This window comes from Dysidea avara, chromosome 7 (genome assembly GCF_963678975.1).
Source record: "Dysidea avara chromosome 7, odDysAvar1.4, whole genome shotgun sequence".
Taxonomy (NCBI): domain Eukaryota; kingdom Metazoa; phylum Porifera; class Demospongiae; order Dictyoceratida; family Dysideidae; genus Dysidea; species Dysidea avara.
In genome coordinates this window covers 37,617,889-37,674,703 of record NC_089278.1, presented here as the reverse complement: position 1 = coordinate 37,674,703, position 56,815 = coordinate 37,617,889, and the positions used below count along the sequence as shown (strand labels likewise).

Genomic DNA, 56,815 nt, shown 5'->3' with positions numbered 1-56,815 from the left:
GACTCTACATTGTACCCATGTAACTGTTTTAAACTCTATTTCACATTATACTCCCACTTTATGGCTGTTTCTGCTGTAGCAATGCCTGGATCTTTTGTGATAATACTAGCACCATGGCAACCATGCATGCTCTTGTGACAAAATTTAGCATAGATTTTGAACATGTCGTGAAGTATGTTAGATAGCAAGGTAGGATTTATTACCCACCCAAAACAGCCTAAATAGAGTCAACTTGACTGCGGTTCAAAGCAAAAGGTCAATGGACAAGACCAATAAAAGTGAGAGATACTTCCTGATGTAACCTTAATAATGTTTTCAGGCACTACTTACAGCATAGTTTTGGCCATCTCAGGAACCAGCTTGACCCATAGACTGATGGTTAGTTACTGGTTGCTAGGGATACAAATATCCCATGGCAAAGTCAGTGGAGACAAAACAACAAATTTTGCCAATGATCAAGTAAGTAAACCTGTGCATAAAATCAGTCAAACTGGTTAGACAGACACTCAGTTGTAGCATTCTGCACAGCAGCAGCGGTGAAAGTAATTCCATTGTGTTTACCCACAATAGAAAAACCTTCCATAAATAAGGACAAAAATTTTGGTCCCAACAAGTCTGATGAATACATTTTTTTTACCTCCAAAAGAGGAAAACCTCTATATTACAGCAAAAAGTAGCCAAAAACTGGGTCCCAAAATGTCTGCAATAGAGAGATTCCACTGTAAGCACTTTCTAAAACTTACTCAACTGAATGACAATGTCTCTGGGGTTGCACTGAACTACCTACTTAATGTGATGAGACTTCTTGGAAAGATTATCCTACACACAAAATTGAAGTTCCCAGAACTACATCAGGGTCACCTGTAGGACCAATGTGTGACCAGGTTTTACAAAACCGATCCACATTGCACATCAGGCAAAATCAAACTAACACCACCAGTGGATAGCTACACTATCGTACTCCTAGTTTTGACCCTCAGTACTACTGAAACTACTCGAGGCTGGTTTTAACAGACGTCTTTTCTGGGTGGTGTGAAGAGCTCAAATGGCAGTTCAGTTCTGGCCTTGTGAAGGGTCTGGCTTGACAAGAATCATGGTGGATGACCTGATAAAATGTTGGCCAGATGTTTTTTCTGTGATTTTGCTACATATCGGCCACTAAGAGGCCAGCACAGCCCTGTAATCTTGTGTCTGGGCTCCAATCATGGTCTGCCTCCATTTTAAAGTCTATTTCTTTCCCACCCCCCACCCTCCTCCCCTTTGTGAGCAATCATGATACTACTCCGCTCGTCCAACCGCTCAAATTTTCTATCTTATTTGGCAGGAAACTCTACAAGCAGCTACAAGTACATGAAGTGGTCTGAAATGTAATAGATTGATGTATCTTTTGTGTAAACTTCATACATGTGCTTGCTATCCTTGGCAAGTTATGCTGACTTGAATTCTTTAAAATCATTTATCTCAAAACTTTTAATGATGTGCGATTTGGATCATTTACCAAACTCCAGTCACATAATTATTGAGGTGGAATGTAGTGTACTATAACTGTGCTTGGTTGGGCCCTGCTGTACTACTATATATGTAGTGGTTGTCACTAGACAAGGTTGACTTTTATACAGTATGAGGTTTATTAATTTTTCCAAATCTGCCTGTGTTCTCATAAAGCCAACAAAGAGGGAACACTATCCATATCAGACCACACCATATTTTACTAACATTGACACCTAACTGATTGGTTGACGTGTAGCTTGCCTTCAAGGTTGGTCATTAAACATCTCACATGTCGCACTTAGACTATTCAATAGCTTAATGGTGACAATGTGCTGTACAAAGTCCACACAAATATTTCTTCTGTCAACCCAATACAATACTTATGTGTGTCTTCCTATTACCTATCAAGCTCTATCCATATTATACTTGTATGTGAGTGTAACACAAAAGGGTTCCCGATTTAGCACTAGCCACCATGTCTAGGTACACAACCGAGCCACACTGTGCTAAGATCATATATTTGGACAACTGGCTTCCCTAATGTCTTGTAGTCAAATTACATGTACAAGGGGTAGTCACTTCTAAAACACTTATGACAAGAGATTCGTTCAAGCAATCAAGGGGCTATTGTACTGTGAATCAAGCAATCAAAGACGTCTGCAAAAGTGGTGATCAAGCACCTTTTTAAAGCTACCTTTTAGCAACACAAGAATTTACCAGGCTTTTATAGTTGACAATCAAGAATCAAAGGTTCTTTATGGGTATTGGGTGAAATCAAGTGATAAAGGCGAAAGTTCAATGATCAAAATTCTTGATCCCACTTAGTGTATCAACTGGAATGACTACCCATTCAGTTAGAGCATGTTTACTCTATAAAACCTACAACAGAACCTGAAGGTATCATAATTGGTTGCAAGGAGAAGAAAGGGGGATAATGTGATTACCTACAGGTGAACTAAAGGTAGGTGTGGTGGTGTTCCCTAATTGAAATGCCTACAGGATATTAGCAAGTCATGTGAAGAAAGGGATTATATTGATAATGAAGATGTGTTTGGTGTCTCATTCAATATAGTTGTGCTAACAAGTTTAGAATATTATTGACCAGCAAGAGTTGTTGTCATGGTGATGTGTTGGTGTGCATTAATAAGAACTTTTCTTTAGATGTCATGGAAACTGTTAGTTATGGTTGAGTATTTGTTGGATCAAAGTTTTTAAAAAGATAACATTGATGCATATTTAGACATTGCAGGGTAGTGGACCCGGACCCAGCTTTTTACAGAATTAACGTAACTGATATTTATATACTTCATGATGTCTATATACATTCTTTACCTTCTACTAGCTAACTCTGCAGGTTGTAATCACATGGGTAGATCATTTTTCTGTCACAACACATTCCTCAATAAGAGACTGTAACCTCTCCATTACATTGTCCACCAAGCAAATTGCTCATTACAGAAACTATGGCTTACTAACTGGAGTAGTTTGTTCAGTAAAGCAGTGGGTACCTTTGACAAATTCAGTGATTGTGGTCATTCACTACCCATGTGATTGGAATTGTGAACAAGTGGCCAATGCAGCTAACCAGCTGCCAGCTAAAAACATGTGAAATCAACAAGGACCATGTGGTGCTTTACTTATGAGATTGTGACATGTTGAGTAGAGGTAAAAGTATAGTGTGCTATGAAGTTGATAAAATATCGTCATAATCAGTTAGCCACTGTTTTACCAACCCACTTCTATGAAAGATTAAAAGTATTGAAGGTAGGACAACTCCAGGACGGTGCAACCCACAGTCACTATCATGGGGAGGGGTGGTGGATATGATAATAGAAATCTGCACACAACAGAGCAGTGTATAGGCTTCAGTTATCTGAACATTTTATCATTGCCTGAAAACAAAGGGGTTTGGATATAACTGAGGGTTCACTGTATACAACAATGATTATTATTATTTCACTACTAGATTTTTTCATTGAGATGTGTAGTCAATGAAACACCTTCAAGAAATAAAACTGCCTGGCTGTCACATATGCTGAAACTGCTACACACATTGGTAAAAATAACTCAGATTGATAAGGATGTAACCGAAGTGGAACAAAACAAAACAGTATCAGATAATATATACAAGTGTCAGATTACTGTGTGTGTTGTGTGTGTGTGTGTGTGTGTGTGTGTGTGTGTTCCGAGTGGTGCACCTTCACAATTACCATGTGTCATGTATTGTTACAACATTACTTATGAAAACACATGGTTACTATTATGATCTCTCTCAGTTCAGTATACAGTTGTTTGTAGGCTAACATGTAAACAAATCACTTCTAACAGGTTGTGGAGTAGTGGTAGGTAACATTGACAGACTGCCAATTGAACCAACCAATCAGATCATAGCAAAGTACTTAAAATATAGTTGTTCATCATTACAAGTAGCCAGGAACTTGGCATACAAGCTCCTATCCAGTTTACTAGATTTCAGTAACACACTTCTCAATATCTGTTCTAGCTAAGCAAATGTGCTCCTTGTCTCTATTACAACTCGTGGTCCAGTGAGATTGTTGCTCCAAGATGTGTCTTCAAGCAAAAGATTACAGGTGGCCACAAATTATCATATCAAATGTCAGCACATGTGGCTGGTGAAGACAATTTTGTTGTAGTCATGGCAACTGCAACCAATTGCCGGTGGGATTCTGGTGCCATTCTTTATACTTAGCTGACCTCACCTTGTAACAGTGACCATGATGATTATCATGATAAATGCCACCATCAGTGTACGGGACTTGCATCACAAAATAACAATGACATGCAGAAGTGCAAGTCTGCATTTTAATACTTGCACCACAGAATGGAATAGACTTTTGGAGATTATCCACTACATGATAGCTGAGCTGGCAGGGCAACTAGAAATGATTGGTTAAAATACTTGACACTTACATTAGCTGCACCAGCACCCATAAAACTTGTTTGTCACCAGTACTTCACCTCAGACACTTTAACTCTTCTCATATGTCCAGTAGAAGTCATCAGTGTGATCAATGCTCATTTTGTAGAGTGTGATTTCTTGGGAAACTTGTAGTTAAGACTGGTGGGTTGGTTACCCTTAGACTATGGTACAGCTCATTTAGAGGGTTACTAAATCACTTTGTCACCTGACATGCTCATTTAGTCACATACACATGTTCATTTAGTAACCCGCCCTCAGGCTATTTGTACTTGAAAAATAATTATAACATGAAAGATACACTGGAGTACTTGATAATACTGTAATACACATCCGTGTTCTGCGATATAATTCTGGACAAATAGTAGACAAAACGGCATATATACTGTAGCTCTAGCCGTTACTCTGGTTACCAGTAGAATAATTATTTTTGTAAGCGCTGTAAGGACTTCAGGAAGAAACCATTCTGCCGTTCTGCATTGCTCTTTCACCCCACCCTAATGCTCTGGCTATAAAGGTATGTACTTTAAACCATAGTCTAAATAAGTTAGACACCGCGACCAACGGGAACTAAGCGATTTAGTAACCCCTTTGGCCCTTAGTAGCGCCCTCGCTGTGCTCGGGACGCTCAGCCTCGGGCCATTGGGGTTACTAAATCACTTAGTTCCCTTGGTCTTGGTGTCTAACTATTATTTAGGGAGCAAGCAAAATCACCCATTACTCGGTGTTATACTGCATGTTGAGCTCACTGATCCATTTCCATACTACTAAACTAAATGGTGGTGGTAATTACTGAACTGAACCATCATCATGGCAGGTTGGGAACTCGAGGTTGACATGTCAACATTATTATGGATGGCATGGACACATGATCAGTAATTGCTCATATTATGGCAGGTGTGAATCATGTAATACAACATTAATTTTGCTACTGCTGCACTAATTAAGACAAACAAAGTAGTGACTAGTAGTGTACTATACAGCAGTTGTGAACACAGTCTTATTGGACACATCAGGTGGTGGTTTTTATCCTAGTGTAGTCATAAGACTTGTAACATGACGGGTGCTAAGTACTTTAGATGTAAAGCCATACAAGTAGCTCACCAATCTACTTTTGCAAGCTTGGTATATATAGGCATAAATTTATTAACACCACTGTGCCATCAAAAAAGCTTGAAATACTGCTGATCTAAGACTCTGGTAAACTTAGGCTAGAAGAAAATTGATAAAAATTACAACAAAAAAAAACAACCAAGCTGACAAACAAAGCTAAACTAAATACCAAAAAATAATTGTAATTTAGGTCTCCCATATTAAAATTTTGTGATCAGGAATCAGTGGATATATGGTTACATTACACAGTTAAGATCACCTAACTGATATAATATATCCCATCTATACAGCTGTATTTTTTACTAGCAGAATTGCATACACAGTGCCGATAATGGCACACAATTGATCTATTACTGTGCTATATTACTGATTATGAGAAAGGAGTCATATTCTAGCTAATTATTTATAAGCATTTTCATTAGTCTTGGGTCAAGTTTCTATATCTGAAATTGAAGTGTTTGTTTTGTACATGAAAACAGCTTTTACCAGCCACATCTCTAGTTCACTGTGGTACAAAGACTGCAACATGGACCAAATGGTTAACACTGTGAAAAAGGTGGGATATAAGATGGTATTTTCAGTGGCTTATTGAATACAAATAAGCCTTAATATAAATCCTGTATTATACTCATGTTATACTTTAGTATAATCCATACTATGCTATTACATATATGGTTTCAGTTTATTTACCACATTACCTGAAATAGCTTATATCTAGTATAATGTCCACGCTATACCATCACATATATGGTTTCAGTATGTTTAACACAGTAACTAAAGCCTTACATGTGATTGTTAGTATAATACAGATTATATCAAGCTTTTTTGTATTCAATAAGCCACTGGAAATACCATCTTATATCCCTCATTTTTCACAGTGTAACATTACAAAAAACCCATATAGAAAGTTCATTGTACTAGCTGTAAACTTATACTCTAATTGAATGCTCACTGTTTTGTTGGTGCAGGGTAAATACTCTAATAGAATGTTTTACATTCTGTTTGTATTCTAAAAGCTATTCCCAATAATATCTGTGAGTAATGTGTTTTTTATATTGCACTTGTACGCTTGAAAGGTACATGACATGCAAACTACTCTAATAGAATGCTCATGTACTTTCTCGGTTTATAATGTGCCCTCTGTACTGACAGTAAACTGGTGGTAATATGTAGTTTGTTTTGGTAGCTATATAGCAGCAGCATGATATGTGAATTACACCAAATTCTAAATCACCAAAATGCTCTAACAATTAAAACACACATGCAACTTCTTTTTATGATATTATCTGAGCAACTGTATGATTGCAGAAACCAAGAACTGGCAAAAAGGCTGTGGTCTACTATGTTTTAATTTGACAAACCACTTTTTAACAGTGCAAATCCTGTGTCCATGAGTATTACCTACTACCATGCACGTGTTAATGAAATGGAGCTTAAAGCAAGGAATGACATATTTCTGTGTATGTATATAGCGCACTGGGTTGGGCTGCACCATCAAATAATTGACCATGCATGAACAATATAGACAGCAACATTTTCCATACACAAGCTACTTGCCTAGGTATTTGTTAGTCTCGTGTGCCAGACGGTTTGTGTGGGGCGGTAAAAAAACCCCACACAAACTGTCTGGCATGCGAAACTAGGTATTTGTGTGTGGCTAATATTATGATTATTGTGTATTGTGTAGGAACAATCATAATGCACATACAGATACTAATAATAATAATCAAATCATTACAAGCTCACATGCAATGTATGTGGGAGAGTTAGTTATGCTCTTGGGATAGCTTGTTCCAAAGTTTAATCACTAAAGAGTAAAAGAAAAATTTGAGACTGTCCACTCTATAGTATCATTTTAATTAAACTATGGTATGTCCAACGTACTATAGAGATCAGCAATGACATACACTGTTGTAGTATCATTAGTTTATACTGTAACGTGAACAATGATAATAATTATCTTGAACTGATCACATGATGATTTACTCAGTATAATCCTACATTACTGAATGGACCAACTCCCCTAATGATAACCACATTAGTATACTAATTAGGTGTGTACATTAGTCTGTGCATGTAGCAACCTCATTATAGTGTGATCAATTTGAATTAAAAGATGCTTCTCATATAACCTGTGATGTATTCAATTCTATAAAATAAATCGAGTACTATACACTTGTAGCCTGGAAACTAGTGTGAAATTAGTATAAATTTTTAGCCATGGTACCACCAAACAATAAGCATTAATAAAATGTTTCTACTAACAATAAAGACCAACAATCATCCCAACATATACTGGTATGCATTTTATAGTGTTGATACACTGATAGTAGAGTGGCATAGTGCGCATTTCGTGCACTTGGTGATACAATTATGAAACTTTCCACATAAATAGTTATCCTTGTGACATTTATTTTTGATATAGAGCCACTGCATATTTGGCCTTAGGGAACCTTTATAGCCATTTTTGCATTGAAATTTTATCATTTTTGTACAATACAACTTTTGAATAGCTCATTCCACCACATAGTTATGATTACTTTTAGTTGTAAAATTTGTTGCCCTTGGGGTATATAAATTACCAATGGGCAGTAAACTCATAGAATTTCATGGCTAATATAAATTATCATAACTTTGGGATAAATCACCTATTGACTTCAAATAAAAATCAAGTACGTAGTTTCTGTCAGCAAGACCCTTAATTTGGAACCATGTTTAAACAGTGTAAAATAATGCCTCAGGGAGATAGACAAAAATGATGAATTCTTAATGAAAAAAATTGGCTGTAAAGTCACCAGAGGTCAAATCTGTGATGGCTCTATATCAAAAAATAATTATCACAAGGAGTACTATTCAGGGATTTGCACTGTTAAAAAGTAGATTGTCAAATTTATACACTGAAGATCCAACTCCGTTAATTTCTGTGACAAGACCAATCTTAGTGTGAAGTAACCAACATCACTCCCAACAGTGTGCTCATCGAAAATTAAAGTACTGTAGAATGTACAAAAATAGAGCAGCTGTTTCCTTGTATAAAAAAAATCTAGACTTTTACTAGTTACATTAGGAACTAGAGGAATCTTCTTCATAAGATATTAATAGATCCATCTTCCCAGTCCTAAACAGACTAATTTCATGAAGTGTTAGTATGTGATTTACCAGATTACTCCAGTCTCTAACAGATAACACGAGGGCTAGAATGTGATTACAAGATTCACATGGAAAATAGCAATGGATGTGAAATGTTCAAAAGAAGCTATACATGAAGCCACTAGTGTAGTGGTCACCTTGTTACAAAGGCCATGAGTGCAAGTACTAGTTAGGTACCAAACACAACTTATAGGGATACTTAATGAAGGCCACCTCTGACCTCAATATGCAAATGCCAAAGTTGCTTTATAAGAAGACCCCTCATTAGTGACCACGTAAAGTAGGTCCAAAACATAGCTGAGGTGTACTTCATGATCTCATTACAATGACTGTCAAGTAGGTCCCAAAATTAACGAAGGTGTGCTTCTTGACCTCATTAATAAGACAACCTCATTATAGTGACCATGTCAAGTATGCAGGCTCACCTATACAGGTAAGTCATTTCCTTGGCCCACAATCCATGAAGGTATTCTATACCACACATCAGCTAGTTGTCATGATCATTTGGAACTTCGTGACATATATATAACAATAATGTTGTCTCAATAATGATACCAAAAACCTACACAACAGGGTCACTATAATGAGTTTTGTGATACTTAACTACTTGATACACTCACAATTATTACAATGTGATCTTAGTAATGTTCATGTTTTAAAGGTAGCCACTACGTGAGGATTTGTAGCACATTTTATGACCATTGTTGTCTACTTCAGTTAACCATTTCCACCTGTACTACGTAAAAGAACACTTGGCAACAAACAACCTCAATGTGCACTAGCACAAAAAATATGATACATCAGAAGTGGTCTTTGCACAGGTGACAAGTGGTGGTGTGAGATGTTATTTTCATGGCAGTAGCAGATTGATTGTGTGATGTAACTCATCAATCAATAGTCCTGCATATTAAAACCCCCAAATCAGAGATCTGTCAGCCAATTAAGGTGTATTGATGGCATGTAGCTACTCATACATCAAGACAGAAATTGCTTGGAAACATCATGACTTTATTCAAATCTTCTTACCTAACAGACAGTTATGTCTAAATGAATTCCCTTAGGATCTGCAGATCCTTATTTTAGCAAAGGATCGAGCAGCATCAAACTACACTCAAACTTAAAGAGTAAAGTGTATGGGATGATTCCCCTGTTTCCAGTTCTTGAAATGGCACAAAAAGATACATACAAAAAATGTGGCAGTGCAGTAATTTGTGTGTGTGTGTGTGTGTGTGCGTGCGTGCATGCATATATCTAACTAGCTTAAATCTACACACTGCTGTTTTTGCACCTAAACCTATTGTAAAGCTATTATAATATCATAGCAAATTTTCATTTCAATAGCATTGTAGTACTCCATGTCAGAGTTTTTCATTGGCAAAGTTCTTTTCTTCTCCAAACCATCAACTCGTACTTTTGGTACTCCTCTCAAGGAAGTACGTCTAGTACTCCTACAATCATACCTGTCACATGGCTATACAACAAACATCAATAACAGTTCAGGCTTCAGCAGCTCATGCTAACCTTTCATACATGCAAAGAGATCAGTCAAATTTATTGTAGCCACTGCTGCCCCATCTACTTCAGCAATATTAGACCATCTTCACCACACATAAATCATCGCATGATACATCATACTGGAGTAAGATTTGATTTCAGTGGTGTGAATTAATACACACACACACACACACACACACACACACACACACACACACACACACACACACACACACACACACACACACACACACACACACACACACACACACACACACACACACACACACACTCATATATAAATGCGTGCACACACATTCACGGAGAGACACACACACATACACGCGTGCTAGGGCTGGGCAGTATTGAAATTTTCAATATCATGATATTGGTCAACTTAATATCACAGTTTTTGCAGTTATCATGATAACAAGATACCAATGAGACCAGTACATAATACAAAACCACTAAAAATCACATCATATAAACCACACAGGGTTGGGACTATAAGTAATCACACTTCAAAAATTATGTAGGGACTGTCCAGGATGGTAGCAAATCAAGGGAAGCAAATCGTGACTGACTACTGAACTATATACAGTGGAACATCAGTTATCCGGACCCTACTAATCCGGATTCTCTGTTAACCGAACTACGGAAATAACTGCTCTACTAGAGTAGTGACTGCTCTATTAGGGTAGTTGAAATATTGATATTGTTAAAAATTTTCTTCGTGTTATTTTAAGGTTATTTATACATAGCTTCAGAGATGTGAACTTTTCAGACTTATGGATCACCCGTGGCACCAAGGGATTCGGATAACTGAGGTTCCGCTGTAAATTTGTAAAGACTTACCCTACACTGTTATATCCACAAGTCACAGTAATGCTGCAACCAGCTGGTATGCTACACTCATTTGAGTTTGTTTGCTAGTACAAGGAGGCTGAAAAACTGATTGACAAGTACATTATGGTATGTTAACATGTGAAAACAGCTCCATTCCCATTTTGTTATCACAATAACCACTTATTACTGCTATCTGCATTACTGCCATAATACATACTACACACTCACTCAAGCACACGCACACACTACACACATACATGCACACAGACACACACGCTCATGCACGCACGCACCACACATGTATGCACACCACATACACACACCTCCAATTTTCACCAACAGAATCACAATCACACACTCAGTGATGATTTCACTATATACCAATAATCATACACATAACCAGTATAGCTTTGTAAGGTATAGAGAAATGTCCTCTTTTAATGTTGGCTAGATCTTTGTCAGCATAAGCTACATAAGTTCACAGGTTTTCCCTTGGATTTCTCTATGTTTTTGATCTCCTTGGTTAGCCGGATATTTAATTTGACCATTACAGTGAAAATATGCCAACGGACAAATTTAATTCCCTGTTAAATTTTCTGCTTATATGGTAGTATGCCAATGATTATCAGAGGCTATCAGATGGTGGAACAAAACACACCTACTTCTTGGGCATAGCTGTTGCTACAACTCTTGATGTTTTATAGATTATTAGTTAACTAGTCATTTGCTTTATTGTGTAAAACTTTGATACTTTGAAGTTGCCAACCTTCACAATGCATAAAACCACCTACACTAATTAGATGTTATGGTATATACAGCTTCCACAACCTATGTACATTTCCACATACACACATCATGTTGCGACACACAAGCAGGTATGGAAATGTTGTGCAGTGAACAGCCAATGGAATTTGAGCAGCAAATTAATAGACCTGTGCTTTATATAAACCTTTGAGTGAATGAGTGGGGTCTGCTCTAATAAGGTCACTGTGTCTTAAGGTCAACTGTCTAGCCAGCCAACTTGAGCAAACATGTCATTTGCAATAGTTGAGGATTGTCATTATGATACTCTACCTGGGTGGACACCACCTGTTGTGCTTGTTATACTTCCAGTTGCTTGTTGTTTTCACAGCAGCTGGAGTCATAGACTATTGAATTCACACATGATTACAGTGGAAGTTCCCTTACGTGACTACGGTCCCGACCGATTCCCCATCAGTTTGTACAGAAATAGTTTGCACTAAGTGGTTACCTCTATAGCATGTATAACAGCCAGCTTTAGCAATCCGTATAAAGGCCAAACCTTGGTTTATAACCTATGGCTGCTTTATGAAGGATATTGAGATAGGCGACCACTTCTCTATAAGGCCAGGCCCGAAGGCGACCACTTTAGACAGGTTCCACTGTAATAACTATGTAGTAGTGAATCTTGGTAATGCACTGATTATATATATGGATAAACAATCAGAAATCAGTTTATCGGCCAGACTTCAACACCATCTTGGTATCTAGTCTCATGCCCAGCCGGGCTCGCGCTAATGTGCAAACACCATCTGGTGACAATGCTCGAGTTTCTTGGGCCCGGAAGTGCTATCCAGCCAAAATATTGGCTGGCCAATCAGAATCGAGGAGTTGCATAATCACATGTATTGGAAGTTGACTAAAAAGCAGACTATTTAAAGAAGTATTTTCCTAGGTTGTTCAAGAGGTTTGTTGTCATGTGATTGGCCAGCCAATATTTTGGCTGGATAGCACTTCCGGGCCCAAGAAATCGAGCATTGTCACCAGACATTGTTTGCGCATTAGCGCGAGCCTGGCTGGGCACGAGACTATTTGGTATCAGTAATTATTAGCCAATTAATTTTAGTAAACCTGATGTTATTGTTTTCATAACAATAAGAACCTTAAAAATGGCAATTGTGCACAATATGTGTAAATTTAGTAAACATGAACATTGGATCGGTTATCATGTATCGGCCATTATGTGTAGTTTCAATATTGGCTAAATGGCAAAATCTCTTTAAGGTGGGGATTAGAGAGACATTAGAAACGTGTTTCTACAACAGAAATCAAAAGTGCCAGGTTTGTGTGGTGCTTATATATGGGCTCATTGGGCTAACAATTTTAGTTAATAAACCTGTAGTGATAATGGTGCATGTATTTCCATAAACTAAAAGCCACACACTTCATAACAGATCAACACCATCTCAACCATGCATCTCAATGAATACTGAATACTCATTGTAACTGACATTAATTTTAGTAATAACAAACTGTTAGTGGAGCCTATGTGTATGAAAGGAACCTGAATAATCTAAAAAGTGTCCTGATTGTCAAGGTATCCCAGACTTCCAGACCAGTCAATACCATAAAAGTATCTGGAATGTGTAGGTGTTCAACCAGTAGTGACCAGGTTAGTTAATGTACTGAGATACCCTCACTTTACTACATGTTTATTTACATATTATTAAACACTTCATAGCACAAGTGCTCCAGGACACCTGACCTGTTTACAGCTGTAGAGGTGTACCGATATAAGAAAACTAAACCAATCCGATATGGATTAATCATTTTGAAACCGATACGATACCGACCCGATATAACTAAGTGTAGCTATTTATATTTGAGGTTTAACTTTATTTTAACTACTGAAGAAACTACTGAAGACAGTCTTAAGATTATTGGCTATGCTTGGTTATCCATGGTGGTGTGGCCTCTATTGATAGCTCAGACTATAAGGCACCCACAAATATTTTAATACATGCCCCTTCCTGCCAAGATTAGTCCGGATTACTCCATATTACTCCGGATTACTCCGGATTACTCCATATTACTCCGGATTACTCCATATTACTCCGGATTACTCCATATTACTCCGGATTACTCCATATTACTCCGGATTACTCCATATTACTCCATATTTTAATGGCTTTGTAGAGATGGCTGGTTGTTTTATGCTGTGCTCTTGATTCATCTTTCTGCTGTTTCCCCAGGCCCACCACTATCAGTGTTTGTTGTATGATTGGTAAGCTTTGTGACAACAAAACAGTAACTATCCATGTACTTAGATGGCTTCACGTAGCATACTGCTTTTAGACAAGATAACTACTGTTTCCCGCCCTTGTTAGCTAAATAATAGGGTTTATAATGTGGCTTGATCATTGGACAGTATCCTCAAGATAGTTCAGTTGTATATCGGTGTATCATATCGGTTTTTAGCAGCAATATCGGCTCCCACCGATATAGTAGAAATGCCTATATCGGCCACCGATACGATACGTATCGGTATATCGGTACACCTCTATACAGCAGTTACATTAAGTATACAGGTTTGAAAGGGTGTAACTAATCACTGGACTGGAACACTGGACTGACATATTTTTGGTTTTTACACATTTTGAGGTTGGTTTTATTGAGTCTTGCTAGCCAAGGGCCTTCAGAAAACTTGCAGTCTGCTACTAAACTGATGAGTGTGAGGAGTGGAGTAAGCAAAAGCTGACTTCTAGTGATTTTACCTCTATTTATTATGTTCTTCTACAGTACATATACCTATACTCCTTATCAGTATGCTGCAGGGAATGTGCTAGTCATGGTTAACCAACGATAATGTCTTGGAGATAGTAGCAAGCTTGTAAATTTGGTCATATATTGTAGTACGCCAACCAGCACATGTAAGAGCTAATCATGATTGCACAGAAAAACCCTACAGTTGTGCGTATATTGCATGTAGGAACAAACTTAACTACAATAAATTGTCTTAGGAAGGATAGGTTGTGTCCCAGGGGTCTGAGCTATTTAGTTCAAGGATACAGTATATCATAGGTAGTACAAATATAGTAAAATGATTTTTGGTTAGCTATTGCTAGATATTTACAATCTCCGAAACGCAATACTAAGAAGTGTATAAATGCTGTAGAGCATAACAAGTAGTGAGAAGTCAGTTTTTGCTTACTCCACCTCTCACACTCATCATTTTAGTAGCAGACTGCAAATTTTCTGAAGGTCCTTGGCTAACAAGACTCAATAAAATCAACCTCAGAATGTGCAAAAACCAAAATATGTCAGTCCAGTGTTCCAGTCCAGTGATTAGTTACACCCGGTTTGAAGAAAGTTACAGAAAAGAGCAACCATCCGATTTACAATTGAATGCTTACTTTCAACTGTCTTTCATAATGGCATACTTATTCCAACTCCCTAGTAACAATTGGGGTGTATCCATTCACTAGACTGGATTACTGGACTCAATTTTTTTTTGTTTTCTTGCCTTTTATCGCCAAACTTAACTAAAATAAGTGTCTTAGAAACTGACACCATTCACCATGAGACATAAAACTTGTACATTTATCACAAAAACTACACTAAAACCTTGGTGCAGTTCTTTATCGTAATTTGCCTACTGCTAGCAATGTTTCAAATACTGTTAACACTGCTGTCTTATCTATTTAGCCTTATTTTGTAAAATAGCCACCATATATACGTTTTACACTATTATGATATAGAAATTGCCTGTAGTCTGTGTGTTCACTCTAGCTTTGCCGGCTCTTTGGTTTATAATGTTTGCAAATAGCGACGAGTATGCAGTGTTAAAGAATTGCTTCCCAATGCACACACTTTCAAACAGGAAGGTAAGATTACACATATTTGCAAAAAAATACAGTGAGTGTAACAGGGGTTCAAACCAAAGTTATAGACCTCTAAAACTATATAGCACCTTTTCAATTATACTTAATATAACATCTTTAAACAGGCTGTAGGACCAGGTATCTTACAGACCTCCAGCACTTGTGCTGTAATGCCTAATTTAAAAAAAAAGATAGACTACAGTGAGCTGCATGTGCCTCTTTTTAATGCAAGACAAGACATGGAGAGGAGAACCCTATAGCTTCAAGTGTGGTGTACTACTGTATGTAAATCACTTTTAGTGGTTGAAAAAGGTGTTTGTGGTTGAAAAAAAATGTTTTGAGCAAATTTTATGTGAGTCCAGTAGTCCAGTCCAGTGAATGGATACACCCTAGTAACACACATAGTTCTTGGACAAATTCCACAACATGCCCATACATACCAGGAGACCCTGGTTTGTACAAGATACGAGTCAAAAGCCTAGCTGACATATAGATGGAATAGTAAAGGAGGTGGATCATGTACTCTAATCTTCGTCCTTAAAAGTGAAAGCCAGAAAGCAGAAATAAACACAATTCTTACTTAGCTGTTGGTCAAGAGTCAATAACAGTCAAATGTCAACGTTTAGTTTGACCACCTTGACTGGAGAGGACAAAGATTGTACATTATGTGTACAGGATGCATTCAAGTGTCTGGAAAGGCCTGAGTGTTACAAACAACAATAATGTGAGGTGAGTCCTCGGGCACACACTGCCACTATATGCAGTCTATGCAAGCATAGATACAAGTGCAGGTGACTAGCATCTATCACTTAACACGCCGTACAGAGACTCAGTACAGACACAACAGAAAATACCGTACAGAATTTGCTTCTACGCTCACCTATAGCTAGTCACCGTCTTGTATCGCTCAGGTACAATTCGTGACTTCTTGCTACCACTAGGACACTCGATAGTAGTTGATGTACAACGAAGATACAACACACGCAAACTTCACTACCTGATTCCAACCAACACACTAGTTCCTCTACACATCTTCAAATCACTAATCAGCCGAGCCAATCAAGTCACGTGCACGATTAATAATTATTAGTTTCCATGGCTTCATTAAACCAATTTCGCAATCACGTGAACGACGCATTTGAATACGCCAAAATTTGAAAATGGACCACCCAGGCACAAACACGATTGTAGAGGAGAGGGCGGTGATAGAGGACAGCGGTAACACTAATATGAGAGTGATTGTTAGGGTGAGGCCGGAAAGTGAGCTAGAGAGGCGCAGCAGCTACAAAAACATTGTGACAGTTGTGGACGATCATATTATTGTGTTCGATCCCAAGAAGGAGTTGTCCCCATTGAGAAGGAAACGCAAGCCAGTGTTATCCAGGAGACCCAAGGATCTCAGACTAGCCTTCGATAGAGTATTTAATCAGTACGCCACACAGGTTGATGTGTTTCAAGCGAGCACAAAGTCTTTAGTGGACGGATTGATGGAGGGCATCAACTGCTCCGTGTTTGCCTATGGTGCTACGGGGGCTGGCAAGACGTATACTATGCTGGGTACCCCAGACAACCCTGGTGTGACCTTCCTTACTATGATGGAGTTGTATAAACGAATACACCTACTAAGAGAAGAGAAGAATTGTACAGTGTCTGTATCCTACCTTGAGGTAGAGTGGATAGCTGTCAGTGGTGATGTGCACGGAGTATAGAGTGTACATCACATGAAGGGTGTACCCTAGTAGTAGTTGTTCCAGGTGCAAATGTTATGTACCTGGGGTTAGTATATCTATCCTGTGCACACTGCAGACTCAGAGAAGGGCAGTTTTTTTTGTGCCAAATATTTTACACACAAAAGCCCAACACATTCACCACCCCCTGGCCATGTACAAGTCCTAGTTATGGGCCACGTCAATGTGGCCTTGGGTATGGTATGTACAGTTGGCTATGCTTTTTTCTGGTTGATCATATAAAAAATGCTTTGTAAACAATCTCCAAGGTGATGTCTTTAGTATCAGCACAGATTTCAGAGGGCCAGGCTTTGTGTGTAATACACTATACACGTGTTTACTGATTTCCTGTTTATGGTGAGGTGACAAATCCATGAGCGGTCTGCGTAATTTACTTTTGTGTGGCTTCTTTCATTACTGTAATTAATCCAATATATTACAAAAATTGCAGATCAGAAATTGTTCACAATACAAACGATATCACCAGTCCATGAAGTGTTAATACGATTGCGACTGAATGTTTCGGTCTGCAACTTTTTAGTGTACTTCGTTGTCTTTTCATCTATATTAATCTGCCCCTCCATCGGTCTTTATATTGTCCTCAGCTACTCCACAACACGTACGAATAACTTGATTTAAACCGGTCTGCTTTTTCAAGTGCGCAAGAGTTTTGAAATGGATTTCCATCCTCGAACAGAACGAGACTCTCAATAGAAGTCATCTCACTGATCGTCCTACACAACGTACTGTCGTCATAAAAAAAACATTTAACCATCAACTAAATAGCCTCCAGGCCAAACCTGCACTGTTTTGTTTACATTGTTTGTAGTTCGGAATACTTTCAAGTTCAATTCCAGTCTGATGGGAGGGTGTTATACAGTAACCAGGTATTCTGGGCTGAACTGCAGTGGGGGGCGTTGTCCGCTACTGCTGCTGGAAGGCAAATCTGCTTCTTTCTGAGCGCGATCGCGATGGTTTTAGCACTTCCGATGTGGCTAGTTGAGTGGTTCGAAACCCACAATGCAATGTGCACTCCGGTGATATAGGTTATAAATACATTTTGAAAACCTTTATGAGTGTACTCCAGTAGTACATATACTAAAATTGGAACGATACAGAGAAGATTAGCATGGCCCCTGCGCAAGGATGACACGCAAATTCGTGAAGCGTTCCAAATTTTTTTTTTTGATTTTTTTTGCTTGGTGTGCTTTTTGTTTGCGCGAGCTATTCGTACAATAAAAATTTTGTTGACCTTAAAACCCACCTTTCCGGCTATTTTTCCAACGTGTTGGACCCCTGTATTATTCAAATACATTATCTGCATCTTTCCTAGAAATTTCAGATCTCCAGCTATCTCCGATGGGCTAAAAGAAGTAAAATTCTATGTAGTGCGCATCAACACTTTGGTGGGCATTGTTTAGATTTGCCCACCAAACAATTTGTATGACTCCCTACTGATGCCATAACCAGGCGTCTGGCTCTAAAAGTCTGAAATCTATTTTTAAACTATTTTATTAGAGTGTGTTAGTCATTTTGAGCATTCTGTTAGAGTGTTTCGAGTGCTTTGTACGTTTTATTAGAGTGTTTTACTGGAAATTATAGTATGTTTTGTTAATTATAGATTTATAATGAACAAATAAGAGACTTACTGGAGCCATCTGGTCATTTAGACATTAGGTCTGATCCTTGTAATGGCATATCTGTTCATGGATTGTCTGTTTATAAGGTAAGAAGTACACTGTATAACTGCTAAGGTTATCTGATGGTATTGTAGCCACAAACAGCCAGTGAATTACTCAATATGTTAGAAAGAGGCAACAAGAATAGAATACAACATCCCACAGATGTTAATGCAACATCTTCCAGGTCCCATGCTGTTTTTCAGGTATTACTCATACCATACACTGTATGTGCATTGTACGATACTGTACTCATTACAGGTTATGGTGGAGCAGAGGCCTCGATCTGCAGACTTTTCAACTATTATAACTAAAGGAAAGATGTTGTTGATTGATTTAGCAGGATCAGAACGAGCACTAGTGACAACCAATCGTGGAATTAGATTAAAAGAAGGAGCTAATATTAACAAGTCGCTGCTAGCATTGGGAAACTGTATCAATGCACTTGCCAGCGCAACGGTAATCATTATATGGATATGTAATGTAGACTTATAAGGTAACACTGATGAAAATGTGGGTGCTCTATTAGAGTATTTAATGCATGACTGAGAAAATACAAGCTCTTATTATTAACTCTTGATACAAGCGTTCTATTAGAGTAATTGGAATGCTGACACCAAGGAAAATATGAATGCTTTATTGGAGTATCTTCTGAGGAAAGATGAACATTGTATTACAATGTTTACATTTTCACTTAGAGAAATCTGACCATTTTATATTAGTGGAATTTGGAATATTTTATTATAGATAACATTACTATACCTGCATTGCACAGAATGGTAGAATATTCTATTAGATTTAATAGAAACTTAGCAAATCTTTCACACTGTTTACAGAAGATTACTATTATCATTTCTACAGGATAAGACTCATGTCAGTGTGACATATCGTAACAGCAAGTTAACAAGACTGCTCAAAGATTCTCTAGGTGGAAACTGTCGTACTGTCATGATAGTGAACATCAGGTACAATGATAACATCATATTTTAGTGGCTATGTTACTCCTATCATAGTCCTTCCTCACTGAACTATGAAGAGACTTATAACTCACTGAAATATGCTGACCGGGCTAAACACATTAAGACTAAGGTATTGTAAAAAAAATCATTTATGCAACTTATTTATAGTCTGCTATTACCATATACTGTAGTTAGTTAGGAATGTGGTGAACATTGATTTCCACTTATCAAATTATCGACAAATTGTAGAGCAACTACAGAAAGAGGTGTGTTCCGACTATCGTGTGTCATTCTGCATAATTATACTGTAACTATATAGTTTTGTTGTGCCAGGCTCTGTGTGTGTGTGTGTGTGTGTGTCTGTTATGTTATGTCAAAGGGCACAGCTGAAAAACTGTCTCTTGACTGATGTTGCTTTTTCCCCGTGCAACTAATTAAACTTCTGAATTAGGTATTGGAGTTAAAGGAGAAGCTGACTGCTAAGAGAGGGAACAGTGAAGAATTTGAGTCTGCAGTGGCAGCTAGGTGAGGTGTTGTGCTTTAAAATTTCAATTATAGTATGTACTGTATTGCACTTGTTATACATGAAGCTTATGAATAAATGCATCATGAACATTTTGTTCAAAGCCTTTGATTTTATTATAGCTTCTTGTACAGCATCCCAGGATTCAGCTCAGCTTGTAAGTACTATACTGATCACCTTGTTAAAAATCATGTAGGACTCCAACATATCATTAATATGACCACCTCATTATAGTGACCATGTCAAATAGGTCCTAAGGTGTACTTCATGACCTCATTAATAAGACCACCTCATTATAGTGACCATGTCAAGTAGGTCCCAAACATAGCTAAGGTGTACTTCATGACCTCATTAATAAGACCACCTTATTATAGTGACCATGTCAAGTAGGTCCCAAACATAGCTAATGTGTACTTCATGACCTCATTAATAAGACCACCTCATTATAGTGAAGGCATTTCATGAACTCAGCAATTTAGGTCATATGTCACAAGAGTGTCCCAAGGTCTGAAACATCTGTAATACATATTCTTTGCTGGCTTTTTCTTACACATAGTGTCAGATTATAGAGTGTTCTGGATCATGTGTGACAGTGTGTAGCTACAGTGTATAGTGTAGTACAATGTGGTAACTGTAAGTTCTTGGCAGGTTTGAAGGAGAAGCCAATAGTGTGTTTGCTGAGAGGATGAGATTACGTAAGGAGATGGCTGAACATGATGCATCTGAACAAGATGCCAACTTCAAGTTGACTTGTCGAGAGCATGACATCGAATATGCCAGGATTGTCAAGGCCAGCAAGGGAAGGACCACTAAGGTAGTTACTTGTGTGTCACGTATACTCTAAACCAGTGCAGTCCTGATGGGTCAAAATACACATATTGGACATGATGTAGGAAACAAGGTTGCCTTATGTGTGTACAATCATATCTATTCGAAGTGAAGAACCTCACACAGGACTAAAATTAGCAGTATCTAAATGTGAATATAAAGTGGACCATAACGAAACTCAATGTGTGGGCTTTGTCAAGTTATGTCCTGTCTAATAGTGTCTACTTGTTCACAACAAATCATAGCCTATGAATGTGTAACAGTCCACTCTAGTAGGTGATTGAATACACTTTATTCTTGTAAATCAGGTGATCAGCTGAATTGATACCAATTGATGGAAAAGTGTCCCAAGTTAAGGGCCATTCTTTTTGTAAGGGAATCTCAGCTGCTCTCCTAGTGGGTGATACAGGTACACAAAGTTTACCACTACACTTCTGTTTCTGGCTGCAAACATTTGAAACTGCTGAAATGGAACATTTGTTAAACCCATGGCAATTAAACTTTGTTTCAACCCACCAGTCTTGTAATAGTTGACTACCAACCATAATAATCTCAACTACTCAATATCCAGAGAAGGTTCAGTGGTCATGTGTCATCATAACCCTGTATGTAAAGCACATTGGTCATGCTATAAATACCTCCTTTATAAGGTGTCAATTCAATCAAAGTTCTTTGTGGTCATGAGATGAATGGTGTGTGTGTGTGTGGTGTGTGTGTGTGGTTAACATCCACAGCATAGAAACAGAGTCCACCCCCCCCCCCCCCAAACACAATGGGTGGGTACTGGTACAATGGTATTCAAAAACACAATATGTTTGCTAGGACATTGCAACACACAATACAATGCTGTAATTGTTAATCATGTGATGAGTGTCCTGTTTTAGTTGGAGTCCAAGGTGTCCTCACTGAGACAGTTCCTGGGTCAGGTGGAACACAACAAGCAATCAGTACACCAGTCACTACTCCATAATAACAAGGAATTGAATAAGTTACAAGTTGACATCAACTCTGTTACCATGGACAACCCCAGGTCAACAGCTGCCACTAAAAGGTGAGGAGTGCCCTCCTGTAGTAGTGTGAACATGTTTATAACAACTACAGCTATGTTGGTGTTCCCTAGACTATGTTAATGAAAATTTACACTCCACTTATATTTACACATGTAAATCATACAATTCCACTATACTATTTACAGGTACCTTGATAAACTGATGGAGCAGAAGAGACTGGAGACCGAGTGCAGCCAGCAGCGTAGACAACTGAAATATTGTCACAAGTTGTTACTGGAACATGACAAGGAGGCACAAAAGACAGAGAGGTCAGTAACTGCTCTAACATGTGAAATGATGACCTTAGGAAGGTCACTTTATTGTAATACACAGGGAATCCACTCAGTATAACTGATTTTCAGTGGAGCCCTGCATATATACAAATACTATACACAAAATATTAACTACCGTACTGAATATATCACAAAAGTACACAAAACTTAACCAGAAATAACACAAAGGCAAACAAAATAAAACTACAACACAACTGGAGGACAGCAAAAGCGCTTCAGGTGCTACTTGAAAATACTACCTTAATTGCATAGTTTAATCATGTGAACATCAATAGTCTCAATACAAAACTAGCGAATGGGGGTGATCAGCTAGATGTGCTTCATGTAAGGATTAAAATGATGTATTTTGTTTTGTAAAAGCACTTAGTTTTCTGGACAAAACTGATGGAACAATATTTCGTGCATAGCAATACTAGCTGCTAGCAATATACTTATATTCTAAACCAAAAACGATGATTCTACACTATGTTACATCATCCACACATTTCAGTTCACCCAGAAACCGATAGGTTTTCCATAATTCATTTTAACAGTGCTTAAACCACTTCCACCCTCCTCTGCAACACAACCAAAAACAAGAATTCAGGTAAAATTTTTGAATGATATCAATGACAATGTAGCGGCAGCCTCAGAAACACTTGCTGATAAATTGGTCTGTAAGATGCAGCCCCCTTTGATAAAGAAAGTCTTTTTACCATAGTTGGTAAACAACCTGTACACAAATGACAGTACATTTGAGGATTGGCTGGTTTATCTTATTACATGACCTCACAGTCCTTTGTCAATCCCATCCCTTTAGCAATGGGCCCTGACCTAGTGTATATTTCAATGGTCTACATTAAAATTTTATTGAGTGTAAGATATCAACTGTTTTCCCTATAGGATGTTGTTACTTGCTCTAGAGATTATAGCTGAGGTCAGACCAACAAGTGGTAAAGCCAAAGAGAAGTGTAACTCTCTAATGAGACTTGTTGAGGGAGAAAAGGAAGTGGCCTGGGCAGACCAGAGTACCAGTGAACATCAACACTCTAGCTCCATGCTCCTGCAATCTAACAAGCCTTTCTTGGATACAACAGAGGACAACATTTCACCAGCCTTCCTTCAATCCTCAGGAATACTAACACTCAGTCACAACATGGGAGGACCACATGATACGATTGTGGAATGTTGTGAAGATGATGTAGACAGTGAGAGGTCACCTTTGTATGATAAAACTGGTCAGGATAATGAGGGGAACAAACATGGTTTCATTACAAAGACACTTCAAAAGTCTCCTGAATGTCTCACTACTGGTTCACCACTCCATTGTCATGGCGATGATGTTACACCAGTATTCTGTCACTGGGCAAAGAGAACACCGGTTGCTATGGAAATGGACAATGATAGGGATGTCACAAGGACTCTTTCTATGAACACCAGTTTGGCTTCTGTGACAACAAAAATACCCAAGTCACCACATCCCCAACTTTTACAGAAGAGTCACAAAATATTACCATCATCTTTAGCAACTACTAAACACACAATCACACCAGCAGCCAATCATCATCCACCAACTAGTAGGACCCCTGTGTCTGCTATTAAGAAAGACATTTCTATGACAACTGAAAAGAAAAAGAAGGCAGCCACTACGCCAAAGCATCGTCATGACAACAGTCATAAAAACACAATAACTCTCACACCTGGCTCCAGACAACCTTTCGTAAACTTTCCACCAATATTTGCCCCTACCTTGGTAAGGTCAAAGAGCAGTTCAACATCACCTTCATCTGACCCATCATCAAGTTCTAATGATAGCCCACCATCACAGCCTAGCTATCATACTACATGTACACCTGTAGATGAATCCATAATGATGGGATTTGATGACAATTTTGTTCCATTTAACAACACCAGTAAGGACCTGTCACCCAACACAACAGAGTGTAACAGAACTTACCACATTGAGGAGAACAATGGAGTGTCACTCCGCTCTCTCAATAGCACATACACTAGGGCACTCAGTGAGCTGGAACAAGACCAGATTATCAGTGATAAGATGGTAGCTAGGAAAGTTGGTCAGGAGATCTGGCAGAAGGTGAAAAGTGAGGATAATACACGAGTGAGGCCACACAACAGTCAGCCACTAACCAGCGTACAATGTAATGGTGAGTCTGTCTGTCTGTCCAGTGTATGTAGCATGTGTGGACACTATGTTCAGCACATGGGGTGGATACAATACACACTACTACTATTATAGATGAACAGCATACAAAGAAGTTACCTGGCTACCTCAACATGACAACATCAGCAGCCATCAAGAGACTACCATCATCCAAACAACTGCCTCCTTCAAAGTCAGTAGAACTTGCTGTTCTGACACATGTACATATCTGTCACTTTCCTACAGTAGACCAACTTCTAACAAGGAGAACAACCCAGCAGGTAGGAGGAGAGTGGCTACCGCTAAACATTCTACAAAAACATTGCGACCACTAGGAAGGTAAGGACCTTATGTTTAATTAAGTGAATTACTATAACCCAGTCAGTCACTTGTTGATACTATGTATGTAAGCCAGCCAGAACTATTCACTAAGTAACATGTGTCACTCATATACACTAATCCTCCCTACAGGTCAGCTAGTATGAAGTCCAGACCACTTGTAAACTGGTGAACAACGAAACAGTCGACCATGGCCTGTCCTCAGTGTACGTAATCCCATTGGTTTTTTACAGAACAATAATTATAATATATTTGACGTATGTGTATAAGTGTTAGGTACCACTGTGTGTGTGTGTGTATACTGTAAAATGATAATAATAAACTGCTAATATTGAGATAGCTACTTTCAGAAAAGTGAGAACTAATTACTTTCACAAAGTTTATTTTTAAAGTGATACACCCACCAACAGAATGAAGAAACAGTAAACCATATAAGCTATGAGGGTTCACTCCAATATACTCATGGGTTAAGAGTACACAATTCGTTGGGTAACAGTACATACAAGAGCACAATACAACACACAAGGCAGGTAAACTTGACTGGCTACAGGTATACAGGAATCTACAGTAGATACTCTCATTTCCCATAAACTGGTACAAATATACAAACTCTCTTGGTGGCTGTACTAGATCTTGAAATCAAAAAGAAAGTGACGGTCATAAACCTGTGTACGTGACTACTGCTAGGTTCATCCTTACTTGGGGTGGTGCATAGTAGCTACACCCACTGTTCCCAACTACACTAAACAGAATATGCTTGAAACTGCTGGATCATGTGTGGAAAGTTCCAGAATCTTTTGACAACAGAGAAGATTGGGCAGCATGGTTGCTGTGAGCCATAGGGGGAAGAAAAGTATACAGCAAGAGGAATTCCCTTGCCACCTGGCACACCCAACAGCAAGAAATGATCTTCAATATGCAGGATGTATACAGTGTATGATGGGGACATTGTACCACGTATATCAGTCCATAATAAATTTTAAGAGGACATCAAAATTGCCAACAGTCTGTACCAACACACCAAGTAAAATTGACTTTTTGATCAAATTGGCACTTTTATTGGTGACAGAACAAAGGTGTGAAATCCTGGAACTGTTGTGTCCATTCTGCTGAACATATTATCTCGACCACACTGCTCATCCAGAAAGATCAGATCACCTAAAATTATTTTACTGGTTGCTTGGGTTGTCTTGCTGAGGGCCCTACAAGCAACTAGCCATTGAGCAGTGCATGTAGCAAATAATGGTGGATAAATAAAGCTGCTTACAAACAACTGTTCCCAATGAATATTTTAGCACAGATCATGTTGATTGGAACACTTAGCAATGTTGTTTTGATTTCTCTTACTCTGTGCAGTCAGTACTATAGTTATGTATTTATTTTTATATGTTCCTTGTCATGCCAGTACTACTGTACTTTTTGCGCATCAGCAAATTAAAGTTGCATGTGTGTCCAAGGGGTATGTGATTTTTACTGTGCAATAAGTAATTTTAAAAGGCTATGTTTTGGTAGCTACATATTACAAAAAAAGATTAAATTCTTCTTACTACCAATGATAAGAAAACTTCTTTTCTGCTGTGATACTCACTTCAGAAAATCTAAAGCATGGATTATACGGCACAATAAAAATGTTAATACATGAACCATTAGCTATACCGTAGGGCTAAAATTTTTTTGTAGTATCGTGGACTACTAAAATGGGAAAATCAGTAACTTTTGTGTAACAAATTTTCATGGTTTAGACATCAATCTCCATACAACTTGTACAGGACTACAAAACATTTAATTTCATGGATAAGACATGTACACCCACAAAAATTTGTATCCCACAAAAATTTCAGGGTCGTATCAGACTACAAAGATACTAAATCCAATGAAGTCATGGAGGACATGTGAATTAGCTATAGAATGTGTCAAACCCTTGCTATAGAATAGATGGATTCATTAAAGTGGTGGTCACTATGTGAGGTTTTTAAAAAGTGATTCACAGAAACAAAAAGTCAACATTAAATTAACCAACTTCTTTACCAGATATAGCCACTTCCTCCAGATGCAGCCTCCTGCTGACAAGCAACCTGGTACAGGGGATTCTTGTTAAACTCATCCAGAGCTTGAAAACTCACAATGTTACTGGCCTGTCTGGCTTTAATGCTTAGCCCTGATGGAGTGAGCAGATCAAGCAACGTCTGGACTAATTTATCTGCTTTGACCCAGCCAGGAACACCAAATGCATCAACAGCCCCTGTGTCCATGTTAGAAGAAACAGATTGGTCTGGTGGTGTCGAGGGTTGATATCATAATTATCATGGAAGGGCAGATAATCCTGTGAGTAACGCTCCTAAGAAATCGTATCGTGTGTGAGCATGGATAATAAATCAAATACATACCGGCACTACTTCAGTAACAATCTCCTCCTCCACCTGGTTAGTTGGATCATCATAGGTATATACTGAATACAGTACCTGATATTAACCTCAGTGGATGTGATGTCATTACATACATCACCATACACTTTCACCTCATTAGCGATGAATGGAATTCAACATAAGCTATCCATTTTGATCGACGAGAGTTTTTATCTGTATATGAATACTAAAAACAATAGGACAACATCATATCACCTTGTGCAAGAAACAGTCCCTACCAACGTAATGTTGGGTTGACCACACTACATATATAGGGCACCTTCTTTTAGTGGAGGATGCCTCACCTCTGGCCAAAGCATCCTGATCTTGTTGGAACCTCCTCCATTCTCAATACAACTGGCTCTGATTGTTGCATCAACACTGGTATCACTAGTACATTACAGGCAGGGACTGGCACTTGCTCTTGTGCCGGGACAGGCTTCATATTGTTGTCATATTTGTAGGACTTGATAACAAGCCACTTGTTAAGACAGAACAGATGAGGTGACAGTATCTGTTTAGGTCCCAGCTCTGGTGGAAATAATCTGCTGGTTACTCAGTTTCGGCTGGTCATGGGCATAAATATGGTATCGGGTTCCTGGAAGTCATACAGCTGAAGGAGAAGAAGACTGCATTACAGCAGCAAGAACACTGGTGGAGCAGGGTGCAGATGTAGGAAGCGATGCTCCTTGCAGTAACATAGTGATTTGCTGCTTCCTCAGTTTTGTTGTCTTGATGCCAATGGGTCTGAAAAATCCAGTAATACATACTGTGCATATTCTACAGAATCCTCTGTGCTTACAATAAGCTCTTCGCTGAGAGGGAAAATGCTAAGCCTGTCTTCTCCATAAGCCATAAGTATATCATTGTTGACAACCAGGCTGATCATCATATTATACACTGAATGATAACACAAGCTTCCACCGAGACATGTAACCAGTTGAGTGGACTGAACTTGTTGAGTTTTATCAATAAAATAATATACCTGGTGTTATCTTCCTGCCTGTGTATTTCCTCAACAGGCAATGTAGAATTGCCTCAACTAGCAATGAGTGTATGACAAAAAGTCAACATCAACTTCTTCATCAGGTCAACACTGATATAGCCACCATTGCTCCTCCTGAATCTCCCTCTAGGCACAGCCTCCTGCTGATGAGTAACATGGTACAGGGAATTCTTGTCAAAATTGTCCAATGCTTGAAATAATATCACAATGCTGCTGGCCTTCAATGTTTAGCCCTGATGGAGTGAGACGCCTGAACTAATTTAACAGAATCCCTATACTTGATGAAACATGGTCAAGGCATTCGATGAAGCATACCTCCCCTAGCCTTGTGACATTTCCTGCAAGCAACACAGCCTCTCAGACCCCTATCATTGCCCACACAGTGGTTACTCAAGTGGCTGTGCCTGCAGTGTGTCCTTGTGGTTTCTTGCAAGCCTTCTTGGTGGAGTCAATCTTTTGCAACAGCCACCTAATATGAGTATAACATATATACAAGATTTCTCAAAACATACACTCCTTGGCTTGGGAGTAACCTCTCCATTGGGATGAGCTCCGTGTACTCTGTCTCAGGTTGTTTCCAAGCATCCCCTTCCTTGTATATGAAAAAACAATAGGCCAACATCACACCACCATACTTGTAGAAGAAGCAGTCTGCCATATAATGTCACTGCTCAACTGTGCTTCTCTTGTAGAGTGTTCCTGAGTGCAAAGGGGCTGGCTGTTTCCTGCAGTCCTGCTCCTCACCTCTCCAATGATCTTAACATCACACGCATACTTCATTGTCAGGATCGCTGGAAAAAGTCACAGTAGCTGGTTGGGGCATTCTGTAATTAATATTGAACAATCCATGACACACAATACAGACCTCTCATCATGCACGATAAATGTAGCTTGAGCTTGACAGTTCCTGCATTGCATATATATACTCTGCTGCCAGATAATACCAGTTGTCATAGCAACTTGTTGTTCCTGTATAGACACCTTTGTAGCTACAAAACATGAAACAGTTGATGTAAACAACATCATTGATAATGTTTACTTCAGTGGGCTGTATCCAACACATGTGAAGTGGATGTTCCACTTCTTTCTTGGTATACTCAAGAACAACAGCCTCTATGGTATCCCCACAAGTCAAGCAATGTGCAACTACAACTTTGAAGTATGCATCATTACAAACAGAACATGAGTACCTAACTGTCCACTTGTGATGTGTTAGTGTGCAGTGGACCAAGCCATGGGCCAAGTACTTGTTAACTGATAAGTGCTAGTCTGTACACAGTGACAGCCATTTTACACATGCAACATTCAACACATTGGTATTCATGTCCTGTGAGGTGTGTGCCCTGTTAGTGGCTGAGGAACAGATAAAGGTCTCTGTATAGAGGTGGATTATAATAAATTAATAGCTATAACACTTCAGAGGGATATATATATAGCTGCAGCTAATCTGGCTTTCGCATAAAAAGGAAGGGTCTGGTCACTCTAGCATTCAAAATTTGTAGTGTTACCAAAAACAGGTAACACCAATCAGATTATGTTATTGCTAACTACTAAATTTTTGTGATGTTTGTTTTGGAGTTACCATAGATACTATAGAATTACGTAATGTATGGAAAAGTTGTCACAAAGATTTGTGAAGATGCATAAGTGTAGTCAATAATGGGGTGACGTTCTATACAAGAGCAAAAGATGGTAGTAAACAGCCTTGTAATTGGAACTGGTGTACTTGTGGTGCTGCCTGAAGAATATGGATAGTACCTTTGGTTGTGTTAGCAGCCGTTTATTAACCAGATTCAAGAACTACTTACTTTGTATGGGTGTTAGTTGTGCCATTCTTGTCGCCATTGATATGATGACATTGCTTAATTGTTATAATTTATCCGTAATATAATGCTAGAGTGACCAAACCCCTCCTCTTTATGTGAAGGGTTGGGCGCCGCCACACTAAGTTGCAGCAAGGGGCTGGCAAACACAATAGTGGTTGATGGCCTGCTGGTTGTCTGCACCCTAACATTCATAAATACAACATTTAAAACTAAGACACAACCCACATGGTAACCACACGTGTGTAGGTAAGGAGTGAGACGATCAACGTCAGCTCCCAGGTTAGGACAACCAAGCAGGATTAACTATTACAATTACAAACAACTTTTACAACTACAACTACATAAACCATGCAGGATTTGATTAAGCTCCCTTGTACCAGCGGCTGCCCTTGCCTGGTTTAATTCTGTCCCTTTCCAAACTTAAAGTATTTTAACCGGCTTCCTCGCATCTGGAATGCCCTTCCCATTATCAACTACCAAGACAACCCACTCAAGATAAAGGCCAAACTTTTAGATTATCTGTGGAATCATTTCACTGCCAATTTCACCTCCAACTACACCTGCTCTTTTTCATTTCTATGTCCATGCTCAAAGTGTTCAAAGATCCCTCACCAACCTAACTTCAACTCCCTTTAACTGTTAATTTCCCCCCCTTTTAAGTAATCTTAGCCTAGTAAGTAAACTTTGTAGCTAATCACTACTACAATTTAGCTTCCGGCCACTGACACAGGATGTCAGTGGACCATCAGTGTGCTGCCATATGTCCCAATTCTATCATACCAACATCTGAAACTTGTATGTATGTAGGTGTATGTACACTGTAAAGTTAATTATTATTATAAAGTTACCATTGGCAAAGGGTCTCAGCCTTGTCGCCCACTCCATAGCACTTGGTCTCATGCTGAGGCACGCTCGCCTAGGGCACGCTGTAGGACAAGTTAAAAGGTGTGAAAACTTTGAAGAAATAGTAAGTGACAGGGAACGGACGCTACTCACTTCAGGTACTGCAGCAAGGATTCCCTGCAACAACACCAAAAAACACTATCAAAGAACTAGCAGAGCTCCTCCAAGTTCATACAAACCGATCACGACTTGGATCACGAGGTGCGCGTGCCCATCTTGCCATGAGCTCTACAATGACATCACGCTACAACATTACGTGACAACAGTTGCAGGTGTGAGAGGGTTCAATAGGTACAATAGTCCCAAAGGTGCAGGGATGTACGGTTTATACAAGGGGTGGGCTGGGGCTGGGTGCAGTCCATGTGCTGTCATGTTCCTGATTCATCACTGTTGCTAGACGTGTCAGCAACGATGTGTAGCATATCATAGATCATATGCAGCCCTCACTGCTAGCAACTTGAATTCTAATTGAAGGAGGTAGAATAAAGTCTCATAGCAGCGAAGGTATGTATACATCAGTGAATATGAATGCAGTGCTGGATTGCTGCTTGTACTAGTTATTCACCTACACAGGAACCAGCTACTCTCAACCATAAGAATTTTAGGAATCACAATTGAGTAAAAATTCAATACCTTCTCTCTCACAGGGTGTAACTATATGGTCATATTGTTAAATAGAATTTGTTTGTGGTCATGTTTTAGACATTGCAGGGGACATAATCAGCGAGTGGAAAAGAATCTGCAGGTTCAAGGCTACCGGCTAGGTCCAGTCATGGATTTTTTCTCCTTTCTCCAACTAAACACACAGCTAGTCTTTGAGCAGGCAGGAGAACCAGGTGTCCTACAGACCTTCAGCACTTGTGCTGTAAAGCATTAGTCTAATAAATAAAATAATAAATCAGTATTCATTATTATACTCTCTTGGGGTAATCTAATGGCTACATTTGTTCTATTGTCAGGTTGAACGTAGCACCCTAGCTAGTTTGTACAAGTTCCCTAGAGTTCCCTGTACATCATAAACATATACTCTCCATGTATGGATAATCCATGTCATGTTCAGCTGATAAACAGTAATATGGTTTGATAATATTTGATATGCATTGCAACTGTTACAATATACATTAATATACAATAAACATGCAGTTATTAAGTTCATAAAGCAATGGTATATATATACTGTAAAATTTCATCTTAAATTCTTCCTTGTTGGCTTTGCTATTGATAAGAAAACTTCTTTTCTGCTGCGATACTCACCAATCCTTTGTTCAGAATATCTGAAATGGAAAATGTTAATACTTAACTACTATTACCAGGAGTAGTACATAAAGTAGGGAGGTACTCTTGTTATTACTATAGATTCATCTGTGAGACCATGTAGTCATCAAGGACAATTAGCTTAAACACTTGCTATAAAATAGATGGCTTCATTAAAGTGGTGGCTACAATGTGCTGTTGTGCTGTTTTACTCAACAAGTGATTCACAAAAACTATTTAACCTTAACCTAACACAGTCACACACCTAGCTAGGCAGTTAGCATAATGATTTCAAAATCGTTTTACTTAAACATGTGATATTTTATTTACGGCCCCATATTGAAATTATTTTGCTACAGTACTAGCTCAGAGCACACTCAACCATTTACACAATACGGATAGTTTCTTTGACTTGTATATATGCCATAAACCAAGAAATGTTTCCACGAAATAACTTGCACAAGCTCATCACTAGATATAGATGCAACCTTCCTTGGTAACAACCATGTAAGCTGTTTAGGATTTATTAACAGTGAACGGAGCATCTAATGACATTCACGTACTGTAAATGACAAAAGTTTGGAACAACTTAATATTTGGCAAAATCAGCATGCCAACCAGGTTGGCGGACCGGATATAGCATGTAGCCAATAGTCAATAAACTAAACAAATAAACTTCATTTGATTCACCAAACTTTAGTCTTGCAAAAACTTGTCATTTACGATGGTATAATTGCATGGACATGCAGAGATTATACTCACGTGAGATAGTCAAAATCTATCTGAGATGATCCAGCTTGAATGAGTCCATATATACCCCACATCAGGTAGCAGGCCTGAAGTAGAAATGACACACAAGACAGTAACATGTGCTCTGTATGATCACCAATACATGAAGCATGGAAGGTACATATATCATATATCAAACAAGTACAGGGCAAGCAAGAAGGGAAAGAAAACTACATGCATTTAATAAACTCTGTTAGGGACCATAAAATATAAACAAAACAAGGGAGATCACCTGTGGACATACCAGTAGACATTTCATCCCTACTTTACTGCATTAGGGATGAAATGTCTAGCAGGTATAGGTGACCTCCCTTGTTTTATTGTTTTCCTTGTACTTGTTTACTTTTTCATAGCAAAATCATGACTAGTGAACCACCCTGTACCACATCAAAAAAAAGGTGCCAGACGTATCATACACTATGCATCTGAACAAGCACCTCAACAATCAACTACTGAAAAGTAAAGAGGTCATTATGCTTTGCTTTCAACTACATTTAGTCTGTCATACATCATTACATGAATAGTACAATTAAGAAGCACCTCTGCAATCAACTCATCACTACAGTAAATAGGGTCTTCCCTTTAGAAACTTGATAGTCAAGCCATTACACGCTATCACAAACTCATACATTGCACAATCTATGATCACAATAATTGCACACACCGAATGGTATTTTTGGCATCATAATTGAAATACCAAAATATATTGCAAATATAGTGATTGAATTGGTGTAAACATTACAAATGAACATTGGAAACGCTGCAGTATTTCAGTGAAATCTAGTTTTATATACCTCCTTGCTTCAGAGTATTACTTTTATTTAATGTCCACTATATGTACACGATTACTGGCAAACAAGAACCACAATAATTTATGGTTGATCACTAGTGAAAAGAAATGGAACGACAATGATGTGTTATGGTAAAATGCTGTCAGTCTACCGTCTAACAATGATTAAAAAGCCTCGAGTTACTCATAACTTGGTCAGTAGAAAATTTCACTAAATAAAAAATTTGTAGCAACCTTTTGTAAACACTTCGAGATGACAGGGCTTAACCAATACTGCATAGCTGGTTTCTAGTTTTGTGAAGAAGAAAAAGTACAAACTCCATAATCCCTAATACACAATACTACTGTATTATTAAAGTGATACTTTACAATAGAACTATTATTGAAGACAATAATACTGTATAGTCAACTTCACAAACACAATACATTTTTCATAAAATAATTCTCTTTAATTTGTACACACAGGAGAAATGCAATCTTTCATTAATACCGATTTTCCAGTTTCCTCTGAGATAAACAAACCTACACACAAACACATGTAATATTTGCCCAGTGGCTTCTCTTGTTCTCCCGAGTGTGTACACCATGACCGTTCCACTGATGCGGTCACACCCTCTGCCAGGCACTGATAGTACACAACTGTAGCGTACAAATGACATACACACATACACTATACTAGACTACACACCAATAAGAACTGGCTGGCCTCCATGTATAAGTCTTCTACCATTTCATCTGTCACTGTAATGGGGTTCCCACCTGTAGAAAGGTAGGAATAAGTATTAATAGACATTGGAGGGAAAAACTTTTCCCAATAGGATGGCCCTTTATTGATTTATAAATTTTAGTTTAAAACAAATGTGGAGATAGTCCTGCATGCAAGCCAGGTACTGATGCTGATAATTCTAATTGGATTCTCTGCAATCAACCTTTCATATGTAGGTCACATTTGAGACCATAGATATATTGATTGAAAACACCTCTACTATTACTTACTTAGTAGCATCATTTGTGTATATACTTTTAAAGAACACAAGTTGGAGGTGGCCTTCTGCCATCCTGGAGCAAATCGTGGCCTGTTATGATGAGCTCAACAAGTGTAGTGGTAGGACAAGGCAATTTCACAATGATATGCTTGACACAACTTTCTGCGAGTTTCTATCCTACAAGAGCTTGTACTGAGGAGTATTACAATGTATACTCTACATGTAAAGTACCCCAACAATTCATAGATTACACTAGTAGCAAGTTACCTGATTGATGGCACCTTTAGTTTGACTAAAATTCTGCACAGTTTGTAAAAGTGTATCCAAAATGGGTAAAACTGAAAAAATTAAGTGCCACCAGCTGGCCCATCACCTACTGCATGCCAGGGGTGGATACAGGGGGGGTCAAAGGGGGCTCTTGACCCTCCCTCCAAAATTTTTTAGTATACCAAGATCGAAATACTCTAATAGAGCAGTCACTTTAATAAAGCAGTCACAGTAGTAGAACAGTGTGTAGTGAGTCATTTTTAAGTACTTTATCAGCTATAAATGTGTGGTTGGTGAGGTGGGCAGCTATTGTCAGCTGGCTGTGACCTTGTTTTTTATTTTTTGGTCTCACCTTATCAAACCAGAGACAATGTAGCATAGTGCCTCAGTTCATTTTTGACCCCCCCGTTTCTATAAGTCTGGATCTGCCCCTGCTGCACGCTACCACTTTTGAACAGTTTGTCCTCTGTTGTACATCATGGCCTTTAACATGTTGTAGACAATGGACATGCACTCTAATGACAAGTGCTTTTGCAACATGATGATACAACTTTGACAGTGGCATATAACTACTCTTAGTGAAGGTAATTGATATTGCGACAGTCATAGCAGTCAAGCTTGGGCAGCTAGCAGACTAATAAAGATGTCACAAATGATTACTAAGATTATTACAGCGTATGCATTATTTCAAATGCGACAATAAGAGATGAGTTGTGATCATCCAACAAGCTAATAGCAGGTTAAATTGACAATTCACTTTCATTGAAGAGTTAAACAGTTGTTTACAAGATATACAAAGAGATGTCATAGGATCACATGATTGCATGCCCAGATCATCATCCCATAGCATTAAGAAAGTATAGACAGACAGACAGACAGACAGACAGACAGATCATCATACTTAACCTTTCCCACTCAGCAAGAGGCATCATCAAAACAAACAACAAAAGACTTGTTCAAAAGTTTTACTGCACAGGGAATAAAAATCTATTGCCCTGACACACCCAAACACAACATTCCACAGCACATTACTGACCTCGGAGGATGAATGTTTCTTCAAGGTACATACGTAGCCATGTTAACTGGTAGTCCACACTAGATGACTTATCAGTATTAAAGTCAGCAGTGTCAAAGCCTACAAAATAGCAGCATGATTCACATGGACACAAATACACAAACACACTCACCAGCTAACCCATAAAAGAAGTCACCCAAGTCAAATCCTCTGAAATTTGGTCCAGCAAATTCAAGGTCAACAAAAGTCACTGAGTCTAAGAAACAAAACAGTACATAAGAACTGGATACCTACAGTAGTTTATACATGTTAGATGTGATATAGGGTCACAATGTGTATGCTCTATTAGGGTATTATTCAGTACTGGGAAACCACTGAACTTTCCAGACATCAGTATGTAAAAACTACAAGACTATCATTAGAGCTAACAATGTGTGACCTACACCTTGAACTCAAACCAATACTACACAGCAGCAAGAGAATTCTTTTTATCTTGTAGACTAAAAAAAGAATTGACTTTGTCATTTAGCCACAGAACGTTACATAACACCAATTAAGGTCATAACACAGTTTACTGATGTCAACAGAATAAACAACTGCACACTGGGAATGTATTGCTTGTGTGGCTAATTGTCATGAAAATGCCATACCAAGGTGAATGCATATTGTTGCTATGTTGTTGCCAAGAATAACTCCTATGCTACACTACAACATTAACACACAGAACAGCCTGTACCTTCATCCAGTGAGTATATCATATTCCTGTACTGTACATCATTGTGACACAGTACTACCGGACTATTGAGTCGATCCAAGTGATTCTTTAACTCGTCACATTCTCTCCTCAACTCCTCCACTGATCCTATCAGCTTCTTCATCCTAAAGTGATGAGTAAACATTGATGAGGAGACAGATACACTCCTGCCTCCCCAGTATATTTTGTAACCTGTGATTGGGTATGACAGTGACTACTTGAGCAATCATCATAATTATTTAAAATCACTGTCACTTCAGCCATACATGTCCAGATTTACCTGACTTCAGCTACTAACACTTGCGTACTTTCAGTGCAACAGTACAACTAAGGTACTGAAGGTTGAGATGGGTAGGTTAAAACAGTGGGCCTGAGCTGAGGACCTGTGACTCTGGGTATTAATGATATCAACTTCATAACATCAATACACTTCTATGTTGTATTAGTCTGCATGTAACGATCGCTCTCAATAACAAAGCACTACACACCAACGATACTCTGTAAAAGGTATTCTTGACTTTAGCCTGTAGCCGGCAGCTGGTTAGCATTGGACAATCGTTTTTTACAAGTCCAGTCACATACACGTAAGTGGCAAATCTAGCAATGTGCTTTAATCAAACTAGCCATCCACTGAACTTGTCAAAGGTACTGGTTTTGTGCTTCATATGAAGCATGGGGCCACCACTTCATCGAAGCAGCTACCCCCCTAATGAGCAACTTGCTAGGCAAACAATATGATGGGTTAGCGTAAAGGGTACCTAGTGGTATTTACTGTGACAGAAAAATGGTCTACCTATACAATCATTACCTGCAGAGTTAGCTAGTACAATGTATATACATCATGAAGTACATCATATCTATAGCTAGGGACCTTGTGGGTTGTTCCCAGTCCCTGGTGCTTCAGTCCACTGTTTTTACTTACCTGGTTGAGACACACCTTAACATCTCCTTACAATTTCCTGGCCATTTAAGAACATATTGTGCAACTATGTTTACATGGTGTACTGCTATGCCATTAAAATTATTTCCACAATCAAGACCACCTGTTTGTTGAACACTTCAAATGTGATCACTCAAACCTCTGAGCTAAATACTATGGCTACCTGTCATGTGATTGCACAACTTCCTAACTATAATGCTATTAGGTAAGCCTTTGTTGTGGTCAATATGGGCACACCACAGGATACATTATGTAGTGATGATGGAATGTGACAAATACCACAATGTTGCTGAGCAACACAGCACTCATAATGATAATATTATATAGTCAGAAACATAATAACAAAGGACATTTTATCATGACACTATCATTATGGACTGATATTGTTGTTATACATTAGCAAAGATGTTTACTACATGTCCCCATTATGGACTCTTGATAAAATTATTTAACTCTCCAAACAACCTCAACTATAACATTCCCATCACATTCAAGCAATGGCAATAAAATTATGTTGTTGATAACAGCCTTATCACATCTAGTAAATAAAGGAAATTACCACATAACTGCCTCTTGCAGAAGTTGATAAATCAGCGATATGTTTTGTAAAGAACAATGTCAGACTAAGTGGACTGTACCATATACCTCAAACATTGTTGCCTAGTAGCATCATCCGTGCATTGCTACTGTGAGACTTCACAGTAACTCCTCTTGTTCTTACAACCAAAAGTGCATTTATTTGCAGTACATGTAATTAAAGAAGCCACCAGTTGTGCCATTGTAAAGTAGTCATGTACTCATCAATACATTGCTCCCTCCCCCCTCGGGGCTATACTGGAGAATTGACTTGAAACCAATCCCCAGCTTTACTAGTATTTCTGCAGGTATGGCAAAATTCCACTAGGGCATATGGTGGGGCTATCACACACTAGATGGGGGCATTTGACGCCACATACACACACACACCACAAGGACTACCAATATAGCCCTGTAGAACCATCTGCTACTGGGATCAAGGTTTTTGATCGTTTAAAAGTATCTTGCTTGCTTGAATTAGTTTGAAAAGGGCCTTGATTGCTCGACATATTTTGTAAATTCTCATTGTGCTTTTGAGCTAGCTTGATTGCCACCATCTAGGACTTCTTCATAGCTTGATTAAGTGCAATTTCAACTATTGCTTGATTCAACTTGATCCCGGTCGCAGAGTTCTACAGAACTATTGGTAGTGACTACCCCTTACACCATCCAATCCCATACCACACCCGCACACACCTACCTTGCAGTTCTGGCTTCAGTCTCTAAAGCTTTGGGTATCTCATCCAGCCAGGTATTTAAGAATGAACTGAACAACAATGGCTGTTTCAAGTCTTCATCTGGCAAAGGTAGCGAATGCATCCTTGCCATCTGTCTAGCTATCCTTCTACCCATCACTTCATCACGAACCTCATATAATTCTAATTGTCTTCCTTTAGCATATCCATAACATAGTCCATTATCAAAATGAGCATATACTGGTGGGGTCCCTATGTGTTTGTTGAGGTATACGAGATTCTTTATCTCTGATTCTCTGTTGATAAATTTCTCTGTGTTTCTACCGTATACTCTGACAAGTAGCATATCTTCTTCTTCACCATACTTTACACCGACTAGACAATTAGTCAGACCTCCTTCAAACATTTTGAACTTCACTGTATCGTGTTTCCATTGTGGACGGACTAGTTCCAACACCTTTAATATTCCAGACTGGTAGAGCGACGAGTCGATGCAAACAGACACGTACGGTACAACAACGTCTAACATGATGAAACACAAACTTGGAATAAACAGGATCAGAACTCGTTGTTGCTATTTAAAGACTTACCGTAGACCCTAGCTCATTAATAAGTCACCCATCTGGTCTTCAAACCTGTTACGCAAGAAAGGGGGGTAGCTAGTCTCGTGATAAACTTCACAAATGTTCCGCCCACACATGCTTAGACGATTCGCTTGATTTAAACCTCCAGGCAATCGGCTACAGCATAGATCCTTTAGCTACAGCCATTCTCCTTTGCCCAGAGGAGCACATTAGTAAACATAATATAGCTAACAATACAAAAATGACCAAAAACCATAGATATTATTATAATAGCTATGCTTCAACACAATTTTATTAGTCTGGCGGCGCCCGCCACTTCGCATAGAGTATAGTGGAGTTGTACCGGATTACCAAAAACTGGTGCAACCAATCAGAATGCTCCACGTTTAATCAGCGAATTTTTGTTTATGTTACGTCAAAAGAATGAATCAAATGCCCTAACAGTACTGAAAGAAACAAAAGGAGTTAGCTAATAAAGAACAAAGAGAAGAAAGTGTTATTTCGGGAAGGGATTTTCGCCTTGTTTGATATGCGAAAAACCCGGGTTACGCTCTGATTTCTTAGCTGTTTGTACGGTAAGGCCATACCTATTTGATCTTATGTTGCGCGGGCCCGACCGACTGCATTTTTCTTCAAATTTTTTTTTTTTTTTAAAGATATAAAGAAAATGAGATTAGAACATACAAATAACAGTTAAACTTCAAATGAAATAATTTTGAAAATCACGTGTGCGGATCACGTGTACTTAATTAAAGACAACACATCATCAGCACCCTCGTGATATAGTCCAAAAGGGACCATAGAAGATCGCCCAATGCTCTAAAATTGTAGAATACGATGGGAAAGCTCTTTTGGAGATATCTGATGCTACTAGATGAGTATGAAATCTAGATTTTTAACTGTGTATGTACTATTATAGCTACATTAGGGTCCGCAATCCGAAAAATCAACTTGTACAAATCAATCCCTCTACCATTGTAGGATGTTCATTGTAGTAACCCATTGCTTGATCCACCATGAAACCGGAGGCACGATTGTTGTCTTCACAGAAATATCATTTTCAGTATCTCACAAGATGCAAGATTTATTTTTAAAATTTCGTGCTCCACTCAAAGGACCGGATGAAACTTGCTACTTAGCCATATCGTATCCAGAGTTGTTGTAGTTGAAAACTACGCACAGAAATAAGTAAATGATTTGCTGGGTGCCCGGCACAGGGTTGCTTTCTTTGAAAAAACAGACAAAGAAATACGAAGTTTCGAATTCAAACTGCCCTATCACCCAGGGCAAGAGAAGCCAACTCTTCCTCATAGTGTTTCGATATGGTTGGCAGCATAGTCTGTCTATGCTGTTAGTTTGGAAAAGATCTGAGACTTCTCACCATCTGGGTGACGAGCGTCAAAATTTTCTGCAGCATCAAAGAATTGTGTTTCGCTTTCTAGCCATTTCCAGCGCTTCTGCAGCCACAACAATCATCAATTATAGACTAAAACTATGGCAAAAGATATCCCTGAACGTTTGGTAATAGCGGTTGTCAATTATTATTTCATCCACAGCTTCCACGCTTCGCTCTAAGCTATGCATCAAGGGAGGCAGCAAAATCGTCCAAATTTGACTTCACCTCTCACGCTCCACAGCAGCTTCAAATCTTCACTAGATCACCCTACATCACCATTATGCTGCAAAACATCCCAAAACAAACCGAAAAATGCACAAAATCTTTCATTTTTGATTCGAGCTGGGTGGAGCTCCTGGTGAACTGCTGGTATACTGCATCATATGAAATTACAGAAATACCAACTACTACTACTACCAAACGTTTTGAACCATATTTTATTATCATTCTAAACAAAATTAAGTGACCAGTGTGGCATCAGAAGTACTGGGAAAGCACTTTGGTACCATTGAGAGAATCCCTTGAAATGACGCACGAAAATTTTGACGTTCTTCACCCAGATGGTGAGAAGTCTCAGATCCTTTCCAGACTAACAGCTTAGACAGACTATGCATCCAACCTTATCACATCACTATGAGGAAGAGTTGACTTTTCTTATCTTGGCTGGTAGGGCAGTTTGAATTTGAAAATTCATGTTTTGTTTTCTGCTTTTTGAGAGAAAGCAACCCTGTGCCGGGAACCCAGTGAATCATTTGCTTATTACTGTGCGTACTTTTAAACTACATTAACTCTAGATAATACTTAGCTAAGCAGCAAGTTCTATCCTGTTCTTTGTGTGGTGCACGAAATTTTAAAAATATTTTTTGCATATCACGAAATACTAAAATTGATATTTCTGTGGAAACAACCATCGTGCCTCCGGTTTCATGGTGGATCTAGCAATGGGATACTACAATGAACATCCCACAATGGTATTGGGATTGATTTGTGAAAGTTGATTTTTCGGATTGCGGACCCTAGCTACATTCATTATTTCAGTTGCATTTTGTATGATTGTGTTTAAAATTTTTATCATTTTCAAACCGACCTACCTACCCAAATTTAAAATAATTTTTCCCGCGCAACATAAGATCAAATAGGTATGGCCTAATATAGTTGCTTGCAGCGAGGCTTGCAGAGCAACAGTATGTCTGTAACTTGTCTTATATGGCATTATATTACTGACACATTCAAGGTTTGTTTTAAAAAAAAACCTTCGAGGACCAAACTAATTTTCAAGTATGGAGGAACGCGTAACTTTGCGTTATAAGGAAGGCAGTGGTCTTCTGTAAAACAAAGACGGATTATTGTTAGTCTCGCGTGGCCAGACCCTTTCCGCGCGGCCGCTTATCGATTAGAGATTATAAGCGGCGCGCTACAAGGCCGCTTATAATCACCAGCGATAATCTCTAATTGATAAGCGGCCGCGCGGAAAGGGTCTGGCCACGCGAGACTAGATTATTGTTTGGCATTGACTTAATGGTAATTTCATACACAACAATAATATCATAACAATTTTGTTCTACACAAAACAGTAACTGTGATACAAAGTGATGAACGGGCTATGCCATCTCCACTGAACGTCCGCTTTGTTAATTCTTTATCACGAATTCATGAGATAGTCATGTGATCTTTTGTACAAATCAAATCGCCATCACGTGCTGAGTCTGATGGCATTTAGTTTGATGCGCTAGGACAAAATACCATTAGTGCAGTACATAAGCCCTTAAAATTGACACAATCGTTCACTTTTTGATAAAAGCACCAATTTTTTTACAGGGTATATAGAGCATGCACTAAGTGTTTTAAGAAGGGGAGGCACGTAAAAAGTCCTCAGGAACACCCCCATTTGCACCCTGACAAGAAAACCATTTGTTACTATTAAAAATCAATCATGTTTCTATCAAGTTAACTGCTGGGCCTAGTATCATAGTAGTACAAAGCATACAGCTGGAACATAATAGCCTATTAGTAATCTATAAAAAAACAAATAGTTTTCCCACCTAGGCAGTAAACAAAATCACTAAAATTTCCATTTGCAGGGATTCTGTTAAAGTTTTGGACCTTCAATGCTGACAATTGTGTAGTACTATGTACAAGGATCATCCTGATGTGTATCGTTTCTTTATTAAAGGGGTATAACAAAAGTTATTTAATGCTAAAGTCACAGGTGGATAGCTCAACAACAAACCATGAACTACAGCAGTTCAATTATCAAGTACAGAGCTTGAACAAAAGGTCTCTTGTCCTTATACTGGGCACCATATGAAAGGTAATTAAATTTATAATTTAATGAAGGCAGTTGCAAGTTGTTTCAACATCTTGTTCTCAAGTTACAGCGCTTTCAATTCAGTGTAATATAGCATAAGCAAGAAAAGCACACAGCTGAGTATTAAGGTATTTCTTAGTGCTGTGATAATGCTCAAAATAAGCATAAAGGAGCTAGGTTCCAATGAAGTGAGATTTTGAGCACTAAGAAGTATACCCTATGACACATCCATGTGCTTTTCTTGCTTATACTATATTACACTGAATTGAAAGCGCTGTAACTTGAGAACAAGATGTTGAAACAACTTGCAACTGCCTTCATTAAACTATAAATTTAATTACCTTTCATATGGTGCCCAGTATAAGGACAAGGGACCTTTTGTTCAAGCTCTGTACTTGATAATTGAACTGCTGTAGTTCATGGTTTTTTGTTGAGCTATCCACCTGTGACTTTAGCATTAAATAACTTTTGTTATACCCCTTTAATAAAGAAACGATACACATCAGGATGATCCTTGTACATAGTACTACACAATCATCAGCATTGAAGGTCCAAAACTTTAACAGGATCCCTGCAAATGGAAATTTTAGTGATTTTGTTTACTGCCTAGGTGAGAAAACTATTTGTTTTTTTTATAGATTACTAATAGGCTATTATGTTCCAGCTGTATGCTTTGTACTACTATGATACTAGGCCCAGCAGTTAACTTGATAGAAACATGATTGATTTTTAATAGTAATAAATAGTTTTCTTGTCAGGGTGCAAATAGGGGTGTTCCTGAGGACTTTTTACGTGCCTCCCCTTCTTAAAACACTTAATGCACGCTCCATATAAAATTGGTGCTTTTATCAAAAAGTGAACGAATATTTGGCTTAGGCGCTGGACTACATTGGGATATGGCCGATCAAAGTTCGCGGATGATAATGGAAGAGCTACTTTTTCTTGGCGGCCTAGCAGCAGAGATTTTTTTCAAACAAAGCGATACTTAGTGTGATTTTGTCAGGAATTTCATGGTGAGCATCGTGGTGTTAGCGAATTCTTTCTATTGTGTACTGATAAGTATAACAGTTTATACCAGCCAATGTACTTGTGCCCAATATATTGGGGAAGGGTTTAGACAGGATTCATTTTAAGACAGGATTCATTTTCACCTAGAGTTCTCAATGTTTACATCCAAGAGTTCACAGTTTTAAATTACTACATCATATTATGAACTCTTGTTTTCATCACATTATGAACATACATTAGTGTACATGATTCCGCAATACTACTGACCTCGGAGGATAGCTGATTCTTCAAGGTACAGTTTATACGTAGCCATGTCAGCTGGTAGCCCACAGCAGTGGACATGTTGAAATCAGCATTGTTTAAACCTGCACAAAATGGTCAAATTATAGTCACACTAAACACACCCACACACATGCACACACACCCACACACACTACACATACATGTACCAGATAATCCACAAAAGAAATCACCCAAGTAAAATCCTCTAAAAAAAGTCACAAGAGTTAATGTGTCTAAAGAGAAACACAGGCCAATAAAACACCAATAAAGGAAGTGTCACTATTATATACCATCTGATGTATTCTCTATTAAGGGCAAACTTCAAGGGCAAACTTCAAGGGCAAACTTCAAGGGCAAACTTCAAGATCAAACAAATAAGAGTGCTATTATATCCATACAACACTGAAAGGAAAATATAGCACTGTTGACCATGTGAGCAACATTTTAAATGGCCAGAAGTGGCCAAAACAATGATGCTATTTGTTTTATGACTAAACTCGCACTATATAGACACTTACTCATTGTCTGATGGGTGAAAACCGATGCAGTTCAAGTCTACTAAATAGAATTCTCTGAACAAAGACAACCAGAAAGCACTTTAAACTGGTTAAAGCACCACCACACTCGTGCACTTTGGGAAAAGAGCACTCTGGCATGGCCTCGTGCTATTTTCCCATATAGCACTTGTGGTGGTGCTTTAACTAGTATTCAGAGTATTCCCATACAACAGGACAGAAAAACATTTACACAATTATTAATATAGTGGGCTGGACACCCATGAAAATATTTAACTTCCCAGACAGTACAAACATCAACATGACAAGACTGTTACAACAAACTATGATGCAAACTCTGAAATCTATATTGAATAAATTATAGTATGGTAACATGTAGAGGAAGGGAACAGTTTCTATATATAAATAACTGACCACTTCTACCCTTCTTGCAAGTCCTTTTTGGGATAGCAATATTATAATTATTAACACGGTAACAGAAGTCTGTGACTGCAGAATTTTTAATTATAGCTTTAAGAACAAATCATACATTTGGTTTTACCTGTAAATATATAGTCCTTGTATGATATAGTTAAAACACCACCATACATGTGTATGGGAAGGTTAATACTGCACAAGGGGTGTGCTCGAGAGGCTAATACAGCACAAGATAAAGCCAAGTGCTGTAATAGCCTCAAGATACCTATCAGACTATCACTACATGGTCATATACTGGTTAACTCTGCACCTTTAATAGTAGCCACTTTAATGGTGCCACAATTGATCTCAGCATTTTTAAACATCGAGTGGGTAGAATAGTCAAAATTGTGGCATTTAATCTATTACTGGTATATGGGATTAGTTTGGCCTAGGTTTTGACAACTTACAATGTTACATGTGCTGATTATCTGTATAACTACAACACAGTTATGTAACTAATTGTTGTTATGAATGGAAAGTACAGTAATTGTCAGCACTTTGATCTTCCTACGCGAAGTACAATATACATTTGTAACAAAAATACTATTTTAAAACTACTATTTTTGTTACTCAAACAAAGTGGGTGTGCACATGGAGGAATGTAGGTCATAATGTACAGATTGAGCCAAGTCAGTTGTGAGTTAAGCACCTTTAATGTATTTATATTGTTGCTGTACAAGTCAAATTTGTAAGTCTCATACAATTTCTTACTATTCCAACTTGTCTAGCACTATAACTCCAAAACTATTCAACATGAAAAGCTAACACTTTGGGTGCCCATTTCTTTGCTGCTGCTTTGTTACAACAGATAACATTGATGAAATTTGAAGAATGCATGAAAACGACGAGTTTTTGCTTACCACAATTATTACAGAAGTTGAGCTTAGCACTTCTCACAACCTAAGAAAATGTTCTACAATATTGTTCATCATGTGTGTCTGTATACTACCCTTTACAGCAAGATGAAAACCAACAGCAGCAAACACATATTGTTGCTATATTGCAAGAAGTAACTCCTATGCTATACTACAACATTAACATACACAGAACAGCCTGTACCTTCATCCAGTTAGTATATCATATTCCTGTACTGTACATCATTGTGACACAGTCCTACCAGACTATTGAGTTGATCCAAGTGACTCTTTAACTCATTACATCCTCTTCTCAACTCCTCCACTGATCCTATCAGCTTCTTCATCCTAACATGAATCAATGGACACCATTATACAGAGAGTATAATCTTGACATTGGAAAATTTGTTTCACATCATCAATAATATTACTTTACAGTAAACTATAAACACAGTTTGGCTGGTTACAGGTGGCATTGTGTTGTTACTAATGATAATATAGTACACAGTGACCTGTTGAATAGCCTACTATCATACAGTACGATAGCACCGTATAGTAGGGACAGCAAAGGTGTAGGTGTGGTCCATGAAAAAAATATCACCCAAAAACCAACCTCACTTTTCCCAGACAAAGATTAGGCAGTGTAAAACTAAGCCCAAACAACCGACCCGAGATGTTTCCAACAAGTTGCTACGGAGTGTTAAAAAAATTATTTAACGGAATTTTCTATTGACTAAGTAACTGACTGATGCCTTCAGACAAGCATAACTCGATAACGGCTAAGGCTACAGGATTGATTTTTCACTGTTCGACATCTGAGAGGTGCCTTTTGGCATACCGCAGTATGTACAATGCATTCTTCATGGACTTACCAGTGTCCTCCATTCATCTTTGCTGACAGTGAAAGGTGTTGATTTGGCAGTAGCGTGTAATGGCTTCCCTTCCCTTTGTAATGGAAATTGTTTGGATTTTTCATACTGGCTACTTTGATTGCAGAGATACTCTTCGAACAGTTCTTGATTCGTAATGCTGTGAAACTGAACATAGCTGACAACGAAGCATAATAGATACTTCACTTTCAGACGATAATTGGTAGCTGGGGAGCGTGATGCCATTTCTTTTGATGTGGTATGCATAGGTTCACCAGTCATAATAATTTTATTTTACAAAAAAGTTAACAAACAAGTACACAAAAAAATTTGGTATTTTTCAACTAGAGTAGGGTGTACTTGTTAAAGGGACAATGCAACAGTATCAGTTTCAATCCCAAATTATTTCACAACCATAAACTGCAAAACAGTGACAGTGATGCCTCGTGTGAATTTCACAATATCCCTTTAACATATAAAGGGCCAGCTAGCACACAAAATTTAATATAGATACTAGGTAGATCCACCAAATAACAGAGTAAAATAATATTATTTGTATACACATCATCTCCATAGCCAAGAGACCACATGTTGGCTGGGGACTACAGTACAGAAAGGAAAATGATGAAATGTTTGTGTGAAAACATTAAACCTCAAGTCTGAAAATTAAAAGTATCTACCTGTCATGTGACTACACATCCAGACAACACTTCCTTACTAGCTGGCTTAGGTGAGTACCTTGAAACAGAACTAATGTCATTACCTCAGCCTTTGTTGTGGTCAGCAATAATCTCATCACATCATAGAGTGTGTTTGTGTGATGAACAAGACAATGTGATAAATACCACTCTGTTGCTAGCAAGCCTGAATGAGGACTACATTAGTGAGTGCTGTGATAAGTTCACAGTTAAACATGGAAAACTTTAATGAGTGTCATATAAACCTTTTATCATCACCAATATTAGGGATGAAGTTAATGGTGTACATTACTGAATTTGTACTTGTCATCGTTGATGAAGTTACGTTAACAGTGTAGAGTACTACTTTATTTTGTTCTTGTCATCATCAATACTACATATGGTGAAATTCCCTATTCATGCATTCCTGGTCCTACACTCTCTACCAATATCACTACTTCAATAGTACATGTTCCACCCATGAGTCATCTTGTCCATGCACAAAAGACTTGGCAGAGGATGATAGCAACATGAAGCTCCAACACAAGTGATTTAGAACTCGAGAATAGCATTGATAGTACTTGTGAGAATGGTAGTGATGAAGAGATACTGTACCAGAAGGAGAATTAACTGCGCAATCAACCATACCAAGCTCCCAAAGTAACATAATAGGTAATATATGTGGGGACATGTACCCATGAACTGTTTTGTTATAATATTGATATAAAATGTGTGAAAACCGTTTGTTAACTGCCCTGGCAAAGTTTCAGATTCCAAGAACTTTTGGACTCTGAGTTACAGCCCGACAAAGTCGCAACAACAGAAAGATCAACAATTATTTGTAAAACTGAGTTCATTCCTGTGACCACTCCTCATCTACACTGATCCATGACCTTGTAACACCAGGCACAGTTCTAAGGGGGTTTCACCGGTTTCTGGAAACCAGTCAGCTTTTTGAGATTGAAAAAATAATCTAAACGCTCAACGAATTTTAAGCCTAAAACAATGTACTTGGATTTATTAAATAACTATTAGTGATCAAATTACTCTTTCCACCACAAACAATCCAAAATGCTTCATTTGCACCTTATTCATTTGCAGCTTAGATGAGATGTGTTGAGAACGGATACATCAGTACATCTACACTCATGAAGGGAGAATGGATTTGGGATACAAACACAGGGATTGGAAATTTAGCTTACTAACTAGCTGTTATTTGTGAACAGACACTTTCTAGGCTATGTATTGTCAGGATCCGGCTTATTTGGCAAAACACAACTACAGTTCACCAGATAAATTCCACACCAACCAAACCATGTATACTAGTGATACTCCAAAACTTCAAGTGAGACTGTCCTTTGTACGACTGATAATTTGTCACAGTTGACGTTTGGATAAAGACACTCAATGAAGGCCAGTCCAAAGGCATGCATCATCACTACTACTAGTACTATAATCACTACCATGTAGGCCACCATTATTTGTATTATATTATTTGCTTGTGTAACTATGTTAGCTAGATACTTTGTGTGTGTATATGGCTAGAAACAGTATACCAGTATACTACACAGGCATGAGTACTCACTTGAGTATCACCACATGCATTGGTTTTATCCGGTGCTTGCTACATAAACTCCTGACAATACATAACCTAGAAAGCAGCTGTTCACAATTAACAGTTCTCTAAAGTACCTATTTGATTCACCTAATATAATGCCTGCCAATCAGACTGCATAGACAGTGAACTGTTCCACTAGAGTATCTTGGAATAAATTGTCTTGATTTGAAGGCACTAGGGTACACATTCTTCAAGACTTATCGAAATTATTATGCTTTGTAATTATGATCATGTCAAGACTCTGTATTGTTATACTATTGTATCACACACCAAAGCTGCACATGGCTTATTCATAAATTCAAATTCAGAATTTGTCACATCAGAGTGTTTACAGTACACATTACTATTGCTTATCCTGTGTGTATTCACACTGACCACAACAGAGGCTACTGTAGTTCTGCTTAAAGGAAATCACCTGACAAGCCAACCATTATAATGACAATTCCTAGATGACTTGTATGTTTTCATATTAAACATTTCACGAAATTCTTGTAGACTGATGATCTATAAAGAGCTGGCTCCTGGTCGTAAGAGGTTATTGACATTGAGAACACTTCAACTGTAATGAAACAATGGTCAACATGCATGTACATACCATACCAGGTGATTCAAAGAACATAGAACGGGTATTCCATAATAGATCCAATACCCTGGGGACCACCTAGTGTTCAGTTAACTAAAATCCCACAACTGTTTAAAATAATGTATTTAACACAGAGAAATTTTCAACTACTCTAATAGAACAATCACTTTAGTTAACTGCATAGTTCACACTTGAGATTCCACTGTTGTATACACTTACCTGGAGAACATCTGGACTTATAGTTCAGCTATCCACACTAACACTGATAGGTCAAAGGTAGATCACCTAAATTCACTATTACAGCATATCGCTTTACAAATGATTAGTGTTAGAGGGGTTCCACTGTAGAACTATAAATGGGTCAGTCCCTGTGGCAGCTCACCAAAGAGCTTTGGACAAGTTATTTAGCAGCACAAGTACTTGAAAAAGAAACTACTTCTGTTAGACAAAGTCAATGCAAGTAAAGATCATTAAAAATTTATTACAAAAAAATGAATTAAAAAATGCACACAATCTGGATTCTCTATCGTAATTTTTCTTGGCTATCTTCTTCAGAGTCAAGCAGGTTTCTCTCCTGGCCCGATATTCACCAATTCTTAGCTCAGCATACCTGCAACACCAAACCAACACAGTAGTTACAAAGGTAACAAATAACATCTACTGGATGAACAAGCACCCCCAATGATCAGGTGGGTATTGTGATTTACACTGGCTTCAACAGTGAAGCTCTCCCACAATCATACACAACACAACATAAAACTGTTGTACTCACTCAAGGTAGTCGAAGTCCAACAAAGAATAATGAGTTTGTATTAGACCCCATATTCCCCAGATCATGTGACATGCCTATAGGAAGGTTTAGATGATTAACTGTAGTGACTAATATTTCAATGGATTAAAAATACATGGTAATAAGGGTTCAATACTAATATAATATGTGACCCACTGAGCGAACCCCTGACTAGTTGGTACAATTCCGCTTTTAAAATAGATCACATAATTACATAGGAAAATGTACTATAAAAATAATTACATACATTTAAACTTCAGTAAATAGTGGAACAATTAGACTTGAATCACATAATTTACCATCGGAAGTCAAAGTACAAATTGATTGTTTTGCACTTACTGCTGTCTAGCAATGTTACCCCTGAGAGTATCCACCAGATAAGGATGAAAGCCTATTGATTTTCCCCCTCTATACAACAAAGAAGTAATCAAAAGAAGTTTGAGAAATGCAATCTAGTTGGGTTTTAGTTCAGCAGGTCATGTATTATAACTTGTCAGAGTGCACACACACACACACTACACACTACACACACACCAGAGTAAATTGGTTCACTTCGACAAACAGATCTTCTACCATTTCATCAGTCACTGTATTCGGGTTCTCACCTGTTAGGAGAAAGGAGCAGTAACAGTAGCAATAAAACAATATAACACGTACATCCTAACCCAACAAGACTAACTAACTCAACAAGGCTAGAGCCAACAACACCACAATAAAAAGCTGAAACATGCACATTACCAACAAGCTACTTGCCTCCTCTAAACAGACTACACTAGTACCATAGTACACTGTAGCACTACCAACAATATAATTTAGTGCTACAAGATGTTACTTGTTTCCAGTTGCCTGCATGGCTAATGCGTACTGATGTGTACGTCCACCGTCGTACCATGGATAGACTACAAAATGGAGTGACATACACAATACGCTATAAACCCGCCAGTTATTAGTGCTGTCACGACTGCTAGGGGTCACACCGGTCCAGTCCAGAGGACTATAAACCATTTCTGATTACTGTGTCTCAATGTAATCACTAATAAGATCACACGTACACACACACACATCAACAAAGTTGACAACGTTGACTCACCTCTCAGAAGGGCAGCCTCCTCCAGGTACATACGTAGCCATACCAACTGGTAGTCCCTACTAGGGAACAAGCTGAAGTCAACATCATCACTTCCTATATGGAAAATGAACAATAATAATTAGTTAGATACTCGCAATAGGTGTCTTCGAGGATTTAAAAACCTGAGGTGACGTCAATAATTACTTCGGCTGCGCCTTGATAATTATTGACGTCACCTCAGGTTTTTAAATCCTCGAAGACGCCTATTGTGAGTGTCTAAGTGTTTTAGACAATGGCGTAGAAGCAGTGAGTTAGTATAGAGAGTTCCCATTGTAAACATCTAGGGTATTTCAGCGAGCAAAAGATGTGAGGTCGCGCAAGCCACGAAGCGTGACTAACTGAAGGTTTGTAAAGTCGATAAAAAGTATGTTTGAGGCATTATGGATACGTGTGAATGGCAGCAAATGGGAATAGCCAGTGCCAACATGGCTGTCTTGGTCTACAGAGCGTGCTTTAATGTGGCGAAGGCCACAAACTGAATTAATGACTTGTACCACGATGGTCTATAAGTCCACTGAGCTACCCACGATAACAGCAACAGCATACCTGAGTGTAATTTCTTTGTAATAATTTGCTCGCAATTGCTTGGTGTTTACTGATGTGTGAAATACTAATTGTCCACAAAAGGCTAATTGCATTACTGTAGGCCACATTGTGGTTGTAAACAACTGTCTGGTGTCTTACCAGTAAGACACCTGATACCAGGTTTCTTCGCAAATAAGAGACCTCCACACATCAAACGAAACGGTGCATACCATTGTCTAAGCTTGGTTAAACACCACACCCTCAATAGTAGCCACACATGAATGGATTAAGGGCTTCAATATTGTTTTAGAGCCAAGTGGTGGCCAAATTCGAAGTCACTGTATTGATTATTACTAAGGTAATAAATGCCACGGCATTTAACCAAGCAAACACGGTATGCTACTTTGCATTTAGTATAATATGAGAACTTCTTTACTTCTGGTCTGTACAAGGTTAGAATACACGCTTACCAGCAAATTCACAGAAAAAATCAGCAATGTCAAATCCTCTAAAATTTGGTCCCCCATACTCCAAGTCAATAAATGTCACTAAAGAATCAAACAAAAGGTCCAGTAAACAAGGTCATAGACAAGTGGTACAGGCATGGTATACACTTAACACTTATAGTGCTAACTGTACCCATTCATTAATAGATCACTTGATAATTGGTCTTAGTTCAATTGCAAACATTCACCTCAAACTTCATTGACTCACTATTCACAAACAAATAGATTTACTCTTGCTATTATTACCAGGAGATTACTAGTACTGTACACTTACAAATTTTTTTTGTCACTAACAATACTTGGCAATAACTGGTGTGTAGTAAAGTGATATCAACAAGCCTGCTGGAAGGTTTAGGGTGGTACCAAAGTGACCATCAACATCATGTCTTACAATAACAGCTACTACATATTTACTGTTTGAGGTTATGTTGTGATGTCAACAGGGGTAATTTATATTATGGTTTACCAAGTGGGTGGTTTAAAGTGGTAATTGACTGACCCTAGACAACACCAGTTAATAATATATACTAGCTGGTTCACAGCACGCCCACCCCATTAGTTAAGGTCACACCTTTATCATGAGAGTAAATGATGTTTCTATAGGTGAGGTCATTATGACAGAACACTATGGGACTATTGAGTTGATCCAAGTGACTCTTTAACTCATCACATTCTCTCCTCAACTCCTCCACTGACCCTATTAGCTTCTTCATCCTAAAGTGACAACAAGCTGTCAAACACAATACATACAATATAACAGTACGTTAATGTAAGATGTCGAATGTGTTCTAAACTGACAAAGGGTTCTTAGGCCAGCGAATCTATATAGTCTACTCGAATAGGAGCATCTTATTTCTATTTCCAATGTATTCACTTTTCAGAATACAGTGGTTGATCTCATAGCATATTTATCATTACAAACTACAAATACACAATCCACCAACTCAAAATAACAAATAATATATCAACACTCTCCAGTAGGGAAAAATGACTTCACTGACCACTGCAAGCTGCAAGAGTAAATGTGACTGGATCTGCAAAATCCTGACTGCATTTTCAGTCTTAAATAAGATGATATCCAGTTTGATGATATCCAGTTTTGTTGTTAGGCCCCCTTTTCATTAAGAACAAAGTGTTTAAAATTTTACATAATATGAAGTATTTTACCCGTTGCTTTAACTGTAAATAGATCTGTAAACTTAGGATTGCGCGATTGCGTAGGGTTTTCACAGATCTGGTCACAACTAACATTATATCAAATCAATTCTCCTGGACGCATCTTGTGATAGTAACATATTACTGTAAGTTCTCTAAAAATTCGGCCCCTCTATTCTAACAATTTCCTCTAATAAAAAATTCGGCACGTTTGCTATTTTTGCAATGGATGCTGATAGTGGCGAGAATGTCTAGCCTTAATATCAACGATACCAATGGTCGATCAACTAAAATTAGTGGTGATTACTATCTAATTATAAGCTGAAATTCGGCGAGACGAAAATTATTGGTTTAAAAATATGCCGAATTTTTAGAGGACTTACGGTAGACCATTTACTGATCCTTCATTACTGCCTTATTAGGATGCTGTATGTGACGGACATTTGGGAATGTAGCACATATACACTCCAGCACATGTTCATAACAACAGTACTATGTACACACCTTCTAGTTCTGATGTCAGTCTCCAAGCTTTCTGGTATCTCAGTCAGCCAACTAGAGAAGAAACTACCATACAATATTGTGTGTTCTGGGTCCTGATCTGGTGAAGGAAGAACATGAATCCTTGCCAACTCTCTGGCTATTCTACGCATCATCATTTTATCATACAAGTCATTCAGTTCCAATGGTGTACCCTTCACATATCCATAACATAGTCCATTATCAAAATGAGCATATACTGGTGGAGTCCCTATGTGTTTGTTGAGGTATACCAGATTCTTTATCTCTGATTCTCTGTTGATAAACTTCTCCGTGTTTCTACCGTATATTCTGACAAGTAGCATATCTTCACCAGACTTTACACCGACTAGACAATTAGTCAGTCCTCCTTCAAACTCTTTCAACTTCACTGTATCGTGTTTCCATTCCGGTCGGATTGTCGCTAATAGTTTCAGTATACCTGGCCGATAACACGACGCGTCAATACACAGCGATACATGTGGTATGACAAAACCGCTTGGTACTTCATCCAACATCTTGAAACACCACCCTAAAATACCGTTAGCCACACTTCACAGCTCGCTTTACATGCTTTACAGCCACAACTTGATACACCAAACCGGTCAGGCGAGTGACGTAAGAATTAACTAACGTATTGAAAAGGCGTATCCCATCAGTTATGAAACACTGAAAACATGCTGACAAATTTTAAGTGAAAATTTGGAGATGCATGAAAGCATACCACAGTAATACCTATGATGAAAGAAACAATATCCCAAGAACAGCTGTACTGATAATTAGTCATGACATGTTTGATTTCAGAACCTCACATCATAGTCTTGTGCCCAGACCGCTTTTTTTTCTTTTGTGTGGGGGCGGGAAAAGAAAAAAAAGCAGTCTGGGCACGAGACTACTCACATCAAGCAGCAATTAGGTTTAGGAGCAGCTGGTAGTCTGGTACATATGAGCTTATCAAGCAAAACACTTATTGGTGTTAAGGCCACTCCAAGTCATACCTTAGTTTCTGGTCACTCCCAAGCCTACAAATGGATGCGGGCGGGCGGATGATCAGGACTTCAGGACTATAGACTCTACTGTGACAATATACTGTATGGTATTATTATTTGCTCAATTTAGCAAATTCATGTTGATTTTGTTTTTAGTCAAACTTAACCAACAACATAAGTAGTTGTGCTTCGGCAAAAAATGCACTAGGAAAGTTGTTGATGGATCATGGCTAGCTATACACACTGTTAAAAATGAAGTGCTATGATAGTACCTAAAAATGCTATGGTAGCACCTAAAAGTACTAAATTTTGACTGCTCTAGTCAAAAAATAGCACCTAGAGGTGCTACCATAGCACTTCATTTTTAACAGTGCACTGATGTATAACATTTAAGTATATTTATTTATTTATTTAGAATATACTATAGGAAATGTTTTGCTCATGTAGCTACTTATGCTTTCCAAGTGAAATAAATGTCTCGTTAGCTATGTCAGGAAAGTATTACTATGACTTATAGCTAAGTTGTTCAAATGATCATGATCCAAAATGAAATTTAACTTCTATTTTCACATCAGAAATTCTTCATTCAAATGTGAAGTCTTAGCCCACTAGCTATGTGTTTCCAGCCTTCTATTCAGTAACCTTGAGAAAA

The 56,815-nt window shown here is 38.3% G+C and overlaps 3 protein-coding genes, 3 long non-coding RNA genes and 1 other non-coding gene across 28 annotated transcripts; 3 read left to right on the top strand and 4 right to left on the bottom strand.

Moving 5' to 3' along the window:
* Positions 1 to 9,817: 9,817 nt before the first annotated feature.
* LOC136260878 (uncharacterized) lies at positions 9,818 to 16,740 on the bottom strand. The gene is made up of 3 exons (XR_010703730.1): positions 16,535 to 16,740; positions 10,214 to 10,326; positions 9,818 to 10,163 (listed from the first exon to the last, which is right to left on the bottom strand). It is a non-coding gene; the product is annotated as an uncharacterized lncRNA (long non-coding RNA).
* LOC136260876 (kinesin-like protein KIF18A) lies at positions 10,708 to 25,545 on the top strand. Of its 2 annotated transcripts, none has more exons than XM_066054777.1 (15): positions 10,708 to 11,158; positions 19,003 to 19,107; positions 19,156 to 19,266; positions 19,322 to 19,519; positions 19,922 to 20,025; positions 20,074 to 20,149; positions 20,211 to 20,285; positions 20,471 to 20,544; positions 21,191 to 21,356; positions 22,255 to 22,421; positions 22,566 to 22,688; positions 23,595 to 24,856; positions 24,949 to 25,045; positions 25,099 to 25,191; positions 25,324 to 25,545. In XM_066054777.1, the coding sequence occupies exons 1-15, from the start codon at positions 11,156 to 11,158 to the stop codon at positions 25,361 to 25,363; spliced, it is 2,694 nt and encodes an 897-aa protein (XP_065910849.1). In that variant the 5' UTR covers positions 10,708 to 11,155; the 3' UTR covers positions 25,364 to 25,545. The 2 variants fall into 2 exon arrangements, with proteins under 2 accessions (XP_065910849.1, XP_065910848.1); XM_066054776.1 differs by lacking the exon at positions 10,708 to 11,158 and adding an exon at positions 16,769 to 17,321.
* LOC136262623 (U6 spliceosomal RNA) lies at positions 18,460 to 18,562 on the top strand. The gene has a single exon (XR_010704251.1). It is a non-coding gene; the product is annotated as a U6 spliceosomal RNA (small nuclear RNA).
* On the bottom strand, positions 21,505 to 31,579 carry LOC136260877 (uncharacterized). Of its 15 annotated transcripts, XR_010703718.1 has the most exons (14): positions 31,425 to 31,579; positions 31,277 to 31,354; positions 29,642 to 29,871; positions 29,468 to 29,591; positions 29,238 to 29,412; positions 29,115 to 29,190; positions 27,579 to 29,071; positions 27,315 to 27,529; positions 27,220 to 27,266; positions 24,649 to 25,092; positions 24,441 to 24,544; positions 24,206 to 24,286; positions 21,887 to 22,653; positions 21,505 to 21,833 (listed from the first exon to the last, which is right to left on the bottom strand). It is a non-coding gene; the product is annotated as an uncharacterized lncRNA (long non-coding RNA). The 15 variants fall into 15 exon arrangements; XR_010703717.1 differs by having other exon boundaries at positions 21,887 to 22,436; positions 22,570 to 22,629; positions 24,206 to 25,092; XR_010703719.1 differs by having other exon boundaries at positions 21,887 to 22,629; positions 24,441 to 25,092.
* Positions 31,580 to 32,386: 807 nt separating this feature from the next.
* Positions 32,387 to 40,184, bottom strand: LOC136260867 (probable ethanolamine kinase). Of its 4 annotated transcripts, none has more exons than XM_066054766.1 (8): positions 39,988 to 40,184; positions 39,403 to 39,919; positions 37,169 to 37,311; positions 36,605 to 36,688; positions 36,454 to 36,552; positions 34,853 to 34,923; positions 33,348 to 33,421; positions 32,387 to 32,605 (listed from the first exon to the last, which is right to left on the bottom strand). In XM_066054766.1, the coding sequence occupies exons 2-8, from the start codon at positions 39,801 to 39,803 to the stop codon at positions 32,518 to 32,520; spliced, it is 960 nt and encodes a 319-aa protein (XP_065910838.1). In that variant the 5' UTR covers positions 39,804 to 39,919; positions 39,988 to 40,184; the 3' UTR covers positions 32,387 to 32,517. The 4 variants fall into 4 exon arrangements, 3 of the variants coding, with proteins under 3 accessions (XP_065910838.1, XP_065910837.1, XP_065910839.1); XR_010703705.1 differs by lacking the exon at positions 39,988 to 40,184 and adding an exon at positions 34,655 to 34,803 and having other exon boundaries at positions 32,539 to 32,605; positions 39,403 to 39,973; XM_066054765.1 differs by lacking the exon at positions 39,988 to 40,184 and having other exon boundaries at positions 39,403 to 39,971.
* A 130-nt stretch (positions 40,185 to 40,314) lies between these two features.
* LOC136260874 (uncharacterized) lies at positions 40,315 to 49,923 on the top strand. 4 transcript variants are annotated; one of them, XR_010703712.1, is made up of 5 exons: positions 40,315 to 40,556; positions 40,638 to 40,884; positions 44,562 to 47,017; positions 47,061 to 48,402; positions 48,457 to 49,923. It is a non-coding gene; the product is annotated as an uncharacterized lncRNA (long non-coding RNA). The 4 variants fall into 4 exon arrangements; XR_010703709.1 differs by having other exon boundaries at positions 40,638 to 40,859; positions 47,061 to 49,922; XR_010703711.1 differs by having other exon boundaries at positions 40,638 to 40,859; positions 46,908 to 47,017; positions 47,061 to 49,919.
* A 1,044-nt stretch (positions 49,924 to 50,967) lies between these two features.
* Positions 50,968 to 55,824, bottom strand: LOC136260864 (probable ethanolamine kinase). The gene is made up of 7 exons (XM_066054759.1): positions 55,160 to 55,824; positions 54,072 to 54,214; positions 53,465 to 53,542; positions 52,431 to 52,523; positions 51,875 to 51,945; positions 51,323 to 51,396; positions 50,968 to 51,160 (listed from the first exon to the last, which is right to left on the bottom strand). Exons 1-7 carry the CDS (start codon positions 55,690 to 55,692, stop codon positions 50,992 to 50,994), a joined length of 1,161 nt encoding a protein of 386 aa, XP_065910831.1. The 5' UTR covers positions 55,693 to 55,824; the 3' UTR covers positions 50,968 to 50,991.
* Positions 55,825 to 56,815: the final 991 nt, after the last annotated feature.

Bases quoted from the DNA above. Each gene is read 5' to 3' on its own strand.
- LOC136260867 (XM_066054765.1), bottom strand. From the start codon at position 39,926: ATGTTAGACGTTGTTGTACCGTACGTGTCTGTTTGCATCGACTCGTCG. The intron at 36,553-36,604 runs GTGAGTGTGTTT...GCTATTTTGTAG, and splicing joins CTTCTTTTATGGGTTAGCTG to GCTTTGACACTGCTGACTTT. The intron at 34,924-36,453 runs GTCAGTAATGTG...ACCTTTCTACAG, and splicing joins AGAAACATTCATCCTCCGAG to GTGGGAACCCCATTACAGTG.
- LOC136260864 (XM_066054759.1), bottom strand. From the start codon at position 55,692: ATGTTGGATGAAGTACCAAGCGGTTTTGTCATACCACATGTATCGCTG. The intron at 54,215-55,159 runs GTGTGTACATAG...TTGTCACTTTAG, and splicing joins ACTGACATCAGAACTAGAAG to GATGAAGAAGCTAATAGGGT. The intron at 51,397-51,874 runs GTGTGTGTGTAG...ACCTTCCTATAG, and splicing joins AAGTGAACCAATTTACTCTG to GCATGTCACATGATCTGGGG.
- LOC136260876 (XM_066054776.1), top strand. From the start codon at position 16,815: ATGGACCACCCAGGCACAAACACGATTGTAGAGGAGAGGGCGGTGATA. The intron at 22,422-22,565 runs GTGAGGAGTGCC...TACTATTTACAG, and splicing joins TCAACAGCTGCCACTAAAAG to GTACCTTGATAAACTGATGG. The intron at 24,857-24,948 runs GTGAGTCTGTCT...CTACTATTATAG, and splicing joins AACCAGCGTACAATGTAATG to ATGAACAGCATACAAAGAAG.